The sequence below is a fragment of the Varroa destructor genome, unplaced genomic scaffold (assembly GCF_002443255.2).
Source record: "Varroa destructor unplaced genomic scaffold, Vdes_3.0 BEIS01000002.1, whole genome shotgun sequence".
NCBI lineage: Eukaryota > Metazoa > Arthropoda > Arachnida > Mesostigmata > Varroidae > Varroa > Varroa destructor.
In genome coordinates this window covers 42,291,967-42,361,919 of record NW_019211455.1, presented here as the reverse complement: position 1 = coordinate 42,361,919, position 69,953 = coordinate 42,291,967, and the positions used below count along the sequence as shown (strand labels likewise).

Genomic DNA, 69,953 nt, shown 5'->3' with positions numbered 1-69,953 from the left:
CGATGTAGTTATTGCGTTGACTATATGATTGGGTTCAGTGGTCTCTTAACGTATAATGTACTCTCAGTGTGCTAGATTTTGCTGTTTAAAAAGCCGAATACTATACCGGAACTAAATGCAGAACAATGGATAATCGAAGTCTCTGTACGTTCCTTTTTGAACATTGCACCTTTATCTACGCATCAAATAAAACATTTTATAAGCAAATTATTATTCCGTTTACAGTTTACCAACTTCTAGTTAAACATGCAACTGTCTGTAAAAATGAAAATCCATAATTTAGAAATGTTTTTTTTTCGTCTGCGTTTCTCTGTGTGTCCATATATTTTAGTCGGGCAGGCCTTTATTACGAGAACGGTAGATCTTCGTGGAAAAGATTTGACTGCTGCCTAAAATCGCCTACAATTCAGTTATTGGTAGAATACTGTATAACAATACCTAGTCTAGAAGGAAAACCTTTATTACAAGAAAATTAGTTGTTTTATAAGGTACACATCTGCAGGACTATAGCAATATTAATAAAACAGCTATTAAAAGACGATCAGTGTATGCGTTTCCAACGCTAACTTTGCAACAAAGTGGAGTATTATCCGTGCAAGTCAAAAATGGAAGGGCACTGCCAAAATTCTTTGTAAGGTATGATAGAATTGTAGTGTCAAAGAGTGAAAATTACGTAAGATATGTTTTATTTTTCATAAAGGATTAGGGTTTTTGTTACGATAAATTCGTTAGTTCATTATGTTGCCAAGACGAATCAAGATCTTTCTTTGTGCATAATCTTCATTGAGTATTCGCTGAGTGCCTTTTCTAAATCTCCTATTTTAACACTTGTTGTAGCATCGAGAAGCGGGTGTAGGCGGCTCACAGCTGGTAGGAACTAGTAGTCGTCTGTCTCTGTGACGCTCCAAGGGCAGCGTTTGAACAGTCTGAAAAATCCGGAGGAGCTTCAACATCCTCAGCCATCGGTTCGGCTCCATCATACAAGGTTCCGGTCATCATTGACACGGCTGAAATTAAACTGGTGGGACCGTCCTGTGACATACGATCGCACATGGCGTGAATGTCCCGCGAAAGGGTTCGGATCGAAACTTCGATATGCGGGAAGTGCACGAGCACCTAGATAGGATGTCGATACAGCAAATCGAATGTATTATTTTATTTAATATCAATTCGTGTCCTAAACAATTGAACACAGCATGTTTGTCTTATGCATACGGGTACCATGTGGCGAAACTAGCAAAGTTCGTCATGTTATTTAGGCCTACAGATTTTTCTGGTGGAATCTCGATATCTCTCGCCTTCCGCCCTGTCGAGCTTCGAAATTTTGTTTTGCCATCACAAACAAACACAGCCTTTCGTTCAATCAAGGTAACAAAACAGCAAAGGAGTCGCACGATAAGACGAAAAGTTTAAAGTAACTTGGCGTGTATAATTTCATTCTGTCTGCTATATTAACTATAGGTTGTAGAAATTCGAACTAGAGCCATAGTGTGTCTCTGTAACAGAAACGGTCAAAGCAATGATTAAGGACGGTCATTTAGAAAAACAAAAAGTAAGGTTTCGAATTTTTTACAGCCTGCGATTAATTAAACATCTCTTTTTCAATCAGCTAGCTCCCACCAGCACGAAGCAGGCCCTATTTCAAACCTGGACTACCGCGTATCGTCATGTTTAACAGACCACTATAGCATCACAGAAACGACTCTAAAAGTTTCTCTCCATCTTACATTCCCTGTTGGCGTGAAGCGAAGCCAGACAGCAGAGGGGAGACAATTAGGGGACATTTTTCGCTCAAAAACTCGTCGATAACGTTCCGAAAAATTTCATACCTGTCTGAAGTCGTTTACGTCCAATGTGAAACAGCTGCAATGCGTCGCAGCCCGTACTGTTGCATTGCGTTCACAACGGACGAGAAGGCTAAGCTCTCCGAAGTATTGGCCTTCGTGAAGTGAAGCCAGTACTGCGCCATCGTGGTTGAGAATTGTCACTTCGCCACTTTGAATGAAGAACATTTTTTCCCCTATATATAGGCAACAATAGAAAAAAGAAGTTATGAAACATATAAAAAGATATATATAGCTTATTATATGTGTGTGTTTCGTTTCGTGAGTCGATTTCGTAGCAGAGAATGGGAAAACTACTAGACATATGTACGTAATAAATTTCGAACTAAGAAAATCGCTTTTTTAGTACTTACCTGACTTTTTTTTAAAAGCTTTGCGATAATCGTATCAAAGCTTCTCGTACTAAGACCAATACAGCGTTATAAAGGAGGTATTATGGCTGAGAGGCTTTAATCCCTCTATTCGAAACACCTACCACATAACTGTGCATTTGTCAGACATAATAAGAAAGAAAAACAGTTTGCATATGCCATGAATTGTTTGTAAAATGCACTCCGACGATGGAATCTTTCACAACGCATTAGTAACATTAATATATCAGTTAAATATATATACTATATATAAGTTTGTGCTACAAGATCATGACATGGACATAGTAACGTTTTATAGCATTTCCATCCTTGAAAGTTCCTCGTACATCCTTAGCGCAAGACGACGCAGAAGACGTGCATACATCTACTCAGATGTGCGTCCGTTAAAAGTTATACACATTAGAATAAAATTAAAAGTTACCACAGCAAATGGTTCTAAAGTTCTTGCTGCCAATAGAACAGCTAACGGAGTTGCTTACGCTGGCCTAATGTATGATAATAGAATCGAATCTTGAACAGATTGATTCATCAAATGCGAGTCTTAGTGGTCTTCTTGCCCTGTGGTCTGGCAGAAAGTATTTTGCATTTAGGGCGGTTAATGGATACGTTAACTATCGGTTGGAATGTTACCATTAAGCCTGTCCATCGGTGTTTTCAATGAAGAATTTTTCAAGTCATTCGTTACCACAGTATTAATATGTGAACCCCCCATGTTAGCATGACAATTACGCATGTTTTAGACTATTTATTACTCGATTTTGTGGGAACAAGAAAATTGACAGATGCTGATAGATCCGAAGCGTTTACTAACCAACAGTTCCATGAGACACAATAATGTCATCTGGTTGATATAATTCAAATTTCAGATGCGTGACGAGCTCGTTGAGGAACGGTGGCTCCGCTGAACTCAGGAACGGTAAAGACGAAATCATCGTCTGACAATTGTGCCGCATTACCAACTACCAATAAAACAAATACAGCCAAATACCAATGAGAACAAATTCGTTGTTAGAAGCAGACGTTTTATTCGGTGCAAGGCAACAGCTTCAACTGGACGTGTGAATAGTGTTTCTGCATAAAGAATGTCTGGGTGAACGCGTGAAAGCGATGGGCCTGTCAATATTATACACAGCGCTCGACATACGGTATTACTATATTCCACACACCGTACGTCAACTACGTAACTATCTTCTCTGATCTTATAAAGGCGCATTTGCGCCTTAACTAAAGAGAAGAAAACCACATGCTTAGTTTTACGGGTCTAGTTTTCGAAAACGACTGCGGTGGATTTTAATAGTTTTTTATTGTCCAGAACAAAGTTTGAAACTTTCAAATCCTATCTAAGTTTACGCTTCAACAAATGGCTCTCGAGGCCTAACTGACATTCATTTATATATAGATGAATGTCAGTTCAGATGATTACTTTTTTGAAACAACTAAAAGAAACTCCTGCCCATGCAGCCAAAGCTCGGTACTGACCTCTCGAAGTGGTTCAGACATACATGCCAATATTCTTTCTTCGTCAAATACCCGACCATGGTAGCGTTGCTCAAAGTAGTCCCGGATCTTGGAACGCAGTTTCGCATCAAAGGCTTTATAGGACATGTAATCTTCAAGTTCGGCCATCTGAAAGCATAACGTGTGTGCATTAAAAGGTATGGACTATGGCTGGCACCATTGATCCGGAAAGATGAACCGCAAAGGTAATATATAGCATCATGAGTGTATAGCTCAGTTTGTGTGATTTTCACTATAAACAACCACAGAACAGACAGAAGAAACGATCTTGTTAGCCGTTTACGGTTCCGGTGACATGGTCGAAATATAGCAAGGTAAAGGTAACTAATGATGGGAGGGGGCAAGTGGACATAGTATCTTAGTAAAAAAAATTGTTTGCCTTAAACTTCATTTACAATACTGTAGTATTAAAGTTAAAGGGAACGCTCGTTTTCAGAACTTATTGAAGTATTCTAAACTTGAGAAGCCGATAATGCACTCCTTCCTACAGGATTATTGAAATTACTTTACAGCAAGTTTTTGACGTAAAGAGGCGATTCCGTTATCGAAATCGAAATATTATAATATCCTAACCTAAACAGTTGGGTTTCGAATTCTATAAAAACGCATATTTCAAGTTTAAACTGCACGAGAACCAAAGAAGCTATAACCCACTTTTTGTCGATGTAGTTTCCGGGGTGCATCCATCTGTTGCCAAACTGCAGCAATATGTGCAATGATCAAACAGAACCCAACAGACCCACTAAGCATCCCCCATAGAGTAAACCACATGTCGACCAAGGTCTCCGGAGCCATGCGGCCGTACCCTATGCACAGCGTCTGCGATAGTGAGTTAAAGAGCGACCAAGAATACTGAACCATCCACGATGAGTCCTGAGCAGAGAAACACATAGAAATAAGAACATAAAGCTCAAACGAAAAGTGGCAATCATTAGCCATATGTGCCATTTAGTTTGAGCCAATTTCTATCAAAACGGCCGTAACATGCGTGTTGTTGATCACCAGTTCCAATACTGCAGGCAATACCGAAAACAAGCGTAAGTGTATTTTTATTAATCATTGGAAGACACGTTAGAAGTTGTACGTGCCTCATACTATGGGCATTTTTCGCTGAATTATTCTGCATAAAATAGATGGTTTAGTAGAAATCTTCAATTGAAGTCACCGCGCATGTAACCGGAGAAAGGTTTAGAAGCAAACGAAAAATTACAACCCTTTGTGTGCGTTCCAGAAGAGTCATTAAGAATAGCAATCGAAAGAAGTTTTACTAAAACCGTTTATTTGGTGCTTATTACCAAAATGGTTTTGCTAACGCTCATGGAAATATGAGAACAATGTGGAATATATAACGGGCGTAAAAGCGAGCTTTTTTTCGCCTAGTTGTTTCATCATTGTTGATATCTAATCGCCTGAGGTAATTATTATAACCTGCCTTAATGCCGGTGCGGGCAATCCAACCCCGGTCGGGAAAACCGAGGCAAGAGCTGACCAAAAAATGAAGACAGCCATTCCAGTGGGCTGTCAGTACCATAAGTGAGACCATGTTTAGCGTTCGAAGAAAGACCCAGTGCGTCGAGCTGGAAAACGACCTCTGCAGTTTTGTCATGTACCGCACAAGTCGGCAGACCCGTAGCAATCGAAGAAGACCAAAAAACTTTCCCAGCATTTGCATACGGGTACTCAATTCAAAGTCCTCAAAGCCTATAGTTTGGAAACGAAAGCAATAATTAAGCGTACCTTTCCTGTTCGGGCGCAATTATCTACAGATGAGGGCATTATCATTTCGATTATACAGGTTCGTGCGTCAGTATTGTAAATGTGGTGAGAAAAAATGCATTTTTTGGAAACTGGAATACGATAAGAAAGCAAAAATCTGTACTTTTACCTATTTTCACTTCGGCTTATTTGTGTTGTCTTTCATTTTCATTGTAGATACGATATATGTTCAGATATTCAGTAAGAGTCAGTATTTCTACAAACCATATAATTTACACATAGCTATTGAGACCATAAAACTTTCACTTCTTCAAAATCACTACCCACAGAATACTTGGATGATCTTTGGCAGAGTGTAGTCAAACGGGAAGGTCGATATGAAATCCGCGGCGAACCATCCTTTTAGGTAGTGAGAGCGAATAGCTTCTGATGACAGGTTCACCTTGTAGGAGACCCCGCTTCGATCGACAAAGCCTGTAGAGATGGCAGTTGTATCGTGATATAGTATTAGACTTAGGAAAAGGGTATAATGATGTTTAGAAATGCCTTAATTTTTTAGTTCATGCTTTCGACCTTTTTTTTCAATGAAAATTTTGCGTAAACAATTTTCAAAATGACTCGTTAAACGAAAGACCTTCTGGACGGCGGATAAGGTTCTCGAAAAACATAAGCGGCCCTCTACCATTTTTCAAAGAACTCTCTAAGTGAACAACAAACACACAAGGAATAAGTAATTGCACGTAATCTTATTCATATGTATATCTACTTAAGCAATATCTGTTACCGGTGAGGTGGCTTGGACGACTATACCCCTGTCTGTGAAAACCGGCAGGGATTGCTGTTTCAAGCTCTCCTGACGACATATACTACATAACGATTGTATTTAAGTGAGAAAAACACTCCCTGAAGCTACCAGGTTTCCAAAAATATGAACAATGTCCAAATAGATCGAATTTTACGCGACAATCCTTAGATATTAATGTCTCAAATAAATCCATTCTTCTATTTCTGTTTACTTCTATCTTCTCCAATATCTATTACCAGTACGAAGATTAAAGATGATATCCGCGGCTGAGATTACATCAGAAGTCAGGTTGAATGCAAGGCACTCGTCCCACCAGTCGAAATACTCTAGGAACGCCACCATAATCGGAACTAATATCATGCTGAGGGTACAAACTAATACCATGATAAGATCCCAGCGCAGCCTGCAACAAGAAATCCAATGGTAGCTATGTGGATATGCATTTTCTTGTTGGTGTTACCAATACGTATTTAACAAATCGTTTATGACATATCTGCTATCATTATTATTATTATTAAAATCAATCAGAATTCGCATAAGTTTAAGATTGATCATAGGCTTTTTTCCAGTGAGCTCAATGCAATCTCTTGTGCAACGAATTCTGTTGGGAACCAACGTACCGGTTAACACTCCAGGGATGTGCTATCCAGGTGGTTTTCACTTGGGAATCTTCCTTAAACGTGCTGTAATTCTTTAGCGCATGCCTTCGGCTATTCGTTTCAACGAAGAACTTACGCAAGTGATTCTCAAAATTCTTTCGCTGCCGCATCGTAGCAGCGTCGACGGAGTCTTCCAGCATACGTTGCGGAGTGAACAAATGCTCCAGAGCGCTGACTGAACTCGACTTCTTCTGTGCTTCCGAGCTTCTACCTGATACGAAACAAATAAAAAAAGCCCACAAAAAAATAGAAAAAATCATGTATTTTTAAAACGGCATCCTCTACATTATCCTAGTGCCACCCGATCTAAAACGTCAATTACGAAAAAATTGGCTGCATCATCTCGACAAAAACTTCGAGTTATTGCCTTTGCCACACAGCCAACGGCGCAGGCCCGGCTATCACCAAATGCTTCCAAGCCAAATATACATCCGGGTTCGAACCTAGACCACTTCACATGTATTTAAATTTAGTAGGCAAACACGCTACGCACTCTATTATGACGGGGGTAGACTATACACTACCTAAACGAGCAAATCTGCCGCTAATGAATTTAGCAATTGGAACTCTGCACAGATTTCTTTTAGTAAACAACTTGATTTTAATTTGTTTTAGATCATTGTTTTAGGTAGAGGCTTCGACAAGAGTTGTTAGGAGTTTACGTTCGCTCGACTTAGCAAACGAGTTAAAATTAAGTATACTTTAATGCGCTGTTAGACTATCTCGTTGTTCTAATAGTTACACCGGAAAGCCGTAAGATCTAGAAGCTATCCAAAGTATTTGCTATATTTTTCTATAAGACGAACATTTATTGTCTACCTTTAGCGTGTGTCTCTTCAAGATTCCGTCGACCTTCTTTGATTGGTTTGTCAATTCCGAATTGGCAAAAGTGACTTAACGGTTCCCGACGTCTACGGAAGCCTATTTGACCGAGCCCACATCTGGGGTTAAATCTAGGGACTTCGCTATCATCCATAGAACTGAAAGTTCGATGCTTTTGGTGATACACTTCCTGAAAGGACTTAAGCCGTGCTCGGAGCTGCAAAAGGTTCTGCTCGCTAAAAAATTCAAAAACCAAAAGCATTAAAAATGCTTCATACATATATATTACATTGGCAACAAGTTGACGCGCTAGATAACTATATATGTAACGTGTAAGAACGAGTTTGACATCAATATATGGACCACATAGTAAGCGACTCAAAAATTACTGCAGAACCGGCATTATAATAACTTTCGACGTATATTGTCGCAAACGACTTGTTTAAATACAGCAGTTTGTTTCCATACTGTTATGGAAAAATTTACTTAATATAAAAACCAATGTTTTTGCAAACGCATGTTCTTTTTGCTTAGATGTCGTCCTTTGAAGCTAGCACAGCAACTTAATGTCGTTACCAATAGCAAGCACAACATTTTCTATTTGAAGCAACCTTCCCTCCCAGGGCATTTATAAGTATAATGCATGAAATTATTTCAATCAAATTCGAATACACTGTTTGTTTTTTTGATTCTGTATCGTGCATTTGCATAAGATAATTCATTAAACTGCCCTCATAATTTTGTTCTAATCGTTTTCAGGATCTACAAGGCTTTTACATTGCGCTGGAGCAATAAATTCACGAAACGGTCGGCAAATCGCACCTTGTTGCCAATGTGGTAAATGTACCATAGGCTCTATGCATAAATATTATGCTACAGGTGGTTTCACGAAGGCTACACGCGTGCGATAATCAGTGCATATATTGTATGCATTGGTTTTAATACTTCCTATATTATGTACCACAGATCCCACATTGTGTTTAGGATACCATCCAATTTAAGTTAAATTCGGATCTATTTCAATTGCATGTATCTGCTTACCCAAGCGTGTAGTAACAATGTTCATGGCTGCCCTTATGCGGGTGCGCACTTGCAGTTCTGAAATCGGCTTGCTTCATTCTTTTGACTTCACCAGGCTAAACCTCGGCAGAACAAGCAGACAGCTTCACTTCAACGATTCACTAAATTATCCAACGGTGTCTGATCCGTTCTCGCCTCACAGTTCTGATCAAGTTGACATCCGCACACTTTGCGAACTTTTTAATCCGTCCTACTTCCCCATCAAGTAGATACACATTTGTGTAAGAGGATCTTATACTGATCCCTTCATGACAAGGACTGCTCCCCCCCCCCCAACGTTTTTAAAGTTCAACCAGTGTACTCTTCAGTTCTACTTCGTATGTCTAACACCTTGAAACAACCAGTAAGACAGTTATACCACTGCGTCAAATTATATAGCGCCTGTCATCGCGTTCGAAAACTTTCTCATGGCAATACTTTGGCAGTCACACCTTTCTGAGATATTTCTATATACGAACGAAATGAAATCATGCAGTTTAAATAACAAATAGATGATCCCTTTTCGTGTATCGCATCCATGCGGGGTGGTCTGCTATTGAAGTTCGACCTTTGCGATGGGGCGGTCCCGTTTTTCTCCTCGCCATTCTCAATGTGCATATTGTCTTTTGTTCGAATTGGAAGCGGTACCTAATGGGAAGACCCTGTACGCTGATAGAAAGATTGCTTTTAAATTTGTTGTTATTCAATTTAGCTTTAATTCAGCTGTGGTGATGCCAATGGTGTGTCTATGAGAGGCTGCTTTTAGTAAAAGGAAGATCAGATTAAAGCGGAATCTACATTTAACTGAAAAAGAGTCAAGAATCGATGTTTTACTTAATATGACATATTCCTGCAAAGATGGCATGTTCTTAAAACGCAGTCTAGAGGAAATGATACTAATACTTTATATGTTGGTGGTCAGCGATGACAACATGTATGCGTCAGCGGTCGGCTAGTTGATTTGTTTTAAAGAAATCTTAGAAAATGCTTTTCCTCTATTTCAATAAGATAAGCAACTAAAGAGAGTAAGGATGAGGCGACAATGATTGATACGGGATCTGATATGGCCATATTTCATGAAGATGGCTCATCACATCGGCTTAGTCTGGCCGGTAATTGGAAGCCCTATGTACCACATACGTTTTCATAAAGACCACAATAACAATAACAGTCGTCATAGACTCGGATCAGGAAGAAGTCTTAAGCAATCGAACAAGACTTATTTTCACCTCGTAGTTCTATTCTATTTATATTCGGTTAGCTTTCGAGATCCTTTCAGTCGAACCTCGCTACGCCTGCACTTGTCTTAAAGTCAAACTTTATTTCGCTATCACATTCACCTTTGTATAAATGCCCAGCTTGGATAAACATTTTACACAGTTATTATAATTTATCTATTGCTAACGAAGAACAAATTATTCAACCGTATTGTCTTAACATTGTCGTATATTAACAGCATCTTGTGGTGTTGGGCCATCGTCCAGTAATGGCGAACTATTTTGTAGCTGTGACCATGGTCGCTCCTTGCGGAGTACCATAGTTACGATCGAGATCAATATCTCGCTGGAATTATTAATTAGCACTTCCTAGTTGCACTAACTACCATTAGTGTTGAAAGCGATTATCGTATTTTTGTTTGCTTGGAAAAATTAAATCCCTAACACTATCTACTAGGGGCTCTTGATCCATGCGTTTTCTATATTTTGAATTCTCATAGCGAATTCTTCACGCTAAATATGATTTCGCAAGAAGCCTCATTCTTAAATCGCATCATTAACGGATACGAACTAAGAATTGCGGGATGCAATAGAACCGCTTTTCCTATGATTTTTTCATTAAATTTGCTGCTTTAAAGTGTAAACGTTTGCCGTAGAGAACAACTTATCTAGCAAAACCGTATATATTTATTTTGCATAATCGTAATTCATTTATGTCGTAATATACAATTACTATTCGTTCGATTTTCACTTTTGATTGTTACTGATTAAGATGTTACATATTTCTCAAGTTGGTACCTAATATAATAAAATAAATAACAGAACTTTCAGATAAGAACATTTCGCTGTAATATTTATTGACAGTAACAGCATCGATTTATCTGATTAGGTTCTTTTGTCCTAAATGACTAGTTCAAATAACTAGAAGTTCCGGCGTCTGTGGTCCAAACGTTGACCCAGTAGACCTTCTTTGAACTTTGCGATGCACTTCAGCAACCAAAAATGGCAAGTGGCCTTTTCTCAAGCTTAACCAAAGAGACCGAGACCCATGTCTTCATCGTCATCTTCCGACTCTTCCTTCTCTTCTTTTTTGGGTTCGGGGGTCGCAACTTCATCAGCTGCGGCTTCAGGGGCTGCGACGATGAACTTCGACGGATCTTTCAGGTATTCCTTGGCCGTATTAGCCGCCTCGAACTCTATGTCGGTTGCCAAGGCGATTGCAATGAGCCTCTTGACTCCATTAATAATCGAGTGCGGTGCCGACGCCAGCGTGGGGTAGCCAATCTGGAGTGAGACAGCCGCCACGTTGCGGACTCCGTTCATAAAGCGCTCCTTCAAATCATCCGGAGTAATGTCCAGAATATGGGGAGCGAAGATGGTGCCGTTGTCGTAAACCTGAACAATACGCATAAAAAGACAGGTAAATAGCAGAACAAGACATTAATAAGCAACCTTCGTAAAGTGGTTTAACTTGCGCTTTGTAGAATACAATATCATAGTTACGATTTATGTACAACGTCAGTAGAAGTAAAATTCTCGATTTTATCAAGGCGTAACGTAATTTGCGTTTACTCGTTATTTATTTTTGATCGAATTATTGTTTATTGATGTGTTCAAACTTACTGCTTCAATAACTAGACCGTACGAAAAGGGTGAAATGTTCAACATGTTGAGAAGGGTGGCCTCAGAAGCTCCGACTTTGTCGCCGGCCTTAATCAAATGGATAGAATTTATGATTTCAATCGTCCCCTTGGATATTTTTGTGGGAATATGCAGGGCTTGGAAGAAAGAAGTTTTCTCAGGACCCAGGCCGGTATTCTGCGGAGGTACATATACATCGATAGGGGCGATTGCTCCGGCACGGGCAGGAGCTTTAACTTTGTTAGTCATTATCTTCTCACGAACATTACACAGATCGTCCTTGGTAAATACAAAGCCCACATTACCCTTGATGTTGGGCAGCAGCTTTTCAAGAGCCGGACTACTTTCAATGTGTCCCTTGATGGCCTTACGCATCATGGTGTTTTTGCCCATAAGAAGTACGGCGGTGCCCCGAAGGGAGGTTCGGATCTGCTGCATTTGCTTAGATCCTACAACAGACAGAACAACAATGCATTAAGGTGATTAGTGCCTAGGCAATCATGAAAATGATCCATCCAGTTATCACATAGATTTCAGTATTGAAGGGAGTAAACACATGGTGATTCGTAAGAGGTGCCAGAATTTTTTTATTGTGCAATCATCATTTAAAAACAAATCTATCTAGAATTAAAGTACTAATTTAAGCTACCTGGAATAAATCACAATTACTTACGCACATTGTCAACTCCAACGATAAAGCATTTAGGATATTCATCCAGAAGCTGGACGAGTTTAAGGAAATAGTTTGCCTTCCACGTCTTCCTGTCCCCCTTAACCATCTTAAGCAGCTAGGGGCTATCCGAAGAAAGATTAAGGACTGAAATCATTTGCCGAGTATTCAATTAGCGAACCCGAATCAATCTGGAAACTAGATTAAGTTAAACTGTAAAAACACGCTTTGTGGTACGGAAGACCTCAGAATGTCTGATTTACTTATTATGGAAAAAATAAGTGCATTTTCTAATTTAATAAACAATTATGTTGTTTACTTGAGTTTAAAACACAACTCACCTTCATTGATACGAAAATGTAACACCATATTTCAGGTTAGGATATCAGTAATGTCCCTTCTGTTAATGTTTTTGCCTTCTGATCTTCTTTTTGGTGTTCGTCAAAGTTATATACCATGTTGGAACACTTTCTTGTGCACTTCCCTGGCATTTTAAAAAATGTGAACTAGCCTAGATATCGAAAATGCTGTTTTTCTTACCAGTTTAACTGATTTTTAAAATCGAAGCTCAGTACTAAGTTCTGTAACTCAAATTTGATGACGACAACGAACTTTTGAATAGGAAAGTTTTCTAGCGGTGTAAAATATTTCTGATCATTAGCAAACGCCTGGAAACGATAGAAAACCGCTGTTTACCGATGCACCAGCCGCAACAGATGAACATGTCTTTAGTGTTTCCCTAGCTAGATTTTATAAAGAAAAAGTAAAAAGTTATGCGCATAAATGAAACTTAATTACGAAATGAATCATCACGAAAAAGTGCGCTCGTCACGTCCATCTAACTGCTTTACATCATTTAACACTATCCGGCCGCACTACGTACAACATAGGACTAAACAATTAAAGATCGTAAAAACTTTTTACCAACCTGTTAGGGAGATGATCGGAAAAGAGATCGAGCTCAGACTCGAGTCTCGGAAACCCCGCCTGGCGGCGCTCTTATCACTCATTGTCAAGCTGGCGCAAATTTTAAATAATAGCATAGATTTGCAAGTTAGATTAATTTACAATGGCATCTTGGCTAAGCACAGGCGGCAGTCGACGGATTCATAAATAGTAAAGTCTCTAGAATTGCTTAAATGTAGGAAAAATATAACATACCAAATACTGAAAACAGCTTAATCAGTGCCACGTGACACTGGCGCGATAGCTGGCGAAAGCAGGGCGGTCAGCGAACCCATAGAGATAATATAGAGTGGGTCATTAGGCTAAAATTCCTATCGATCAAGTAAACAAATTACTAGTCAAATATATTTGAATAAAATGTAATCAACTAATTATTTCCAAAATTCCGTAACATTTAAAGAAATTAGGTATTTTCAAAACTCCAGTTTCTTACCTATGGTTGTTTTTTTCTTTTTGTCTTCCCTCACCAAATAATGTTGCTTTAACAAGGCGAATAAAATCTAACTAGAACAAGGCCATTACTATTTGCTATGAGTTATAGTTTTAGCTTTATGATGAAAATGATCCAGAATATGTATAGCATATGATTATAGTATTACGAAGTGTTTATTGTGCTTTATTTTATGTATTGTGGTTATATTTTTGGAGTGTATTTGCTATAAAAACGTGAAAATGTAACAATATTTTAATAAAGGAAATAGAATAAATAAACCGGTAATGATTTAAGCGATTAGGAACACAGAATAACGCTACATAGTTTAGGATTATGTGACTCGTTATAAATAACTGCAAAATGTGAAAAAAAATACTGTTATTAATAAATACCTTAAATATTAATAAATAGAAAAAAATAATAAACCTACATAAACAGAACGAAATCCGGATGCATGTCTATATTACAATAAAAAAAATGACGCACTCATGTTTGAATTCCATGAACAAAAAAATTATTATTATTATTTAATATATATATTAAAGAATTAATATAGCAGCTTTTATTTAGATCTTATCCAACATTCAGTCTTGACGGCAATAACAAAAATAAATCTTCCTCAAGCAAACAGGCAACATTTTAATATATTAATAATGAAAATACTCAATAATAATTACATAAACGATTATCCGTCCAAGCAAAAGACGCTGAACATAGGTGTCAAGCGCCATCGGGCGAGTTAGACGTGGAAGAGGAAAGACTCAGTCAGGTTGTCGGCTAAATAACTCGTACTCTGAAACACTGCTTCTCAAATCTAATACCAAGATAAGCATCTTCCAACATGGAGCGGAATCCATATTATCGCGAAAGCCATAAACGTATGATAAGGATCGATCATCTATCGCATTTAGCAATTTTCATTTACGAAACGATGTTGTGTGTAATAACGACGCCTCCCCTAATATCCCCAGATCCGGCACCCTTCACCCTGATTATAGATCTTTCGTAAACACTGGTGAAAGGATTCCTGTGCGTCTTGAAGATGGAGGCGCCATACACCTGACTAGTACATATAACGAGCTCGGGCTATGGTAAAATAACGTTACATCACGCACTACGAAGCAGGCAACATCCTACCACAAAAGGGAATTCAGTGCAAAACAACCTCGGTGTAAACTGTAGTCTGAGAGAGGAGGCTGATTTTAAATCCCATGACTATGCCATGGGAACGAAGTCGTTCTTAGAGGGAAATATATAGAACGGCCATGATGCTATGAGAACAGAGTGCTTTTCTATAGACCAGTGATTGTAATATGCCTTATGCACTAGCCCCAGGCCTCACAATGATAGCGTTTGCCCGAACGCACGAGACTTACTGAGCTTCAAGCCTCCGTTTCGCGTTTTCCACTTCCACTAGAGGAACCATTTGCATATTACTTAAGTGCAATATTTTAGTGGACTTAAATACAAGAATCAACATGTCGTTATTTTGATATAGCCCATTGCAAGAGCAAAAGTAGTTTTCCTAAGGTTAAGAGCTTCGCGAATAAGGTAAGTCTACTTTATATCGCATACTGCTAAAGCAGCGATTAATAACAGCTATCAATCAGCTGCCGTCATACAGTACTGGTATAGTAGATGGTAATACAAACTTCTATTGAATGTTCACAGTGAAGTCCTGACGAACTTGAGTGCATCAAGTAATAATAAATATTTTACAATAATTTTGCTATCTTTATTCTTTTTTAGCGAGATCAAAGACTCTTTAATAACTATAGGCGAGGCGGTATTTGCTGCGAGAGCGGCTGTTGGATCATGTAATCATTGATGATGATGATATTTGCCATCTTGTGGGAAAAAAAGCCATATTTATACCACATAGAACATGATTTCAAGTGAACCTTAAGCAAAGCAAGCGGAACCCTTACTATGTTTTCATAAATATATTCAACTATTTAAACGTTAACTTCCAAAGGGCCACGCTGAATGTTGTAACAACGTTTACATCTTCCGAAGGACATTCAGCAAATCTGATGTGATAATCTTTCATGTAGATGGCACACTGCTGTCTCGATATCCACAAAAGGAAATTTGTCAGTCATAAAAGCTACAACTATAGACGGCACGGTCCGTCTAAACAGAGGAACCTAGAACAGCAGAGTTTTCAATGTTTTGCTAACTTGACCACATTCTGAATAGCGACGTGAGTAAACATATGTCTAACAGTGCTATAAAGGACTAGGAAGGATTTTCTGTCACCAAAACTCAAGCATTTTTTTCAGATTTTGAGTTGGGTATATTTGATTTTTTTTGTGTCCTTCAAAAATTAGCTAAGGAGAAAATAACCGTAGATGGAAGCAATATCTTTCGTGCAAAAAACCTTAAGCTCAGTGCGGCAGCAGACATTAAAAACATCGAAAACCTTCGATTGCAGTTCAGTTCTGGTCCACAAAAAACTATTTTTTTTTGGCCCACTCTCGAGAGTCTGGAGTGTCTCACAACTTCTGACTCTGGGGTCTGTTTGAACGTTATCCCGAAAGCCGTGAGCTGTGTGAATTCCAGTAGTTGTTTTTCCGCAAAGCGAAGTAAATGGTTTTAATACTTATTCTTCATCAAAAAAAATTCGGTTCTTTCTATATTGGCTAAGATAGATTCAAGCTTTTCTGCACGAAAACGCTTTATATGAGGTTTAGAAAACTGCCAAAGTTTGGGAGAACGATGGCGACATTGCAAAAGAACACGATGAATCAGATATTATCTGCGGCATATAGACAGTGTCATACTAGCGACACAAGCCGACTACAATAAACCGATAATCACCTATGGCCTTTAAATAATTGGGTCGTGGGAGCTTGCTCCTTTCGCCTGAAACGTACGCGTATTATATGGATTACACTTAATGAGTGATATTCGAAAGAAAAGGGTTTTTTTTTGTAAGTGCAAGTCATAAATATTAAAGTTTTCATATTTTTTAGATATTTAACTTCGAAATTATTTTGGGGATAATTAGTTTTCTCGATGCGAATACTGCGCTCGGATAGGAAATTCTACTTTAGAATTTTGTCCACAGATCTCAGTTTGTTTAGTGCTGAAATTCATTTTATGTCATGAAAATGTTTGACGACGGGTGAGTAATGTGTGCAATACAGGTCATTAGCTTTGGTTCTCACCAAAATAGTGAGAAAATAATATTCAGTGAAATCTAGATATACTTAATTTTATTTTTTTATTTTAATTAGAGTTCGTCACAAAACATGTTGCTACAAACAATAAGACCAGAAGAACATGAGACATGGTATGTCGCTGTTATATTATGGAACTGTTTAATTTGTTTTTTTTTTCTATGTTTTAATCAGATTCTGAAAGTTTTTGATTGTATTTTTAATCAAGTAGTATTTACAGGGCCCTCTTTGTAGATCGTGTCCTTCCCACATTTCTGTCCTGTGACTCTCCTGTGAAGTTATCTATTTCTCAGTTATTTTTTTTGCCTTCTTCTTCCAATTGGGCTATTTTAATCGTATTAATTTTAGTTTCGCCTCGCCTCTCGTTTACTACATAATATTAATTTGATTGGTGAACGCATTATACTTGACAATTATATTCGCTGTCTGTGAAATAAGTTAATTTTTTACATTTTAATATTCTTTATTTAGACAATCTCCGGCCCCGTACTTCTTCAGTGTAGTATTAAGGACTTGTCCCACTAGGTAAGGTGGCCGGTGTGGATATTACCGGGTTTTCTCGAACGGAATGATGATACTTATATAGTGTTATAAGTTACCTTCGAGTTATAAACCTACCCAACTAACCAAGGACTCGTCGGCATAGCACAACAATAACTGATACCTTACAGAACATTCATTACAAAGAGATTGTTGTAAGGGTTGTAAAGGAAATTATTTAATAAACCTTCATCTGAAAAAAATTGCACTTTGATTTAATATCAAGTTAATTATCGGCCTTTATGCAGAGTTGCATTCCCGCATTTTAAGTTTATGATTCCTTCGCGAGTTCAGGCATCTGCATGGAGAACACAATGTACGAAGCGACGAGACCAAGTGAGGTGATGAACGTACTCCTGTCCATTTTGTAGAAGTTGCCAGCCGTAATCGCAACGTTAGTGGCACTCATCTGGCTTTGAGTAAGTTCCAGCTGATCCTCAAAGAGTTCGTTATTGTTCCGAAGGCCGAACTATCCGACGAGCAGCATGCATGGAACACTTTAAAATTATTCTTATCGGTATGGCGGTGAACAGAGGGAACTGTTGAAAGGGACAGCGACTTAAGTCTGCTCACTCGAAAACAAACAAGTCTGATTCTAGGTAAAAGCATTATGCAGAGCAATGATAATATTGTACTGGCTAAATGGCAAGTCAAAGACACGTTCATATAGGCAAATTTCTATCGTAAAGCTCAAATCTCTCAACACCAGTACACCCGCAATGGTCAATATCGATTATAAAGTCAAAAGAAGCTATAGGGCTAATGAGTGTATAACAATCGCGGCGATCAGACGCTAAATTATATAAAAGTGTGATCAAATAAAGCAATAACTCTTTATAAAACAATATCTAAAAAATTGCAGGTAGATAATTTCAGAACGAGCCTCTTTTAAGGCATGCAAACACTGAAGAGTTTCCAACTTATTATCAAACCATCTATATTCATCCGTCGCGTTTGCGGCTATGGCCTGTTTGAAAAAAAAACAAGAGCGAAGAAAGCATTACAATTTCGGTAGAGGCTGGTGATATCCGCTGCATCGCCCAATGAAAACATCGTGGGCAAATTCTCTCACTAACATATTGGCGTAGATAGAAAAAAAATTAGTGTATAATGGCCGCACCTTTCGCACTGATTCCTATCGCTGCGGTGAGTCAGCCATATTATCGAAACACGTTTCACCCACCTGATTTGTCAGAGGTAGTGACCTCGTGGGGCTCTGGCAGAGGAAAGCCGCGCTAAATAATAGCATGAGAAACAAAGACATCGCGAAGATCATGTCAAACACCCAATTGTATAGAGCGAACGTAGTGTGGTGTCCATTTGCTGACAACTGCGATAGCTGAAGACCAAATTGAAACTTGTTCAAGCTATTCGTATAGGTTAGCGAAAAAAATTAAAATTTTCATTCTGTCATATTGGTTATAGCTTTAGTTTGTTTATGGCATGAGAAACACATGACCATCATCCAAGACATCAGGTCACCAAAATACTACTATATGCAGATAATATCGGAGAAGGACATGAACGTTTGTCAGTACGAGGCGTCGAGCATCTCACGGCTTCCGTAAGAGTAAAGTCCAAAAAACGTTAAAGCTGAAAGTCGTGAGGCACTCCATGCCTACAGTGGGCTATGAATCAAAAACCTAGTTTAATTATATTATCTTCTGCAATTAAATGCATAGCCTAGCCATTCCAAAGTACATGCTCAGTAATTAGGACAATAATACATATGTCCTATTAAATATTAGAAAACGTGCATAGAAATATGTGGGAAACAACAAGAAAAACTTGCCGCAAGTAACTTGTCGACTTCAATACACAGCTGTAGAGTAGCTAGCAGATGAAGTACGAAGACCACGGTTGAGAAAATGTCGTCGATCTTTTCAACCAGTAAACAGAGATCTAGAAAAAAAAATAAATTCCTTAATTTTCATTTGGTAGAAATTTGTATTATATTACTATTATTATTATTTGTTTAAAATCAGCCCGTAATAAAAAAATTTTCACTTATAAACAATCTAAGTCAATAAACTCTCAAGTAAATATAAATATTTTTACTGTATAATTATATAGCTATAAATAATAACATCATAGTGATAATATGACAATAAGTTGTGAACGATAGGAATAAAGGATAACGAAATGAGATTACTAAACGCCAATATTCCAAGTCAATAATAGATTATAACAGAAAGATGCTATGACTGGCACAACATTCGTGATAACTGACTGTTTTAATAGTTAAGATACTTTACTAACCGGCGTGAATCAAACGTAATTTCATCATCTCTGTGGCCTGTTTCATGCTGTCCGCTTTTAGCATTTCGTCCATAAGGAAGTCATATTGATTGAATTTGTAGATCGATAACTGTGACAGACACAAGGTAAACATTTCTCGTGTTAATTGAATGACAACAATTTAGGCCCAGGTAATCGATCTAATTAATATGTTGTTATCCATGTGCTAGATGCCCAGTTACATATCTTATTTATTATCCTAAAAAAGAAAAGCTATAAACATGGCACGTGAAAGCCTGCAGCACCACGTCCCTTTTTTATAGCTCAAGTTGGGCTTTTTACTGAACAGGTCGTAGAGTTACAAAATACGTTTTGGCTAACGTAAATAAAAGTTTGTGGGTAATAATGTCTGATGAGATCGAAACAGTACGGAAATCACTAATAACATAAAAACGCGCTACGGAGAATGCATTTTTATCCGACTAGTACCATGGCCTTGTAGCTGTAAGCAAGTAGTGATAAAAAGCGCTTTGGTGAGTCAATATGCGACCGGCTGCTTTACATTAGCCAAGACTTGAAATGATGGAATCTCCAATGAAGTAGCATCGGATGTAATCAAAAAAGAGTGAAGACTACTGAATACCTAGGGAGCATACAAAAACATGCTTTTTCAATTGATTACTGTTTTGGCGGTCTAAGTCAACATGCGATCAGTCATCTAAGCGCGTTACCCAACAATTGGTATGAATACAACAATGTTAATGAAGCTGACAAACAACACGACGCTGGACACCGTCCCTGACACCAGAACTCTCTCTATAAAGAACACGAATATGGCGATGCCATGCACGACCGGCGCTGCCGATTCGGAGAAATCCTCAGGTTTGAGAAGGAGATCCCGAGCAATAAACAGATTGTATCTGCAATGTAAGAATTAATTACTGATAAAAAGCACATTTTAGTTTTTTCTTTTTACAGAGGAATACAAAAATCGGCTTAGTATCCGCTTGTATAGTTACTTGGCCCTTTCATAGGTCTGTTGGAGAAAATCTAGATACATCCAGCGAGACCCATCATTGTTACCCATTCTGGTGGAACAGGTCCTTGAAGGAATACCGAAGAGGTACCTATTTTCAAAAAGATAACCGTCAGAGCGTGAAAAATCTGGCATTATACCAGTTAACTGTAGAGAGCTCCTAGAAGCGCTCATCATCAGATGGGGTACTTTCTAGAGAAGACCATTAATTCCACAAGTAAAACGCTTAGAAATATATATAGACTTGCACAATAGGCTCTGAATTCCCAAATTCGTTTAGCAAAAAAGGATGTAATACCTGTACCTACCGGCCACAGATCTCTATTCTAATAACGGATGATTATTACAAGGCTTACATGGTCGATAATAATATACAACACATTAAGATTATCTTACGCCCTTACCTTTTTTCAAAGATGAACGTAGCGTAATCCGAAGGTATGCGAATACTTTCAAAAACCCACATCACAAGGATCGAATACTTTGTGATCTTAGCCAGTCTGTTTCCACTCACAGCTACCAACGGGTTAGTATTTGGTAATCATTAAAGTGATATAGTATAGTATATCTATGTAGTATTTAGATAACTTATTATAGTTGTTTAGTTTCAAAAGATAGAGTGAATATAGTTCTACATAAGCAAGTTTCCTTATCAACACAGGCCGTGTTGTATGCGTCGGTGGCAGGATACATATATTTAGCTCTCAACTATACACGATTAGAGTTTAAATTCCAGAAGAAAAAAATTCATAGCATTCTGCTCTACAGACGGCTGATAACGGTGGGTTACTGATTCAAGGTCAAACGCAGCTTTTAAATCTTCCATTGTCACAGGTTTTCTAGTATAGACTTTGTCTTCGAGGCTTCCCCCAAGACAAAATACATAGGCGTCACGTCATGAGCAAACAGGGCATTCTATGGAACCTCTTTGTCCGACCCAGCTGTTTGGGAGATTTTTATTAAAGTATGGGCTTACTTTATTATGGTAGTGTGCTAGTACTTCAGTTGGAAATAAAATGTGTTATTCTGAGCAAAGTCTTCCCGAATGTGTGAAAAAACAGACTCAAAATTAACAGAAGTAAGTGTTATTGGTCAAAATGACTGTATTGCAAAAAAAAAGATCCAATTAAATTACTGTGCATAGATTTTGTAGAACATTCTGGGTACCACTTATTATAGCCGGCCCACCCTCCCCATCTCGGCGTCTACGCGGTAGCAAACGGATTGCCAAATAAAGAATGGGTATCTGTTTAATATTTGCTTTGACACGATACAATTTGTTGATCATTGAGACTGAGCACGGTCTGTAGCCATTTATAGGCTTCGTGATCGTTAGGCTCATGCTGCTTCGTTTCATTGCTGGATATAGATTAGTAAAATTTTTTTATCTTTTGATATTCTTGATTAATTCTATAGCCGAATTTCTTGGCCAGAGGTCGAAATAGTTTGCCGTTGTGTGCTTCCCATACCGACCCTTTAATGGTTCTGATATCAGCCCAAGACGAAAACTCATGACAGAAGGCAACTTGGTCGGATAAAGCTTCAACCGAGTATCTACCTACATTTAAATTTTTGGAGATTTGTGAAAAAAACACCGCTTCGTCCATCGTAGGCGCCCACGCGTTCTTGTACTAAATGCCAGCTTTTACTTTTCCTTATTGTTTGTAGTGTAAATTTAATAAAATAACATTTTCGTCACGGTTCCCTCTATAACTATTGAGAACTTTTACTGAATCGAAGCTCCGTTACCTTTCATTTTCACAGTCAAACAAAAGATTTTCCAAAAAATAAGTTGTTTTTTTATGAAGGACAATACACTTCACGGGAGCGTATATCCAAAAGGCTAATTCCTTCAGAAACATAAATTTTCCTTTTCTGATTAAGCAATTAACAAAAAAATAGTCTCAAGATGTCTTATATGCAATTTTAGCTATAAATGTGCTCCAGTAGAAACACTTTTTCAGCAGACTCAAACTTAATTTTTTTCAACAAAATGCATAGTCACTTTAACAAAAGTAAAAAATTTTCGCGAATTATTACTCGGAACAATGTTGGTAGAACTTTCGCGGGCTTTCCCAGTTATTTGTGCAACCCAATATCGTGGCATTTTTAAGGTCTAAGGGGAGTTTATATTATGCTGCCTTTGTTAACCTCTCACATTGTGCAGGTTGTTTTTTCGACAAACGCGACTCAGTCTTGTTTATAGCGGTTTCTACTTACTCAGTCTTAAACATTTATTTATCGAAGGACAGCTCTTAAGCGACGTTTGGCAGACGACAGATTATGGTTAGATAAACAGTAATAACAATAATTTGTGTATTATTCTTATTATTACTGTTTAATAATTTTTATTATTAATAAGTATGAATAATTTGTGTAGGCAATTTTATTTTCTTCTAGGTAGCCATATTCTACACTCTCGATGTCTGCTTAACGTGGACACTTTATAGCGCGTAAATACGGATTATAAGACCTAAGAGCATACTTACTATCGTGTCTCAGGCCGTCCATTGTGTCTAGAAGTTCTGAAATTGCTTCCTGATGTTGGGAGAATTTCCAGTGGAATACCAAGCAGCCAATTATGTTTATAAGGTCCATCCCTCGTTTTATTGTCTGACCTTTGCCGATGTTACACGCTAGAACAAGGCTACAGCGAGCCAGCCAAATGACAAGCATGGCCTTTACGAGGAGACAGAAGACACCTCGACCGCTCATTCCGCTAGCATAACGCACAGGGAAAAAAGTGTCAGAAAAATAGCTGAAAACCATATAAGAATGCGAATTTCCGCAGAGAGATTCGAGGATCAAATCAAATGAAGCCTTCTCAAAATCTCACGGTAATTATCAAGTCGCTTCAGGACTTAGAAGAAAAATGTAGGACGGTGATCAATTAGCGACACTTTCGCCGACTTGTAATTGCATAATGACTTCTGTGACAGCCCGCGTAGGAGTTCTAATTGTATCTGTACCCCTGATATTTCAGATCAGTCAAACGAACTCTTTCGTTATCTATCAGTTATCTATGGGCTGCACTATCCAAGACTTTGTCACAAAAACTACGGGTTTATCCTACACGGGCAAACCGATATTATAACCGGTATAGGTTTGCAGTAAGATATACAATTATATGAATGGATAAAATTAACAGGCAGATCGCAGTGGTCGGATTTCTGCAACAAGTATGTACATTTTACCGTCGAAAGAAGCAATTCCGAGGTGTTTGAGACTGGCAAGCATATTTCTGAATATCCAACGAGACCGCATTTCGCCTTTGACAAATAAAATCGTCATTGTTACAGGTATTTATATCACTGTAGCACCGATAGCTATTGTTATTGTATGGATGTATCGCTAGAACAGCTTGAAACACAGAGAAAGCAGGGAGCTTTACGCTTATAATATAGCGACGACAATATGCTGTCCACAGGCAATGAGAGTTCAAGCACACTGCATCTATCGCCAGTTGTCAAAAGGGAAAAAAGTCACACTAGGATCCTATAGCAATATTTCGTTAGCGGATAAAACGGATCGATGCCGTTCGCCGATGCGTGCAAAATTTACGAACAGACTCGATAACGACCTTGTCCCCTTCTTTGTTAGTTTATGGTCAACAAACAGGTCATATCCGGGTAGGCGCTAACCTACCGGGTCCTAATTTGACTCAAAATCCCTGGAGAATACGAAAGCACACTGTTGAGCATCGTTGACAAAAAGAACTCGATAATACCATCTCCATAGGAGTGCTCTCTAAATTGATGGTTGAATAAAAGTTCCGAATCGATTAATGCTAAGGTTTTGTTTGCCTAGTGCTCATTTTGTACAACCGTAGATTCAACTATGTTATTACATAGAATATAGATGTAGTTTTTACTAGCAGTGAATAAAACTCTACAAAATAAACCATGCTTGCTCGCATCGGGAACATTTTCTGACTGTTCGCTTGAATACCATACTTCTTCAAGCTATAAAAAAAAAAGCTAGAAATCTTTCGTATCAAATAAAAAATGTAATAATATGTATAAAATATAATAATAATAATAATAATAATAATATAAGTAAAAAAAAAATGATTCCAACGGCCGTATTCGGTGTTCGGTCCATATCGGCATAAATCTTTGCGCATGAATTTTGTCGGTATATTTAAATAGCAGAACCGAGTCAGTCTAAATAAATGTCTCAGGCTAGATATTACTCCCTCTCGCCACACAGCGCCCCCAGCACGAAACACAGCACTTTCATGCCGGGTTTTGAGCCTACGCCAGCTCTCGGTAAACAACCACGTTACCGCCATGCTAGGACGGATGGACGAACGAACTGATACCGACTTTCTAAACGTTTGATTTAAGTGGTTACATGCAGCTGACAAAGCACACATGACGTACGTCGATCTTCGCGTGCATTAGCACGTGCTTGCTCCTCACAGCAATGGAAAGTCATCGGGAAAACTTCGTACCGCTTTTGCTAATCGCTGAACCCTTGACATTTAATTGCTCGTTCGTAACCTTTAAATCCTCACCGAGTATCGCCTTTAATCTTGAAAAAACAAATACAACTTTGGATTAATCAGGCCATACTAGCAAAACTGAATACCGCCTACCCGTTTTACAAAAGTGTATGTTGGACTACTTAATGCGCTGCACAGAGTTCAATCTCACCTAATACTCAGTCATCTGTCAAAGATTGCATACCTTTCTATGGATCCTAGTGTGAATGAATTCAAGCTAAATGCCTTTCTGTAGAGGTGGTTGCGTTCCGTAAAGGTGTACTGTACTTCGTTTTACCTCACGAAGCACGTGTATATCTTCTTCAATTCTTCACAGCAACCGTGAGTACGGCTCATTTAAGCGGTCAATGTGCCGTATATAATCACCCTTCTTTGAATTTTTTTTTCGAAGAAGGCCAGCAGTCTTAAACCGGAAGAAGTTTGCTATGCTTGCAGGAAATTAACTTCAAACGTGTTGCCACGGTCAGTAGTATTGGCATTTAGTTTAGTAGTGAAATGAAAGATTCTTTTTTTTTCGTATTGGTCTACTATTTATAGCTTATATAAAGTTCTTTTTTTCATACTAACCCATTTCCGTTTTATAATAATATTGCGATCGTACGCTTGTGATTTAAAATGTTATGTAGTAAATGCAAAACGGGGTCGTCGTGAGCAGTGTGATGCAATAGTTTCTAGGAAATTTTGTTTTTATCACGCGACGTTGAACTTTTGAGGCGCATTTGTTACCTAACCTTTCGAAGCCACTAGCTTAACTTAACAATCACCGACACAAATGATGTCGATACATTTAGGGGGGACACGTGCTTCAGGGGAGGCATAGGAGGTCAGCATTAAAATAGACTTGAGAGGTGAAACTCATAAGGTTGAGAGTACTCTATATATCCTTGCTGCTCTGTCAATTAATGCCAATTACCATCATAGCGCAGCGTTGCTGGGCAATGCTAACGTTCGTGTGCTATTTCACTCTAGCAAAAAAGCAGACCGTGTACGAGGTCATGGCCGGTATAAAAAGAAAAACACAGTCGCCTCAGGCTTCAGCCGCAAAGACGCAGAAATTAGATAAGAAGAAGATTAACCCGCAGGCCGTGCCAGACAAGAAGTAAGTCGTCATATCTCAACAATTCAGATATATATATATATATATATATATATATATATAGAAGAGTATACGCCCAGTTGATGATTCAGTTTTACGGATTTAGATAGTTGTATTACAAGACATATGTTAAAGCACATATTTCGAGTTTACATTTTTCTTTCATATTCACTCTACCAAAAAAAACGAGAAGCTACAATGCCAGCGAAATTTGTTTGCTGTGTATTTTCTAGAATGGATCCTTTCATCGAAGAGTTTTGTAAAAAATTCAAACAGCCTGAAGATTCCATCAGATGGCTTTTGTCAAATACCGAAATAAGTCTCGACGAGTTCGTTAAAACCAAATGGCAAAAGGCCCCCCTAGCCATACCCACTAAAGAAAAGGATGCAGTAAAGCTAAAGGCATTGTTCGGCTACGATGTCCTAATGCAGGTAAGCAGACTACTACAGAACCCGTCAACGCTCCATATCTATGACTTTTATCCACTTGTGGCTTAAGAGCGTTGAGCTTTGGACGCGCGTAGTAGTTTCATTTCAGTGTACGGAATTGGCGCACATATCATTGATGGCATACAATATGTGCTATGCACAATTTCCGTGACCTTCTCAAGTTTATTTGGTCAACTTGCGGCTTGTTCATTTTGTGAACCCAGCCATTTAAATAGAACAGATTACTTGTTATTGAGACGTTTTCTAACGACGTGTCTCTATTCCTTTCTTTCATATGTCTGCCATCTCTAATATAGGCAATCGCAACACGGGCGAACGTAAAAGCTCGGCTGCGTAAGCTTTTCTATCAACTGGATTTCTCTATCGCAAAGACCGTCGACGACACGTTTACGGAGTTCGAAGAGAACCCTGCAGATGATCAACCAGAATACATGACTGTTGAACAATTAAAGCCACTTATGGACGAAGGCTATACGATTCAGTTGTACCAAATAGCTCGTTTTCAACCTGGATTACACGCTCTGGTCGAACCCTTAGAAACGTTCCTGGGGCGTCTCGTGAATATCAATGGCTATGTTACACCCGCTGGCTGTCAGATGCGGCCCCTCCGTTATGACAATGAGGATTATTTCGTTATTCAGACAGAGGGATCTGAGATATGGAAGTTATACAAAGCTCAAGTGGAGCTTCCTATTATGTTCTCCGTTGACCCACTGAATCGGAATGAACTGGGTGAACCGACCATGATCGTAACCCTCAAACCCGGAGACGTTCTTTACGTGCCGGGAGGAACACCTTTCGAATCGAAGGCTGGCCCAGATGCCCGAAGTTCGTACGTGATCCTGTCCTCAAACTGTGGCAACTCCGTTGGAGCGTTCGTGAAATATTCAATAGATATCTTACTTGAACGGCTGGAGGTGGAAAGCGTAGAGCTTCGTCGAGGACTACCGGTAGGTTATCACAATTTGTCAAGTGCTGCCAAAAAGGAAGCTTACGCAAATGCCCTCCTAAAAATGGGCGAAGCTATCCGAGCGAAAGAAGAACTCACCGAAGAGGAAAAACAGCCTTCATTGGACTTCATGGTTGGCCAGTTTATGGCGCAGAGATTGCCGCCATTCGGGGTGAAGCGAATCCACGGTGACGTCGAATACACGGAAAAGACCAAAGTCCAACTTCGCAATAAAAACCATTTTGCATATTACAATCGAGTGAAGCAAGACTACGCCGACGCTGACGAAGGCGACAAGGACAATGACCTACATTCAGGTGAAGACGACGGCGAGCTTGCTAATGAATCAAACGACGAGGCGAACTCACACAACGTTGATGCAAAAAACAACGGTGAACAAGCAGATAATCAGACGCTCATAGAAATGCCTGCGCACGATCGAAACGATAGTGATGAAGTCCAACAAAAGGACGAACAAAAAAACCCTTCAAAGGATCAGAAACAAAATGAGAAAATCAGCCAAGGCCCCCATTCTACGCAAATTGTAGCGAAAAACAAACTTGGTCGAGCTAACAGAAAGGCCCAAGAAGCCGATTCGAGCTCAGAACAGCTAGCTGATAAGATGAAGACAGAGAATCACCGCGTATCTGTTTTCTCCGTTGAAAGTAGAAAGTCCGAAAACTCCGAAGAGACTCGAAGTGAAGTCGTTGTCATGTCCTCAATGTATAACGACATTCACGAACGTCAGGACTCGTTTGATGGCGAGTTTGAAGATAAAATGATAACCTTGGATATCAAATATAGGCCTATACTCGATCGACTTATGGCAGCCACAGAGCCACTAACAATAGCTGAGCTCAGCAAAGGATTTGAAAGCACTGTCGATACAAGAAATCTCATAAGTGTTTTTGAGAACTTGGGCGCTATTCAGATCTTATGAACAATCTAAGCAAACAGTTTAGTCTCAAGAAAGCCTCGAACGGCTCAAAAAGGGTTCTCAAGTAATGAAATGATTATATAAATATAGTTCCTTAAGGATTCGGTTTTTATATGAGTGGTAGCAAACTCCTGTTAATCTTAGAAGGTATGATACTGCAAAATCTCAGAGAGATCAAATTGTTATTATTTAGGTAGGCATATATATATATATATATATATTCACTTTTTAATCAAACAAGGCCTCTAAACCACGGAGCCCAAGACAATGTTCAGGCACCACGAAAGTATCTTGTACATAAAGTTGATTTTATTCGGTGAGATAAATAAGGAAAAGGCATTTGTACTTAGAGTTTCAGCCCTGTGCTAAAAACGCCCTTGACTAATTCGTCTCATCCATTTTGTTACATGTGTGATAACCTGAGACATTATAACCGATATCTGAGACGAAAACTATAAAATGGTAGTAGTCGATGATACTTAAGATCAATGCCCTTGCAACAAGCGGTAATCATGCACACATCCTTCGATTTGCTGCTCGGCTAACTTCCGGCAAGAACAATTAACTTCTTGGCCTGTACGATCTAAATTCCGAAAGAAAAACTACTTTGAGGCAATGATTTAGGAATATCATCATGCAGTCCATACTGTTATTAACATTGGAAACAGTAACAAACTGTGTTTGGAATAAACTATTGCCGTAAATGTCATGAAAATGCACATTAACAGAATGATTTAAATTAGATATAATTAATCTTTGCACTTCATCAGTAGCTGTGTAATTCATTGATATTTTCCTGATAAAATAGATTAAAGTTACATGAACACTGTTACCGACCTGCGTGTTCCTGCTATGAAAGCGATGTCCGGAAACTTGCCGAAGATCTGGATAAAGCAATAGCAAAACTTTGAGCAGTTTTACTTTCTTGGTCATGTATTTTTTTGTTCATATAATTGTACAACATATAATACAAAGACAACTATAGATAGGTAAGTTTTTTAAATAAAGGTGATCATAATCTGTAAGTTCTACTGCTGTCTGTTGGGCGTAACCGGCGTGATCACGGCTATAGAAGCTCCCACACATAAAGTTCACGTTCTGGGGATATTTATATTTATTAGTTATATTTCCTATTCGTAATGATTTTAAATCTATTATATTTTCAGGCCCTGACAAATAATGTTTTTATATTGAATATAATCATGAAGTCATAAAACAAGAAAACGAACAATCTCTAACCATGGTAACTATCTTTATTTCATCACAACTCACATAAACAAATCTAAATCTATAAGTTTGTTTTTCTTATTCTGCTTATTACCATTATTTTGAACTACTTGTAAGGACATTCAAATTGACCAAGAATTGGCTGAGAACCTGATCACTAAGTTTAATATTTATAAGGATATCTTACAGTTGTCTTAAGTGGCAATTTAGGTTTTCGTGATTTGCTTTATTTTTTATCTGGATTAATTAGATAGTAAAAACAAATCATCGTCCAAACAAATGAACGCCTAAGACAGATAAGTAACTAAGCAGGTGTGCAACACGTATCCGTTGAAAAACAAGAAAAGAATGAAGTGTATATAATAATCTAACACGTCTTTAATCGTCGCATAGGTGAAAACGCATAATATTGAAAAAGGTATCTTAGCAACAGACATAACCAATGAAAAAAACTATTAAAGCCTTTTCCTGAAGTTCCTATTTGCAGGAACTATTTCTACTACTGTAACACCTTTCATGTACAAAGATCGTATTACATCATACAACAATAAGTAAGTTCGCAATTTTTTTCTATAGATATTTTATCCACTTCTTTTCCCTGTGTAGCATTCAATTATCTAAGGTGATTCCGCTTAGGAGTGTGATGTTCGATTACTTCATAAGATATGCATCTTCGATTTCGACGAGTCACTGCTCTTATTTTTTTCGTCGTTTCATGATTACATATCGAGTGCTAGGTGGATGTATCAATAGAGAACGTAGGATTTGCTTCAGGTAAATTTTCGCGGGTCTTCCCATTCCTGTTTCGTCTGCTACGCCATCTGCTCTTTTTATAAATACGCGCAGCCTGTCCGTTTTCTCGAATTGTCTATTTGCAAAGTACGACGATTTGACTGACTGGCTAAGTAAACGCGACCAGGTAGTCTTGTGTGTTAGACACCCAAAGCAGTCGTAGCATTGTATGCGTGCGTGTTTTTGTATATAATTCGTGCGTGAAGTTCAACAGGTAAGTTCATAATGTTTGCAGGAAAGTAAGAAGATTATGATTATTAAGCAGACTTTACTGGCCCGATTCAATGGTGCCTCTATGAAGTTAGGGTGCCATGTACACGTTGGAATCCCAATGCTCAAAATCTCTATTTGTAGTTGTATCTATTCTAGCCGTGTGGTACACTCTCCTGGGCTGTTGTCATGATGTGTTACGTAAATCGGTATAACATTCATTATCGACTCAGCTGAATGCTTATTTGCTGCTACTTGGTTGCGGAAAGACTTATATTTCTGATAAACAAGTTGTGTGTGTAGCAGGGCGTCAAAAACTATAGCTTTTGATTCCATGAACGCAAAATACAACATTTTCTCTGTTTATATACCAGACATACATACAAGAAGCAGTTGGGTTGGGACTACATCCGCAGTTTTCATTCTAGCGAAGCCTTCTCAGTGGAACGTTGTAACGCATATTTAGAATTATAGCACTGAAAGCTGGGTAACACACAAATTATAATATTGAATATCATAATCTTTCAAGTCGTAGGATAGGATTGGATCATGCTACATAGCTTTACTTTCGCATTTGCCGGTCAACGTGTTTTTCTCGAATCTTTTTATACAGTACTAAGTGAACTAATTCGTAGTGTATCTCTACCAGATTGATTTTAGAGGAAAAAAATTATCGTTCTGTGCTTTGTGGTAGGAGGCCTTACAGGAATTTGTAGTTTAGCACTGACGTATTGTTTTTCATGTAGTTACAGAATGGACCCGCAGGACATTATCAAGTTAGAGGCCCTTGTCGAGCTCGTGAAATCGAAGCCAGAAACACTGTATACGCCAGAGCTCGCGTTTTTTAAGGTATTGAGAAATATTTCTACGTTCGCTTTCGTTATTTCGTTTAGTAACTGTAACTTCAACTGGTACATTAATATCGTTTTGTTGTAAGTATATAACCCACCAATAACATACGTATGTATCCTGTGATTTGTGCTTAAGCTTCGGTGGATCAGTGATACATCACAATTTTAGCAATGGATGTGTAATAAAACGACAGAAGAACAATAGTGGCGTGTCAAGTTTAGATAAAATAGAAAAAACTATACGAGCATAGATAATATATTAGTAATAAAAAATAATATCCGTAAGCGGAACCTTAGACAATTAAGTGCTGCAGAGAAAGAAATAGAAAAAAATATAGAGAATTGTGGGAAACTGACTTCTTTATTTATACATTGTTGGCCTAACGTTGGGTGTTATAGAGTTACTTGGAGTCTCTGGAAGCAAAGCTGCCAGCCCGACCTAACGAAGCACAGTCGACTGCCAGTGCTCCGGAACCTGCGGCGGCGAAAACTGAAGAGTCAATGAAGGGTGAAGATGAATCAGAAGAAAGTGAAGTTGGTAAGCTCTTCGTTTTGAGAAATAAATTGCTGTTTTTCGGTATTAATAATTGCAACTAAAAGCTTGCTCTTTTTTAATAATACCTTTGATTGTAACATACAGAGCTGGATGAGTCCGGAGTTGTTCCAGAGGATGACGATCTCGAGCTCCCGATGGGAGAACCAGATGTAGACTCTTCAGAAGCAGATGAGGAAAAAATCTCTGAGGTATCTACAACAGACCTAACAAAACCTTCAAAATAAAAATATTACCGTTAGAACTACTTGGGTAATTTGAACTCCATAACATTTATGAATAAGTAACAGCTTCACTGTTTAATTGCTTGTTTTTTTAGCTCCGAGGCCAAGCGGCTGAAGCAACCGGCGAGGGCAATTTAGACGCCGCGCTGAGTTTATATACGGAGGCTATAAAACTCAGCCCGAAAAGCGCTGCGCTATTCGCAAAGCGAGCTCAGTGGGTATTCATTAAATACATGTTTTAGTGCTTACATTAATAATTTTGCTTACAAGGACTATTGGTTGCGGTTCCACTACAGCATTCGATGTTTTCAGGATTTTACTTAAAATGAAGAAGCCTAAAAACGCAATCAAAGACGCTTCCAAAGCGATTGACCTCAATCCTGATCAACCTTTGGCATACAGAATCCGAGGGCGGGCTCACGGTTTATTAGGTGAGTTAGTTTTTTTTTTTGTTCAACCGGATTCCGGATTACCTCAGATTGCCTAAGGACCTGTGGAATGTGCATCGCGTGATGTGGGTTTACAAGTCACTTAACTAAATTATCCTGTCTTAGGTCATTGGGAACAGGCTGCGAGCGACCTCAACACGTCGTTGAATATTGACTATTCTGAAGAGGCTAACGAATGGCTGAAGGAGGTGGCTGGCAACGTAAGCTTACTCAACAATCTTTTTTGATTCGATAGTTTTAGTCGAAGTCCAAATTTGGTAAAAGACAATACTTAACCAGATCTTTATCATATCAAAATGCATACATTTATTCGTGTTTTGTTTTCTTCACGCAGGTATGCTGGAAGTTTTCATTTACAAAAATATATCCAAACTGTTAAAGCTACTTAACAATTGTTGATAGGCGAAGAAGCTCCACGACCATAAGCGGAAGCTCGAGCGCAAACGTGTGGATAAGGAAGTCCGAGAACGACAAGAACGAGTTCGGCGAGCTCAGGAAGAACGCAAAAAGGCCGAAGGAACGTTCTCCGGTTCCCCTGGCGGTTTTCCAGGAATGCCTGGTGGTTTTTACGGCGATTTGCAGAAGCAACTAGCGGAGCTCTTCAAGGACCCCGAGGTTATGAAGGCATTCCAAGATCCAGAAGTAGCACAGGCCTTCCAGGATATCACGACTAACCCCGCAAACATGATGAAGTATCAGGGCAATCCGAAAGTGATGGCGCTTGTCACGAAATTGATGGGAAAGATGGGCATCGGTGGCGGAGCCGGCGCTGCCATGGGCGGTGATAACAGAGGTGGAATGGGAAATATGTTTGGTTAAATGTCATGGACATACTTTGTATTAGTGTGTCTGTCTGTGAGTGGGCAGAACAGACTGGGTATGCAACGACCCTTGTCACTGAAAGTTTCACCTATAATAAAATGGAATGCCAATTGTGTATTATCACTCACAGTATCAGAGGCGCAAACAGCAATGCGCGTATATGATAACACAGAAAGAAGACTTTGCTAGAAAAATGCTAGACGACTCTTCTCAAATGAAATAAAATATGTCAGTCTTTTTTGATTCATGAAGTCTTCTTTGGGTGTTTCTTGCTTTTACAGGCCTACGTTAAGAATTTCCCTAAACGAAAGAGTTATGTGATAGGTAAATATATATTGCTCATATACAAACATTTTATAGAACATTATAATACTGTATTTCACTTCTGAACCTACTGAGGGATACGGGAATTTTAATTTGTTACTAGTATTAGTTTTACTTTGTGATGCATGGGAAGCATAATAACTATATATCTTAAGCACATACAGCCCCAGTATGATCGGATGAATGGAGCTCGGTCTGATATATCTATATGTGGCACAAGTGTGTAAATTGGATAAGCTCTTTTTTAGGCCACCATGGCTATGAACCGATGCGCCTGCGCTGTCTTCGAAGACATTGGTGAAACTGTGGGAATGATAATGATATATAGTGCTCTTTGGCGTGTACCTATAAGCACAATGGTAGGTTAATTGAAGACACTACTACAATGAAAGGACAGTTGACATCGTTTATTGGTAAATGGTCCCTTGTCAGATTTTTATCGGTTACGTAGGGTTGAATGAACTTTGGGTTGGGACAGTAAGAAGCCCACATTGTTACAGCTTAATTGATCATGGCATAATGCTATTGGCGTTTGAAAACTAGGTGTTTAATTAGCGGCGGTGTATCTTCATTACATGCGCCTAGGCTTGGTTCACATCGAATTCGCTACAGTGAGTTATACTTATATCGTGCTTATGTAGGCCTGCGTAACCAGGACGCTTCATAGGTCTGTTCGAAAACCCCGCACTAGTCCAACGACTTCCATTCCGGCTATAATCTCTAATTAAGGGCAAGTTTATCGAAAACTTTTTATTAGAAACTTTATTAAAAAAAAAAACCGAAAATACGATTCAGAGGTATTAAAACTGATGCAACAGTATTCGGAGATGTCTAGTCTGCGTCACGTGCAAATTTGTGTGTCATGTGACTTAAATATGTTACAAATTACCTTAAATCGCCAAAGCAAATCCGTTGTTTATATGCCGATACTGTATTACTATGGGAGAAGTGCTGTGGTATTATCATTTTTTATTTTATTCCGGATTTTCTTCTCTCCAAGGATCAAAATGAATGATGATGAAATGGTCGACTATGAAGTAACTATTTGGTAATCACAAATACACGTCCTTTTTTGACTATTGAAAATATGTTTTTCAACAACTAGAAATAAGGTTTTTTTCTTTCCGAATATTTCTTTTAGACCATCTTTTTAGCCGGTAAACTTCAAGACATTTTAAAGACAAATTGACCTCTTATCTCTGGCAACACACGACCTTCATTAAATGCTAGGTTATTAATCATATAATATTTCGGTATGCGTAAATTCTTCATACGCCTTTCACGCTATCGTTTCACGATAAGTACTTGCTTTGGTTACCAAAAGTATAACAATTAGCAAAGTTTGGTAATAACGAAGTAACAGTGAAGACCGCACAGTCATATGCACCCATATGTGGCACAAAATCACCCTTGAGGACATTCACATTAGTTGAAAATTGGTCATAACAATGAAACTGGCTTTCGAATTTTGGTGAGATCTGTTTTAATCGCCACATAAGCTAAGTTATGCTATGCATGTTTACGCACCACTTAAACGTATCTTACAGCGCTCAGACTACAGAGAAGGGGTAGGTGCTTGTGCCAGAATATTCTTGAAAATATAATGGAGATCTGCTGTGTGCAAGCACAAATGTTGGCTCCTCTAGGGCTTCACTATTTCTCGTGTATTAAATTCAGGCATGGTTCAGCCGACCCTAGAAAACGACGTGTGGTACAATCTAACTGGAAATGCTCCTAACACAACCTGACGCCGGCTTATTGCTTGTAAGTTCGAAATACATAGCAACTGTATATATAACGAGGTATATATCCGTTGCTCTTGTAATTACTGTTTTACAGAGATGTAAGTGTACATGTAACAGCATTCTGTTGCGCTATATACATTAGACGTACACACCAAGTCCAGTTGAGACCTAAACAATACTATGAACTGCTTTTAAAAAAAATATAAATTAACTTTACTAGAAAGAACACAGTATGGATTGTTCAAGTTCAATAATGTGTTTAAACCAATTGAAAATCAGAAAATAGCATAGTGCTACATTGCCTTCAATATGTCAAATAAACGTGTTATATTCGTTTTTGTTTTGAACCCTATGTTTGGAAAGGTATCCCTGTTCTGCAGTGAGAGATTTAAGCTCGTTTTTGTCTACAGTAGTGGGGGTTGCCTTTTATCTATGCGTGTGAGTGACTTTTTATTTTCGATACTGTAACGAAAAACCTAATAATAATTATTATAGTAATAGTATAAAAAGTATTTCTGATTTCTAACGACGAGTAAAGCTCACAACTTTGAAGAGCAAAATCTTCCAATATCTATGTAAGATGTAGCAATTGCACACATTTAGTTCACCAGTTGCTTACAGCTTAATATTTTAACATGGTTTTTCAATATCCATCAGTCGCCATCAGTACATAATTAAAGACATCATTGAGATAAATAACAGTATAAAGCAATAGAAGTCATATATATGTATATTGCCGAAGCCTCAAGTGAACAGGATGTCGAAAAGCTGGATTGACTATTAATTCTGATTTTAAAATAGAAAAATAAGAAAGGTATGGTTCGTTTATTGAGAATTCGTCGGCTTTGCGGACCGTTGTTTGTATAGTAACCCGCGCATTTCCCAATGGACTTGTGATGCCCAGCAATGTAGGCTACAGTGAAAATCTGTGAGTCTGGACCACTCAGTTTTGTGCGTGTCTCTTGTACATCATAGCGGTTAAGATCGAAAAATTCACTGTTTAGCCTTGTAGTTGTGGTGTTTAATACTTCAAAAGATGCCAAGAGACGTAAGAGTGGTATTGAAACTCAGTACCTGCTTCTATGAAGCGTCAAAAATTGATACTTAGTACTTCAACATTAAACAGCGGTTTTACTTTGGAGTATAGTAGTCCTATTTTGAGTGGCAGTTCGACTTTGGACAGCGGTCCTGTTTCGAACAAGTTTTTTTCGACTCATAAGTGCTACCCTCTAGCTGGATAAGTACTTGGGACTCTGTAATATTGTTACCTATTATCAGCGTTTCCAGCAACTTCCAATACGAGTTGCACAATCTCACAACTTTCTCGTTAGAAAGAGAAGCAGATCCTAAATTAATTCAGTTACTATTTAACTCAACGTGCTTGATATTTGTAAGAATCACTTTACACGAATAGAAATGGTCGACAGCGTCTCTATTGCTAAACATACCAACAACAAAATTGCACCTGGCTTTCTGTGATTCAGCTGGAATCGAACAATCTTTTATATACTAACTCGGGGCCTATGTAGGTGGGGAATATACTGAAATTTAGCTAAACCATATTATTAAAACTCGCTGAGAAAAAAAATAGCCATTTAACAATTTCAGATTTCTACTAGATAATATATATAGGCCCGCCAACGTCATATATATATAAACAAAAGAGTTATATCTATACATCTTTTCACCTTGTACACACACGGTAATTAATGCTTCTCGCCTGTCTTTATCATGTATTGGTCAGATTTGATCACCACTTAATCTTTGCAGATCAGGCCGTGTTTTCTTTACATATTCCTGTTACATTATTTTGTTTCGGCTTATATGTTTACCGATGTAAAAAAAATCGACTGTCGTATAACAACACGCACGCGTTGAATCAAAACATAAAGTTATAGTTTGAAGCTAAGAGAAGTGGACTTTGTCCCTTTGCTCTCACCTCCTTCAACGCTTGTCGTCTTTTTCGTCTTATCAGTTGGTCTATTTGACCTCTTCAAATCACTTCTTCACTACCCCCTTTTTCATCACGCGTTTCGTTAACTGCCATAGAAGATCGTTCAATACACTGACAATAAACATCTTATTAGGCACTACACGTTATACGGGCTTTAGTTAGTCGGAACAGCTTGAACGTCGAGCATCCAAAGCAGATGGTCAGAGCATTAGTGGTCAATATGTAGTCTTCAGATACTCAGATAACAATGTCGACGCTCAAGTCTGATTAGATAAACAAAGCTAAACTGAAACGAGAACTGATTCCTGAAAGAATGCACTATAACGTAATCTTTGCCTCTTTGTTATAATGCAAAAAAACAATATATTTGGCGAAAAGGGGGATTAGTGAAGGAAAAGTATCGAAGTGAATCGGGTAAGTAAATTAAACATAGATAACGAAAACATTCTATTAGGTTAACATTCTCGCATGACAACAGAAGAGAACTGATAGGAAGATTTTGATGAAATATCTAAATAGCCAGCAATTTATGTGTCAATATTCCACTGCTGCACTCAGACGAAGATGAGCCTGAAATAATAAACGTGTGATACGCAAACAAGTCGCCATCTGCCATTGCCATAAGCGTTAATAACAAAGGAGATCGATGACACCTAACAGGGCTCGTCGGAAGTATTCGATATGATAAAGTTGGCAGTAGTAAGGGCGAAGGTTGTCATTTTCAGTTTCGAAATAGGGTGTTGACTTTGACTCACTTCTTGTATCTCCTTCAGGAACCAGCTAATCTTGCTTCTATTCTAGTTCAAGTTAGTGTTTAGCTTAAATAAGTGTATCAAATAGAATACAAAGAGTTAAAAAGTTCGGCTTCATGGAGCTTCTATAGCAAAACGGCTTGTCTGCAATTCTGTGAAAAACAGATTACATTCATCTAAAGCCATTATTCGAGGTGAAGTATAATAACATAAATCAACAGTGCACAGTACGGTTGATTTAATCTGTTGAAGACTCTAGAGAAACCAACCAATTGATTACACCCATATTTCGGTAAACCTACCTAGTACAGCCGTTTCCACATAATTGTCAAATTAAAACTCATAACAAATGATTGATATCGCCACATACAGTGTAAATTTCTGTTCAGCCGAATACATACATCATTTGAATACTCGCCGTATGTACTAATGTACCAGAAGGAGCCTATTATTCTCTTTTTCAAAAGATCTTGATTTGATAGTGCTTGATTCGGTCAGTCTTTGCGGAAATTACAAAATATATATATACGTGACACTTCAGTGCGTTATATCTAAAGAGGTGGTCTCTTGAAGATATTCACATAGTAGGAGAGTCTAAAAGCGTAAAAAAATAATAACCTGTGTTTGAGCACTCGACTTTTAGGGGCAACTTTTAAGAGCATGACCCGATGTATGGACTTTAAAAAAGCCGAGGCGGTCCGTAAGTGAATTGCACATTGAAAGTATCTAGTATGATAGACTTGCTACTTAACGTTAGGTGTGCGGTAAGTCGATAACGCCGAAATGAGCTGAGGAACGGTTTCGGTGGCTTCATAATTAATGGGGCAAATTTTCAACGAGGACTTGCGTTGTCCGTCTAAGAAAAATGCAAAGAAAAAACATGCGTGAGCCCTGTACATTAATTCAACTATTCGATGCTCAGTAGGACTAACGAAACAACAGCTGCCTTTCTTTTGCCCACCCAAGCAGGGCTTGGGTGTAAGGAAAAACTATGTAGTCCTTATTCACGTCTGCTGATTCGCTGGTGAAAATCATGAGTTTTGAGGAAGTTACGATTCTTCTAACTTATTTGGTGCCGTGTACTCTTATTGGCCATCCATATTTAGATTGAACTAAAACAATGTTATAATATCCATAGGGAAACAAAACCGATGCTATTATGGTCTTTTGATTTATATATATATATATACATTTTTTTTTATTTGAGTTATATCAGTCGTTTGCTTAAAATGAGATTTTGTGCGTGTGCGAGGTGTTTGAAAGGACCTCATTCGGAACCAATAGTCAAACATTATGAGGCCTTGTAGACTTATTTTGGTAGGTATAGTTTCCCCAACAGAACTTAAACCTGCAATCTTGCGATTTTAAGCCAAATGCCTTGCCAAGATAATAAGGATGCATACTTAAATTGGAGACAAAAAAAAAAGTATGTCAAAAAAAAGTGAAAAAACTTAATATTACATTGCAGCGCAGAACGACCTGGCATATATATATATATGTATGTATGTATGTATGTATGTATGTATGGTGTTATACTTGAACACGTAAGGGTGCTCCTGAAGTCTTATAGCTCTCTTTATTGGACTAATTCTTTTCTTCTTAACTTTGCATTTTTAAAGCAAGAATATTAAGTAATTGCTCGCTGGTCCTATAATAATGCGAAATTTATAAACTACTTTATGAACACGTGAAAAACAAATATCATAGCATAAGTTTGTTTACCGAATAGTTCAAACAACAACTTTGTTGGCTTCTTGGATTAAACTGATTTGAAGTGGATCACTAAATTTTTTTTTTTACTATTTTTATTATTCCGAAAACTGTAATGTTAATTTGACCAGACGTTAGTTTTTTTTCTACACTTTTTTTTTACAGGAATCTCTTATATGTATCTATGAGAAGCTTATAGAAAATGAGGTGAGCTACATTTTATTTGGATTTTTGTCACAATGTGTTTTCCACTGAAAACATGGTAACTGAACCTGAACATGGAGGTCTATGTAGGGAAAATATTCTTGATATGAATCGAAAGCTTTCGCTGAACTCAATAAAATACAATACATGCCTTTATAACGGAGTCTGTTTCAACTTTAAAGTGCCCTTCGAAGTTGTGATAACTTGATATAGTGCTCTATGTAAAAGAAATTGTTCTTGATACCAATCGAAAACTGTCGACAGGCTAACCAAAATTCTGTATACAAAGTGGATATTTTGGGGTTAAAATAATTTTAAAACATTCGTTGGGAGGTTCGTTTTGCTCACGTGACAGTGAAATGAAAAAAAACATTTCGAGCTGTTTTTAAATGCTTCTTGAATTTGAAAAGCTGGAATATTGGCAAGTTGTAGCGTCTGACACGACGAATAGTTTAGTTCAACCTTTTTTTTTCGAAAATATTCCCTTGAGCGTATTCAGAGAACTGCTAAAATGTCGAGGGCATTTTCTCCAATTATTTACATTAATCGATACATTTTGACAAGCTTGGTAACAATGCATTCTATTTTCCTCTAGCTAAAATTGATAACGACAACGTAAAAAGCGCCAAAAGCTTTTTCGCATAGGTTACAGTGGGGTAAGAATGTTTTACATGGAAGTCTGTGCAGGCATTGATGTTCGTCGATGAGCTAAATGTGAAATAAAATACACAGCAGCTTTCGTATCGAAAATAGCATTCCAAAAACAGAATCAATAGGACAATCAGAATGTATCAAATATTTGTGTCTTCAGTCAACATAATATCCGTGATTATTTATTAACAAATTAAAATGAAAAAATCCTTAAGCCTTGCTAACGTCCCAGGTACAGAATTGGCAGGTGAGACGACCCTGCAAACGGCAACCTCTATTGAAACCAGCCGAATACCAATTCGATTCATGTACGTCCCTCAGAAATTGCCAACGTCCGATCGACAGTTCCAGAGTTAACTGGACTTCCTGGCGAACATATTAGAATTGGCTCATAAAATAATTACAAAAGGGTAACGGGTTAGCTGCCGCAGGACAATTGCAATGGGATGACTATTGCCGCATATTTATTTCTGTCTATGTTAGATTGTATGCAACACTGACAAAATAGCGACAAAAGAGGCGCAGGGGAATCCCGCAAGTCCATCTAGAATATCTAAATATAATAATGAGAGACACTCTTCAACAAAACGTTAGCTCTATTTGCTCAAACTTTGCCTAGTGTATTAAAGGTGAACTTTAAGACCTCCACGTTTTATGTAGGCCATGTGTTTCAGTACGCAGAACGCCAAAAATCATATGATCAGATCGGACGTGACGCAATTAAAACACATTATCAGCCCACTATTTGGATTGTAAAGTGCCATTGATTTGTAGGTGCCTTGTATCGATGTTAAGTGATACAAGGCTACATCAGACAAACATTCATACATTAGTCACATATATCTTCCTAAATAATAATGATACATATTTATTTAATACTACGCGTTCTTGTAGAACCTGTTGTCTGTAGCTATAAAGGTCTATGTGCATTATCCATGTGTGAAACAGGTTAATTCTTCGTTTGTTGGACAATTCACGATCTGCGAGAATTCGACTTTTCAGGTCTTCCTTATTGTAGGGAAGTCACCATTATCTTGTCTTTAATGGGATCACATCGTATATTGCTTTATATTAGCCGTTCGCTGGGACGGACAGCTGAATTTTGTGTCTTGACTGTTTCGTTAGTGCTATTTCTGGCTTCATCAGTCCAGCTACTTTTGCGTCATGCTGTCGGATGCCCACAGTGATACGTCCATCTCGATGGAAGTTGATATTTTGGCCAGACTGTATGCAGTCACGATGATCATAAAGGTAAAAAAGGTATCTGGCATCCTCTCGTATGGAATTAACTTAATTGCTTGCAAATTTAGAAGGCCTGCAGTTTAATACCGAGTGGTTTAATCTGCGCGAGCATCTAGGGGACACCGGCCGGCTGCCTTCTTTCTTTCGGTCTATAGCTCCCAAAACAACGTAACCTGAGGCTGACGTAGATTACTTGCGTTAAAGAGCTGCTCGTGTGCGAAGTTGACAAAATAAAGGGGTGTATTACTGCAATATCTATATCGGGCGTATCGGGGTTTATTGTTACGTAACAATCACAGCGATAAGGTAATAACTTAAACTATGATTAATTTCCGGCGTATGAGTTACCTAATTGAATTTCATGTATGTATTTTGAATAATGCGATGTTTTCGCAAAATAATTGCTAGGTGCGGTACTACAGTTAACTGTATGAGGAAAGTTAAAGGGCTTATTATAACTAGAAAGACGCATATTTTTGTAGAAGCATTGATTTAGTGTACTCTTCTAACTGATTAGAAAACGGGCCTCTGAAAAAATATTATCTTAAGTTACAATTAACAAATAACACGAAAGCCCCATCGTGAAACACTCGTTACAGCAAAATGCACAAAATGGCGACAGTATGGGAAAAAGAGCCGCTAGAAATCTAGCTTCTCTGTTGCAATGGCCGTTGCGATTTATGATTTCTGGTCTTAAAATATAATAGATATGAGCAGAAAAATTCAACAGTGTAGTACTATGTATGAACATGTAATTCGTTGGTGATTAACCATTTTACGCGTAAATGGAATTAAGCGGAGATTCAATCCAACGCCAAAAAACAACGTTTTGGGTTCTACGTGCTGTACTGCTGTCAAAAATTTCCTTCGACTGATGAAAGCTCTATTTGATAGCCGATTAAAAGCATCTTTCTGACTATTTTAAGAAATAATCATTTACCATAATTAAATGGCTCGAATGCCGATAGCTGAACTGATATTTATTCGTTCCATTATTCAACAAAAGCGATTTCCACCCAAAATACTTGCTCCCAACAAACTGCTGTAAATCCGTATGAGGTCAATTTACAATATGGGCAAAAACGGGCTCACAGTGGGCAAACAACGGCTACAGTGGTTTAGGATTAACACATACGAGAGACCGCTATCATATCAAGATATGTATATAAATAACGCTGTAACACCGGACATGAAACTCGAAACACGTTTGTATTCGGTTGGATAACAAACGTATTCATAATTTACTAAGATTTTTTTTTAATTGAAGACCTACTTTGGCCGTGAGCTGACATTTCACTTAACTGTTCTCCCAACTTTGCCTCTCCCTCTGCCCTTTCGTATTTACGGAGTTGCCGTCAAATCTGACCATAGTAGCTCTGCGTCCACGGTAGAGACCCCATTGACTCTGTACATATCGGATGAGTATGACAATGGCGATTACACTTATTGCACAGCGGACCCCGTGATTATGCAGCGCTAACGTAACCTACAGCCACTCCATAATGATGTCGGTTGTGGTCCTAGGCAATAAACGTCAATGTTTTGTACTTTCTGCTGAGGTATAGAGTTCGATATCTGCTCAGTGCTTGTTCATTGCCGACGATTGCAGACGATTTGGCTGACTTGGAAGCGGCGGAAGGGATGCTAGTCCGTCAACCCCCTTGTATAGCCCTTTTAGTCTCGCATACACTAGTCCAGGCGCTCACCTGAAAATTATCTGTTACTGTCTTAAGTAGTACATATATTTGCGCCTTTTTGTATTTTATATAATATGCTTTTCAGAATCGTCCCATTCTGTACTCCGCCTAATCTTGTTTGTTTTTCTGTTGCTAATATCCTAGCATTACCTAAAGATATTCTAGTTTCGGTCCAAGCTTTTCCATCGAAATGAACTCAATTGAACCTTCGTTCTAGGCCAGAATCGTCAAATATCGCTATAAGACATTATTATCATAGTCATACCAGACACAGAACGCACTTTTGGATTAAATCAACTTCGCACAGCTCTTTAAACATTATGAGCAGCTGTTAACGTTTATCACTACAGGTTTTCTTTTGTTATTCATAAAAAAAAAGAAACTTCAGACACTAGTTCATATTTTAAATTGCCTTTTATTAAATGTCAACTATCCTTGATAAGCTATTTAAAATCGGCATTTAATTGGTAGAGTTACTTGTAGACTACAATGCATAGATTCTTCAGACAGCGTTATTTGGATCAGGAGATCAAACATGGGCTTCACAGCGGACAACTCCATAACCTAACCCTCACTCGAAACCTGACATCGGACGATTGTTGTTCACGTACTCGGTTTCTGTCGGAGCTCATAAAAATGAAGACCACGCTATTTAACACGTGTGAGGTCGCTGCTGAAGCCATGTTTTCTTTATAAAAGTCTCGCATCCCGTTTCCGTTCTCGCTCTCACAATGATACAGGCAAAAGCTGGACTCGCTGTGCTTGGACGGGACGTTCATCTGAATCATATCACATGTCGACCTTGTGTGCAATAGAAAAAAGTATCAATTAATTTTACTATTTAGCAAGTTTGGGATGCATAAACTACTCAAACTTTAGTCGATATTATGTAACGCAGAGACTTTAATCGGTTGTTAGAGAAATTGTTCAAATATAGAATCAGCTCGTGGTCCCAGTTAAAAAAGACTCAGTTCTGAAGTTGATACTTTAACCTAACTGAAAAACACGGTGGCTTTGAGCAAATTATACCAAGAATTAGTCAACGTTGACTAAATGTTTTCTTTTTTAAGATTTACTCCGCATTAGATTTACACTTAACAGCACTACGAACTGATAGGAGAAAGAGGCCGGAGCCATCGTTTCATCAGGCGGACGTCACACTGATCAGGCTTTATATCTCCTTAGACGACCTATCTCTTTGCACGAAAGTGGGGCCCCTTCTGCATTCCCTGCACGTGACTGCAAAGCATCCTCTGCCATGTTGCTCAACGTCTCGTGCATGGGGCTAGCCGCTCTTGTTTTTTTACGATTTTCTTTGCAAAAGTGCCACTTGCTCCTCAGCTCTTTCGGGGTGTAAACTTCCTTACGCCACTTCCTTGGAACGAATCTGATTTCTCCTATCATGGATCCTTTCTTTTAGTGTGGCTAGGTTCTTTACAGGTCGTCAGCGTCAGGTGTGTTGTATGTCTCGAACCCGCAGTGCAGAAGGAACGGATGTTTGATGGGGGTTTGGTGGAGATAGCTTTAAAAATTCTGTGACTCGTGAGGATTTTACGTAAGTGAACTCTTTAATGAGGTGTATAGTTCAGGTTCTTATACTACGGGTGGTGTCCCTGGTCGTTGCTCCTGGAACAAAATTAGATGTTGACTTCCATTTTTCTTACCGCATTCTCAAAGCTTTGCCTTTAGCATCACGTCGGGTCGTGTCGAAGCATGTGTTTTTCTTTAACTCTCAATTCTCAGCCAATAATGTCTGCCGATACCAAAGCTGCGTTTGCGCTGACAGGCAAGTCGGCTTGGCTATGCAACAAATGCAAGCATTTATCGGGCGCTTGAGGTCGCCTCTTGGCTGCGACTCCTATATGTTCGGATGTTGTACAGTATGCTGTTTTGTAGAATGAAAGTCGACTCTACTATTGTTGTGAGGAACTTCCCAAAAGCGATGGATGTTTCGCAGTGTTCTGGTAATTTTCAAAAAAGCTCTAGTCGTCTTTATGACTGCTTGCCTGATGTAGTGCATGCCTCGCACTGCGTGATCAACATGTGTTTTTCCATGCGCATCTAGATCTTTCTTAGGATTTGGTTTGCTCTTCTTTGGAGTCCTTCTGCACTTTGGGCCTGAATTGGCACAGCAAGGTTATCTACATAAGCAATGATTTTCACTACCAAAAGAAGATTGCTTAGCATTAGCACTCAATCATATGCCAGAACCTACAATAGAAAGCCTAGCATATACCCTTGTAGAATTCCTGCTGTCATAGGAAGGATAGTTTCTCTGTTGGCTAGCGATCTGTCCCGCAGGTAGTCTGAAAACAGAGAGATAAATAGCGGACTTTTTCTAAACGTGTGATCATTGTCCGCCATAGCAGGTTCTCAAGAGCAGTGTTACATTTAGGACGATCGTAAGAAAAAGGCTTCTTGCTTCAATCAGGCTTTCCTCCCTTTTCCTAGTCTTTCTGAAAATTCTATTGAGTGCTGTCAGCATTCGTCTATATCTCTCGAAGTTATGCTGACCCTCAGACAGAAAATTCCCTGTTCTTAACAAAGTTTATGAGCCTCCACTTCGTTATGGCAGCGCCCCTAGCAGGCATATGGGTCTGACAAGCACAATTTTAGCCTTTCTTACTCTGGTGGGAAACGGTTTGAGCTGAGAATATGCGTGATAACTACAGCAACTATGTCCAAGAAATCCCTAAATGTAGTGCCCGTGACTGTATCTGAAATTCTGTCCGACTTTGGCACTTCACCCGTTTTTATTCGTTCTCCTATCTTTAGTAGCTTTTCCTCAAAACGCTTCTAGAGCATCTCAGTTTTGATGAACTGCTTATCTATCTGCGATGCAACGGTCAAGTCCTAGATTGTTTGTGGAGATGTGCCAAAAGGGCCGTTTCAAAAATGCGCGCTATGCCGTCGAAAATTGCCTCTCCACAAACTGTCACTTGTAAACATTGCTATTAAACCATGTGACAGCCTTTATGCTTGCTCTAGGCAGTGCTCTGGGGAGATAAACTCAAGCAGCTACGCTTAGTTACCTACAAACTGGCTGTGTGCCTGTATCTCCAATCGTCGTTCGGACAAACACTTCGCGTGGGATGGAAATTGATTTTTCCATTTTGATTTCTTTGCTTTAGTGACTGGTGAGCATGTCAGTGTGTTTATAAAGTTCAACTTTCAACGAACTCGGATATATTAGTTGAGAGTGATTACCCTGAGACTAACTAGCAAATCCTCGTAATCTCTTTCCAACTTAGGTGGCGATCGTATGCTTCTTAAGAGATATTTTTCGACATTCAAGCCTTAGGCAGTCATGAAAAATTAGCTAACATAAAAGTGTTTATAATGGATTTTCCAAGATCAGAAAATATTTCATAGTATCGAAAGGAAATTATACGTTCTTTTGATTCTCGTAATTTCCTTGGAAATAGTCGCTTTGTGATTACCAACAAAACCCAACATCATCGATTGGTCTTCTTGCCTGACCTGTAGAGCTGTCATACGAAAACTCAGGTTAGCCAGGTTGAAGCATTACCCTTTGTTCCTGAGGTCTACGAACGTTGCAAAAAATTGATTTGTTGTATCGACAGCGGTGATTTTAACACACAATCAAGTGAGATTACAAACTGACTGGAAAAATACCTTTTTGTTTTAACGCTGTTGTATAATCTTGAACTGGACAAATTTATGAAACTGTTAATAATGAAGCTATCACGGCGGGGCGCCTGTTTGTGTTTATTACAGGAGCGATTAACAAAATCACTTTTCCTTCTAGCAGTCAGATATTCAGCCTTACTAGAGCTGATCCGTGAAGAGGTCGTGAAGCGAGAGTGCCATCAAATGAAAACCAGCTTTTCGTCATGCGTAAAACAAACCTGTTCTTGTTCGAGCGCTTTTCGTTTTCACGACCTCATTATTCGTACGTTCGGTAGTTCTTCACTTCACAAAAAATACGATCGGCTTACGTTCTATTTAACGCGAACGCTTGGTGGACGTGGGTGGCTTTCGAGGGCTACCACACCTGAATGAGCAAAGCTGAAAGTGGTGTCTGCCTGCACTGCAGCTCAGACAATGTAGACGACGTGCATCACACATTCGGGGAGTGTGAAAGCTCACATAAGAAGGCTCAACGTGTAATTGGATTGTCTACAAAACCTAGAATAATGGGTTCAGTACTACTTGGCTGGAAGGTAAAAGGGGTCCATAAAGTATTTTTGCCACTAGCGATTTGAAGGGGCGAAAAAAGGCTCTGGCTCGCAATCGGCAAGACACAAAGGCAGCACTCTGGCTCACTCATCTTTAAACAGTACTTAGAACTGTCCTTCCCTCTTTATGCTCCATAGTTGTGTACAAAAAGGTAGCACGCAGCCTATAACTTCACCATGAATAATCTTAGTAAGCAGAAGTGAAAAAGGAAAGTTTCATAAAGAATCTTCCATTACGGACTATAGAAGGGCGCTAAGACGTCAGTGAGGGTATGTTAAGGTACATCAAGATTCGCCATTCGCTAATATAAGCGATTTGAAGAAACCTGCTTAGTTTTGGATACGCTCAAGTTTCTGGATGTTCGTACAGTTACAACAGAGCAAAGCATAAATTCTATCTGATGTCGTGTCTGTAAAACCCGGGGCTATCTGTAAAACATCCGTGCTTAGTGCTTAGGTCTCTCGAGGACTATTTCACAAATACCCCTGAAACAAGATTAGCACCCAGGTGATACAAATGCTTAAGGGAATACTACAACAAAACTGTGGTCAGCGATGGAGCGCAGTTTTCCATGAGAATGTGCGAACAAGCAAAGTTTCTACCTGTAGAGAACCGAGAACCTCCAAGTTGTCTACGAAAGGGGTTTATGTTCAAAAAGTTAGTACTACTTGTCATGGCATGTGAGCCGGAGGCATCATTGATTTTTTAAGCTGAAATTCCAAATTGAATTCACTACCAGAACATGATCTCACGATTTTCTGTCGCTGAACAAAGCTGTGTGTGGCTTACGTAACTACTGACGAAATCACGTTTCATTGTACAGTTGATCTCCAGGTGGACTGACGTCAACTAACCTTTAAAACCGTGCGACTTGAACTCGCTTGTCTTTTTTTTATAGGGACACCTCAAGCACAAAGTGTACTATTGTTGAACCGAACATTACCGGCGATACGCACCTAACAAGTGAGATCGTGATCCTTAGTCGATAATATATAATGTACAGATAGAAACGGCTCTGCCGTGTTCGACCCGAACGCGCTCATGATATAGACATCATACAACGACCATTTGCCCATGTGAGTGAATGGGTTTTAAATCAGTAATAATTTTTTCGCGGGTTCACCTACGGAAAACTTGTTACGATTTTTACTTCCTCTAAATGATCAAGTTTGATCTTCATCGCAACACACGCACGTGCAAAATACATAGACATCTACTCAGATGATCTCATTAAACCATTCAAACGGTAGAAGCGATGAACGGTGTGTATAAAGGGCAGAAACGTAATCAGTACTAGCTAATGACTAGCACTTACTGGAGAATGAAGGAGCCCAATTGCAATCTCCTATCCCCATTAAGAAAAACATTCAAAGATTACCAGCCTCGCTAAAGACTGGGAAGCTCATTTTGTCTCCTCATGTAGCGTGCGTGCAGCCCAGAACGTTTGAGGGTATCACAGTCCTGTTATTGCTCTGTTTCAAAGTGTTAAATACACTTGATCCCATTAAGGAACCTCACGGAAAACAGGATTCCGTGTGTTATTTAATAGGCTAGAGTCTCGTTCGTTATCTGAACTAGCCAGATAAATCACTCCACCAACAGAGAGCAACCATGCACCACCACCCAGCGGATGGCGGTGAAAACCTGAGAAAGATGTTTGTGCCACCATCTTAGAAAAGGAACCAAATGCAGCCAAATGTCCATGCCGCTTCCGTGAGGTAGCGGCAGCCTCTCATTGCACGCTACTGGGTCAATTACATATTTCGAATTTCCCGCGCTTGACCTATGGGCATGTTCATAGTGCACGTGAAAGACAGACGCAGTAATCAAATTTTCAATTAATGGTTTAAGTAGATATAATGTAGTTACAAAGCTGGTCTGGCTCACACGTAAAGGACGGTTTTGCTCTAAACGGGTAACACGTGTAGAGCTGGTTTTCTTTTTTCAATTACCGTGAAGGAAGCCCAGTGTCTAGTGATAAAAAAGTAGTAGCGAGTAGCTTTCTACTATATGCAACATAAGCAATTATAGGGCATTGTACGACCACTTGGCGACCCGCAAAGTAGAAGATACAACAAAGTGTGGCACGAGAGCCCGAAATGGCCTTTTGGCTTTGAAGCGGTTATGGGTAAAAATAACAAGCGGCAGTGTAGTTACCTTTCTAATTGTGTTACTTCAGGTACAAGGTGTCGCACTAAAAGGCCTTGAAGGGCTAGGACTTTTACATAATTCCGGCAGATAAATGTAATATTAGCAATAGAAAGAAATCTATTGAATGTTACCAAACTTACCTCACTTGTATTATGATTAGTAAATTGTGTCAGTTGTGCATATTTCAAAAAGTATGGTATTGAACCATATGTCTCTAGGATATTAAATGTGTGTGTGAATTCGTGTGTTTAAACATGCAAGAAAATTATTGGTATGAAGTGCTACAGTCAAAAAGGAATTAACTAATATGGGCCGTACTATGCGAGTCTCGCAAATCAGACCAAGTCCCTAAATTCGGATGAGAATTTGGAAGAATACATAATGTTCCTGACCATTTAGGGCCAAAGCAATTGGAAGGTCTCTTATCTCCCCCTGCAATCGATCCCGCCCAAGGCCAATGTATAAGTCTCTGTAACCCGTATAGTAATTATGCAGGTGATATAGCGTGAATATGAATTTACCGTGAAGACGTCAGTCCTACAACTGCATTCATTGAAAAATGAGGGCGTTGTCTTTAACCTCATGAGAGATGGGTGCTGGTTTGTACACTGTACCCGGCCTGATCGGTACCCAAGCCTGATTTCATATTCGTTGGGCGAAATCCCTCCGCTCGCCTGTTGAAGGGTCCACTTTCATTAATGAAATTTCAAAGTAAAGCGACTACGACCAATCTCTCGACAACTATTATCGCATTAGCTTTAACGTGGTCATTGAGGACTTTTTCGGCTTAACTACAGCCAGAGTGGCAATGATGAGAAAACTGAGAAGAGCAACTGCCATGATGGCCAACAAATGAAAATATAATTCAAAGGGTGTCTCCAGACAAGGAGGCAGCAACCTTTAACGTTGGCTACAGTAGGCTCTTACCATTTTGCTAAGTACTTTTGGGCAAGCTTGCATGGTACGCTGCTGTGCATAATAGAATTCAGTATCGATCCACAAGCAAAATATTCTCAGTGTTGTTGGCCTCCGCCACCAGACAGAATGGACATGTTCTAAAAAGGCTTGACAAGTTCTTCAATGTTATACAAGAACTATTCAAGCGTCGCAAAAAGAGTTCGCGTTTTCTGAGGTCAATCGCAAGCAAATGGGAGGCGTTCTGGGTCAAGTCTACAACTACTGTAAATTTTCTCAACTAGAGCACTGCTCTCTTGGATAGGCAAATAGAAATTTAGAGACAAACCCTCGCATTCCTAAAAATGCGTCCCGCTATGTCCCGATTTGCTAACGACGTGTTCAAAGTTGTTACACCGCGGGTGACTCCGAGGTGTCCTCTTTGTTGACGAGTGCGTCTTCCTGCACTTGAAGGCGGCTGAATCATGAAAGGACACGAAAAAACTTTCCAGGACGCTCTTATGCCGCTCGTGAAGTCCGTGTCGACTGACAAGCTTCAGCTATTTATAGGTCGTATCGTACCGGGTTGAACTCTTCAAGTCCAGTCCGGAGACTGATCTGAGTGCAGCCATAAACGGCATACACCAGAGCGGAATGAAGTGCGAAGTCATATCTCACGTCAAAGTAGTGACTTTTCAATTCCGTCAACCAGCTACCAGAACAACGCCGGCCTTACTATTTAGCCTTTTACAAAGGCTAAATAGTAAGGCCGATTTTCAAACGAGCACTCCCGCAGGCATATTTTTCTAGAGTATAAGAAAGGATACGCAACAGGGTTGTATGAAAATTGACCATTATCGTTTATACGACCGACAAGGATTTAAGGTCTTGTTCACTCTCGAATTTACAGCGTGTTAAATACAATTGTTCTTTTTTCATCAAAATTCAGTTGAAGAATCGTATCAGCCTATACAGCATACATATTTCATTTTCTTACATATTACTTAATCTATTCTTTATTCAGTTTTATTACTACGCTATAATAAGCCTTTACAAATAACGCCGTTGATTTCTTCGCTTGTCTTCAGCTTGCTCCGTGAAACTAATTATAAGTTAAAAAATTAGAAAATTTCAAATGCGCTACTGGATCGGTACAAGGAGAGAAACAGCCCGAATTCTGCGATAGCCTAGGCCTGGTAAAACATATGCGAAAAGGTGGTCAAAAATTGGCCGAAGCGAGTAAGTGTCGTAAAGAAAGCCAAGCGTATTCATCTTATTGATGCTGCGGTTAAGTAAGATGCTAAACGTTTAAAGGTTGTCATAGCACATTCAGTTGTTGTTCTGAGCGTCATTTCGAATTACCCTCGACCACATCGTCGTAGTTGTATCAATGATCGAACTGATCACTAAGAATAAGGTTAAGGATACGCGATGGTCTGAACGTCATATCGAGCCCAGACGAAAATAAGAGTATAAGCGGACATAGTAAAAATTATGTCAAACGTCTGTGGCCTTAAGGAAGAAAAGAGAGGGCTGTTCATGATGGTGGCAATATTAATCGTTTGTCGAAGAGTTTAAACAAAGCCGAACCCAACTCAAAACCTCAATAACAAGCCATATTGAGGCGCCCAACATGTTCTAGCTTTAACGATGTCTTAAACTAACCACAAAATCAGATGCAGCTATTAGCAGGAAGTATCCCGTGGATGATAAGGAACGACAGATAGTTTGGATGAACCCGACAGCAAACTCAAAGGAAGGTACTATGATCGAGTGGCAAAACGATAGACTACGACGCTTCTTCTCGCCTGTAGATAACCAGCGATATTACTTGCATAGGGTAGATTAGGCTATTTTGCGCATGTGCCCAGGTAGGCACGGATGAAGCAGAAAACGACGCAATCCACTTTTGGTACACTTCAACTACTGGAACACACTTGGACAATCTTCAACTCAGAAGCACGAAAAGAGCCTTGACAAGAAGAGTTAGGTATTTTGTGCGCTACATATGCATATCTGAAGAGTGTTGGTACAGTCAAAACAACCTGGCCAGAAAGACCCTTACTCAAGAGGACAGGACTCCTGAAGGTTAGACTAAATAGACTCCTGGAAATGCAAGACGATATTAGCATATCGGATTCGAACAGCGCGCAGGGCACTAACACTTCCCATCAAGGGCCTAACTCGCCTGAGAAAGTAAAGAATTCGACGGAGACGAGCTCTGCCCTTTCATCCGATTGTACACACTACTGCCTCTTGCCAATCTATAGAATGAAGTATATGGGAAGAATTGAGAATTAGTGGATAGTGATCTTTTCAAAACCCAAGTCAAATTGTCAGCCCTGACAGCTGAGCCCCACACTTGGTTTACGCGAATAAGGCCTTGCCCGACTCGCTATCTGATAGTACGTACAAAAAAACCAAAGAATATTCGTATTCCTCGCGTTAATTGTTCTCTGTTCATATGATACTAATCTATTCGAAGAAGAAACAGAACTAAAATGAAAGTAAAGGGAAGTTTTCCTAAGGAGCATTCAACTGTCGTTAGAATCGGTGTAAACATTTTTCCGAAGCTTTTGTTTTTTCACCAGTCGGAGTAACTGAGAACATGGCGAATTTGCAAAATAGATGCTACGCGTACAAATAATGAAATCTGACTATTAAAGCGCCCACGAAACATTAACATATATAAACAAGTGTTGGCTAATTAGAAGGAAGAGAGGCAGAAATCTCTTGACATTCTGAAAAAAGGCACTTAATTGGAGATTGCAAGTCTTAAATTTTCTTTTATTTTTTACTCTCGTCTTCATTATGTCACTTTTTTTTTTTTGTTTTTAATATATAAATAAACATAAAATAAATACTCTCGAGGTGTTAGGTGACCTTTGCGAACCATTAAATCGCTTTCGATCTATCCTGTATATGAATGTAGTAAATTTACTTGTGGATTTTTGTGAAATTTTGCTTTTCGATAACACTCTTCTTAAAGTGTTATTACTTCGTTGGATTAAAACGCCTTCGACCAGAGTATTCTCAAAATACGTTGGCAGCACTTCGGCAAGTTTCTAGTTCTGTTTGAAGAGCAGGCCATATGATTAACAAACACTATTGAAAATCGAATACTATACATAATATTTAATAAAAACACAGTATGCTTATTGTCCTATCTAGAGAAAACATTGTGTAACCGGAAGACCGTAGTTAGATGTCTTGTCGGAGGCCTTGAAAAACCTCATTAGGCAAGGCGAGAATTGTTAAGTCCTTACCAGTCACGCTGGAATTTCATGAATTAATTTTTTTAGTAGACCATTCTTTTCATTTCCGCTTTTTCTTTGAATAGGAATTCATGATGAGAACTGTCTTCGAAACTTCCTTTAGTGGAGGTGCTTTTTATTGGAAACTCTTGCGATTGCTATAACCGACTGCCAGCTTTCAAGCCTTGTAAGGCTAAGTGGAAGGTTCTGGCCTGGACAGTTGCCTGCTATTTAATTGATATACATATATCAGGAAGTCAAAATAATGTCGCTTGTCGTACTAGTCCGTGTAGGCTACAGTTTCAACGAGTCCTTGGATTAACCATTTGTAGCAATCGACCCGTGCATTAAACAAGCGCGTAGTTTTGCCTACGACCCTTACGGACCGTAACTGGATGCAACGCTGATAATCACGCAGAAATTGAGGTAGAGGAAGTTCGTAAACAGAAATCATTCTGGCGCGCAATCGTTGGTAAAATTATCGAACCGCTATCATCGACACTGTTAACGTGGCAATCGAGGACAAGCCCGTGAAAAATAGCGCTATATTTACCGTAATAAGCACCGCATTTAATTCAGATCTTCTTATTACTAATAAACATCTTAAAATTGGTCTAGCTAAAGATTCGTAGAGTCCTTTACTCAAGATGCAGCTCCATGAGAACTCGGGCTACATGCCATCATCATTCGGATTGTTTTGATATGCCTGAGTCTACGAAAATCGCGCTTCTTATCTTCGCATTAAGCAGAACAAACCGGAACATTGAAGGTTTTCATGATAATGAAGTACGTAGCTTTACTAGTTTGCAAAATGCGAATTTTCGCATTTTCACTTGAACCAAGTTACTCTCGCACAATCAGTATCTTCAAAAATCCTATAACGCATGAAGTTGGCACCGGCAGCAAAGGCTTTTCAAAAAATATTAGACAATACAGTCATATATTATAGATGATTTCGTTCGGCGTCACAGGGGGGTGGCGTTACTCTGACGGAATCTATGACGGTCCATTCATCTAACAAAGTGCAGTTTATCATAAAGTTGGATCACTAATGCCACGAACCGATAAATAATCTAAATTCGTTCAAATTTTTTTATGGATAGAGAAAAACAGCTGAATTGCCGCTTAGAAATTTTGGAATCACGCTATCGTTTAAAATCTAGGGAACGTACTTCAAAGGAGTAACCCTCACATTTAATACCTTATAACAGCTAAAGAATATATTAAGGATTTACAATTAACACGTCCTTCAGTTGTTCTAAAGAACTGCCACCATATAGGTACGAAAAAATGTACAATGCTCAAAAAGCGGACGAGATGGGAATAATTATTTGAAATGCGATCGGATCAGGTATAAGGGGGCGACACATGGTTTCACGATATCGGGATAGTTCCCCTAAAAGAGACAATTTTTTGCATTTCTTAAGTTACATTGATCCTGCACTGCCTACAATACATATCACTGTCCGTTAGGTGATGAAGATTGGTGGAACATGCGGAATAAAAAATAATCACGTATATCAAATCATAAGTTGTGGAAAACCATTTGATTGTATACAACGGATAAACTGTCACTTTCGATAATATTTGCTCGTTGCCGCAAAGACTGAATCTGGAAACGGGTACCCCCCGAAAAATTAAAAATTACTTATTTTTAAAGATTTCACTCTAATATTGTTAATTTATGTTATGATACTTCACTACAACTTTTCTACTAGATTCATATTTCTTATTCTTCAAATAAACAATATAAATTTTCTAATTTCTTGTAATTGATGCTACATTGACGAGATAAGTAACTTCTTTATCTTTATGAATCACCCTCTTTATTATATAATCAAGAAAGTATAGCAAAATCCTCCACTCCCTTTTGAGATTTTCCACCTCCAATATAATCTTATTCCATATATTTTTTGAAAATATACTTATTTCTATAACACTCACTATTTTTTTCTGAGGCTACTGAAACAGAACGTCTTAACACAGGTTTATACATATTTATATATATACTACCTTTGGAAGTATTTTCTTATTTAAATTACGTGTTATAATTAATAATCCTTGTAGTTTATCAATAGTATTTACTTTTTTTTTTTAGCTTAATTGTCCTAATTTTGACATAATTCTACTCCTATCCCATATTCTCATAAAGATCCACTACATCTAGGGGTCTCAGTGACACCACAAACCACGAGGGTAAACTCAGACGTTGGCCTTTTATCGCTATCGAAACATCGATATGAGGCTATTTGCACGCATGTAATTGCCTCTGATGATCAAAAGTTGCAGGTCACGATCAACAGCTGAAATATTGACCAAACTTCATTGAAAGAGCATGTGAGGTTCTATGGAACAGTTCCTCAGCAAGAGAACATCACATGAAGAGATTCGGCAATATTATTAATTATTTACAACTAAGTAGTATAAACAAAGAGAGGACTGTTACGTTGTAACATCCTGCTGTGTCTCGACGAGGACGTCTCAACCCTGAACCACAAAATTATATTGTTTAAGTAAGTTTAAATCGAACGATACCGTGACAATCGATACATATGACTGTTTCAAAAGGTTGCGTAAATGCTATCCCATGTTAATACGCCGATCCGTATGCGATACCTACCTTTCAAACAATTTTATTTAAACCTACCACAGGAACAATAAGTATTTTGGCAAAAAGCTACCTCTGCACGACCGGCTAGAAACAATGAAAAGACAACGATGTTAGGGGCATTCATGGCTTTTTCCAACGACGAATGCAGAAAAACATTACTCAATGTTGATATGTCATAGTTCATATTTAAAGTAATAACAAATGAAAATGAAATTAACGGAAAGAGGGCCGCAAACAGACATTGGAATAGAAATCTGTTAAGCGAAATTATTACCGTTCGACTCACTGAGAACAGAACGAACAGTATGAACGCGTCCTCTTTACTACATTCCAAGAATTACCTACCAACGGACACCTTTTAGACGATGATTTTCTGCAAGACCTGTCTAAAGGATACCGAACAAACCCAAGTTTCTCACGAGATTGCCGGCATCTTTATCGTTATATTAATGATAAAGAAGATCCCCAGTCCTATAGAACCTTTTCAAGAATTTAATTGTTCAACAAAATCTGTTCTCGATTGGCTATCGAAGAACGGCATGACCATCCCAATCGCTGACGGCCATCATGAAAAGCTTCGAAATTTTCGGGTCAAACTAAAGACTTAATATACAAAGTTTAATTTTTCGATGTAGACACCAGGAAACCCAGAAGAGATTAACATTTAATAGGTTATCACAAGGCTCTAGGAGAGCAGTCAAAACTTTTGCGACCAATTTAATCTTAGTTAAAGAAAGGCAAGATGGAAAAGAAGCTGTTGCAATAGCACCACTAGAACTGGTGCATTCCTAATTTCAGACTCTTAACCACCTTCAGAAGAACACAGTATTCAACATATAGAAGAACTGAAAAATAGCAGGTTTATTTCGTACGACGATTCTGAGTAATTACAAAGGAGGTCCTTGAGACCAAAGGCTTAGCGATGTATGATGCAGCAGGGTCAACAAAATGCCAGAACGGGATAACTATGCTAATACTAAAAACTCATATGTAAAAAAGTCATATCTCTGGCGACATTTCAAAATGTACAACAAAAAGCATGTAAATGAGGCTGAAACCGCAGCCTTTACTAGACATGAATGAAAATACATTTTTATAAATGTAAAAAGAATGCTAGCAATGATATAATCGTTAAAAGAGGACTGAAACATTTCCTCTAAATTATTTCGTTTCCATTTATTATTTATAATATTGTACTACTATATGCGTTCGAGTGGAACACCTATGGAGCGACCTTTGGCGGCGTACGTGACATTGTTTGTTGCCAACCGTCAATCGATCAGCCCGTCACGACCCTTGCGCTGTAAATGTCTAGTATATTAAAAAGGTACAGTCAAGCAAAATTGAACTAAAGACATAGCATAGAGAAAATAATTATGACAGTATTATACCCCGATCAATATGCCATAGAGAAAATCCCAACGAAAATTAGCTTATTTTTTGGATGTTTCAATAGGCTATACTCTAATCAGTGACGTGTTCAAGTAGCGAGACAACGAGCATTCTTCAAATCAGTCTTCGGCGAAGTCTATCACATGCTCTTCACCAGCCTCGGAGTCGACATAGTTCCTGATGAGTGGATCTAGAAGGCAAAGAATCCTGCGCCTCGTCGAAAGCACTAATAAAGGCACTCCTTAGACTTAGATGATAAAGATGGCACTTGATTATAATTTTGTAAATATCTATTATAGAAAAGAGGCCACGGAAATGCCGGAACGGTAAAAGAGTTCCGAGAATGTATGTGTTAGCCAGCAAATAGGTACGGATATAAGGACTGCAAAAAAGTGATGCTCAAGGTCAGACACATTTAGCAATAGCTGGGGGTACTCTTTCGGGAAGAGGACCACAAGATGTTAATAATAGATTAAGTGATACGTAGATTAGAAATATATGAACTTAACAAGCACGCACTACCGGTAATTGAACGTGGCCAACAAGGAACGAAGTGCGCCCAAAAGCAAGCGAATGCTAACGCCGTAGAATGCAAGCGCGGAAAACAACTACACAAAAGCCAAGATGATGTCAAAAGAAAAAAAGTGGTGAAATTGTAGGCGTTCACAGACCTCACAAAGATGCTCAGCCATGGGTCAAGTGTGCACTAAGCATAAGAACTAGAACAATTACGCACGTATGCCGAAGCAGGGGCACAACGTGTAATTAGTACCAAGCAAAGACCCAGATTGTGATAGACTCAAGTCAGACGATTGCTCACAGGCTGAAACGATATATAGAACAGCGAAGCGAAAGTACGCTATCGGAAACAGACAAGAGACAGAAATTTCGTCATTTCTGCCGCATGCAACATCGTTAGCCGATGAACCTTCTAAAGCCCCCACAGTTCCAACAAAATACTTCAACTAAACTGAAAGGATCGACCAATGCTGAATATTGTACGACCTCTCACACAAGTAATCGCGGTGCCAAAACAAACAAAATTAAGAAAGCGATTAAATTTCAAGTTTTTTTTATAAGGAAATAGAAAGGCTACTATAGGCACATACGTGCCTTGAATTGAAATTCGCGTGTGGAGCGTCATAAGAGGTTGAAAGTGGGAACATGATAATTCGGCAGGGCAAGAACCGCCTGGAGACTCCTATCGAGAAATACGAAGGTGTCTTGTCCAGCCTAAGCCAAGGATCACAGCCGGTCAAAATGCACGTTAATACGAAGACCGGACCGGTCCGGTCCAGAAGCCACCACCGATCTAACTCGTTGTTTTTGCAAAGAGGATTGCCCATCGCTCCAGCCAGAATCAAAACCATTTACGTCAATTGCACGAACTATTAGTAGAGGACTGACACGCCTTGAGCGTTAGTTTTCCATCCTCTCAAAATCGGTAGCAAAATATCGCTTTTAAAGCGTGTTAAACTGAGCCCGCTTTTGGATTGTTCAATAAAAATTATTTTTTTTTTTCTGGAGAACTCCACTAGATGATAAGTTTGGCAACTTCTAAATTTAACCTCTGTTTAGCAAGGAATTAACTTTAAATTTTTGAAAAAGTTTGCGCAAATCGTTACGATAAGGTGGGTCACATCCCGGATCCGTAAAAGCGTGGTGATTCTACTTCCTGGGTAATGATTGGTTGTTAGTTTTGCAAGTTGACTGAGAAATAACGGTGCTCGTTGGAACGATTCATTCAATAGTCGCTCTGTTCGATTATCAATGCAGGCCCCCTTTGAACTCACGCACCATCTTTTAAGACCCCTTTCACGGTAACGATCAAACCAGCATTGATTTTATATCGACTTTTCGTACCGATAACGATTATTTTAGATTTTATGTTAGAAATCGTACGCCGAAAATTGAATTATGTTTAAAAGCAATCAATCGCGTTAAGACTGGGATTTTAGTTTTTGGAAAGTGCTCGATATACTGTGGCTCAGTAGAATAACCGCCATTCGTGCAATCTAGACAAACTGTAAACACATCGAAGAACGTTTTAAAGAGGACCTACACTGATTGGCAAGTTTATTATCGACGGTTACATTATAAAGGCCTCCTTGGATGGAAAATGTCTCTAATAAATAAAAAATAAATGTAAATATAGTAAGGTTTATCAGACTATACTGAACAAAAGTAAACACATTCCACCCGATCTACGCAGGCTGTGAAAGCAAAGGCCCGTATCAGCCTTGCTTAGTGGCAGTCCGTCTTCATGTGATACCTTAAACAATAAAACGTATTTGTCCATGTGTGACAGCTCAGAAATAGTAGTGAAAAGCAACGATTCAACGACCCGTAAAAAGGTCAAGCTACCGCATGCTTACCTAGGATACCTAACGTGCCGGGGTTCATGATAACGGGCGATTGCTTGTGGCCTAATTCTTTAATATCCACCTATAGCTAGGCGGATATGTGACATAGAAGATATAGACCAACACGATCAATCGATTCCACAAGAAGTCCTAATATATTTAATGTTTTTTCATTGGTACGTTTAATTAAAATATCGTAAAATATCATTAAAATACGTATTCCAGTGTGCTAGATTTACTGGAAGCTGTACCTTTCAGACGGCGCGTCCCGGTCGACAAAAGGACATTTCTGTATAATACTGCGGTAGGTAATGAGCTAATACTTATCGTCCGTTTTAAAGAATGGATCATTGTCACGAACACTTACCTTATCATAATTATATTTGTGTATATGTATGTACACCCATATCGTCACATGGTTCTAATTCTGATTTCTCGTTATAAACATCGATGGTTACGGGATCAACTCTTATGGGTGGTACGACATTAAACTTCGACACGGACTTCAATCTCTTACGGTGGGCATGCGTCGGCGATGCACTTCGCGGGCAATTTTAATCGAATATGTCATCTTTTTTTTTTTCGTGGTGCTCATAGAATATATGCACACATTAAGATAAACATTCTGTCTTCTGTGTGTTAAATTGCTCTTTTAAAAATGCGGATATGATATTTTAAATTTGAAAGAAACCAAAGGAGTTCGTCAAAGGTCGTAGCAATAAAATGTCTACTATGGAAGTTAAACTATTCAAGTTATAAATGAGTTACTTTTCGAAGCCTAAGCTTGAGGGGTGTCGGTAAAAGCCAGCCTTAATTCTTCTATATTGTTGGCAGTTGTAAATATATGATATTGCACGTTCTATTGTTTTTTTTTTTACAAGTAAATTCTACGAACGAAAAGTAATAAATAATGTTTATAGTACAGGTGGTTTAATTTGCCGAGCCGTTCAATACTGATCCATTGTTCTCTAGGAAGAACGGTCTACGCTCACATATGAGTGGCGTCAAGCGCAGACATGCTTGAAATTGGGAAGGCTTTAACGAAGATTTCGTATTGATAAACGATTTAGAGGTGTGATCGTGGCTCGACAATTAGACAAAGCTATAAAAAATTAGATAGACTTTTTGTTTTGGAGAAAAACGAGATCTGCGCTATTTGCGCTGATTAAATGCGCTTATTTGGGTATAGTTTAAATACACTAAACAAAAACAATCGAACTACAAGTTGGGCAACTCCTCCCCTTTCCATTAGTACTTCCACGGTGTATATAATGGCTAATAAGTTTGCTTTTAACCAACCAATCTCGACATTTGAACGACGTTTCAAGCGATAGTTTGAAACTGTATGTTCATATAATGATGGAATGACGGAACAAAGCAGAATGATGAAAAATAGCACGTTATTCTAGTAGACTAGGCTTGAGCAAAAATAAGAATTAGCTGAGGACAATCTACTGCTCATCCCCAAATAATTAGCTTTCTTGATTGGACCAGCCTTGAAAAATGCTAAGGTATACTACCATTGAGTAGCCTAAATAGAATATTTTATAGAACAAAGCAAAAGCATTCAATGTTCGATGTTTTTGTCTCCTTACTGAACTATTGTTAAATAAGTAGTATCGGACTAGTTAGCGTTGTTGTCGTAGTGTTAAAAGAGGAAGCCAAAATAGATGATTTACCTCGGTCACGCTCTTCGGTCAGAACTCCTCTTTTGTCGCGCTTTGTAGATCCCCAAGCGTCTTGAGCGGTTTTTGCTTTTGTTTGCAGTTTGCGGAGCTCCGTTGCCCTCTCTAGTACTCTTGCTCCTCCCTTCATCACCAGGCAGCTGCGGATAAAATCGGAAGTGGAGCTGGTACCAGTTTAGGCTAGCTGAAACACGAACATTATGTCCTACTCGGGCCGCTTGGTCCGCTCGATGTTCTTAGCCAGAGCCTCTTTCATCAATATCTTTCTAATCCACTATTCTAGGTTCTCAGATAAATCTACGGCACCGTGACAGCCGTAATTTGCCCTTCCATCTTCTATTATTTGCTAGAATCACTGGTACGATCTCCGCAATTTTACTCGATGCCACTGAAATACTAACAATAGCCTGACATGCTATATTTCCGTATAGTTTTGTGGCTTGCTTTGTGAAAACTCCCGCTAGAGGGAGACAATTCGGGTCTGAACGACATGTACACTAGATATCGTTTAATCACCAGATAACTGCACAGTTTGTCCCTAAGAAGGCTAAGTCGAACGAAAATGCTAGACTCTCGGATTCATCTGACCTTGTTTCCGGTATACTTTACTTAGGTAGACGCGCCGAGTTTTCCGTTCGCGGTACTACTCTTAAAGAACGCACCCTTTAACTAAGACACGCTATAACTCGAAGGGCCGTACCGGTTTAGCTAACTTTCCTGTAATCTGTTCCACATAAACTTCCACTGGAAGATTATGTGGAACAGATTGAGATACCAGTAGGACATAAGCTGCTGACAGACTGCGTAGTGGCCTATAGATCATATTATATCGTAATACAAACTGGGGAACGAATAATGTCCCATTAATGAAGCGAAACTCAGCAGAGGTCCCTTAAGGAACGTAGGTACGTTTTTCGTGTACTTCAGTCGCGCCTTTATGGGCCTGTCTATCGCCTTTCGAGCACGACGAACTTTTTGCCTGACACAATTATGACTGCTGAATTTCTAATTGTCGACTTAATGTCCAATAATTTCGAAATATCCATAAGCACTTCTAATTGCTTAACATGATCGGTGCTGATGGAACGACCTCCGGTCTATAGCTTGGGTCATGTCCAAGGCATGATACAGAGCTTAAAAGTAAAAATAATCCGATAAATAAATTTAGCCTCTACGATAGCTGCGGCGATATCGAAGTTGGTATCATAAGCCAATTCGGGATTAGTCACGCGTCGAGGTCTGAGCATTCAAAAAATGAACAGTTTTCTTCTGCAAAGAAAATATCTTCGCAGTCATAATGTACATCTGATGATAACGTAGTTGCGAAGTCAAGTGTGGCCATCTATTGATTTTCGTAATAGTGCCTTCCAAAAAGGACTTCCGGGCAAGTAGTTGTGAGGCGCTTCGAACAGTTGAGGGTTGGCTCAGAAGAATGTTTCGGAAAGCAAATAGAAAGACCTACGATTGAAATTTAGAAAGAGCTGTTGTAAATGAATAGTTCAAGTAAATTACATTGATAGCTCCTATACGAAGTCAACACGACCATCCTGAGCAAGTGATTCTTTGATCATTCAGTTGATTTAGTTTGGCCGACAACATAGAGACAGCACTTTAAATCTTTTTTCCTAACTTATACCAGGTCAAATTGAGAATTTTCTAGCTCTTAGAACGCTGACAGCCGACTGGCCAGTAAGCATTTACGATTGGCGTCAAAACTGCCGCAGTCGAGTGATATAAATAAGAGGATTGCTAGGATACTTTAGTATAATAATAATCATAGTAACAATAATACATAACTGACAAACATAACAAAGCGCCACACATTTTTACATCAACATTTGCCTTCAGTTTAATACAGATGTGATCCTAATAATATACATATTATATCAAATGGGTTCTCGGTTAACTGAGCTACGAATGCCCATTTCAGATCAAGGTTGACGCTTGAGCGTCATCCGGGTCGCTTATGCACGGTCCGGCAGCGCTTGTCTTATCGAAAGCAATTATAAAATTTCTTATAAGAAAGTGTTTCTCGTGCATTCTAGATTGGTTTTTGTCACTATCTTTAGTTTACCATCCTCTATGAAAAGTATTGCTTCCACGTTACCCAGTACGGACGACGGGTATCATATAGTCGCCAGTAGTGTATATATCTCTACCCGTGTTATTGAAAATTAAACAGCGGCGATCACCCTCAGTTCTGGTGGTTTCACCTACAGCCTTTTCATACCTACAACACGTTTTACTCAGAACTTTTCTTATTTTTCAGAGTGTTGCATCTATGTAACTGCGCATTACCAATCGTCTCCAATGGAAAACACCTGCTAACTCTTCTTTTAATGGCTTGGAAATGTGGACTGCTATGGCACCTATGCGAGGCCACCATCGATAATGATGATGCTGATCTTTGGTGTATGCGGCACTTGCCACTAGTGCGCGCTTGTTTCGATTGCCGGACATGGCACGTCCTTGCCGATTCCATGCATTTGTTTCATGTATTGAACAAAATTAAGTTCGTTTAATATAGTTCCTATACTAGTGTAAACTGTATACGTATCACAAGCAATTCAACGAGGATTAATCAACTAGAGACAGCTAAAGTTTTCGTATAAAACCACCAGTGTAACGCTTCCGTTCATCGCACGCCTGCATTTATTTAATGGGAGTAATGGACAAGCAACACCTCTATGTTGTGACTACGCTCTTAAGAAGAGCGTAAAGAACATCTATCGAACATTTTACAAACTTGCCAGCGTGCTGATCGTTGTCATCTTAACGAAAAATTACGTAAAGGTAGCAGGAGTATTCGTCCGCTTGTATTTCGAGAATTGTGCCACATCGAGAGTACGCCTGAGTTCTTGGGGGTAAAGCGTTTTTTCCATTATCGATTCGTCGATTTTGTCCCTGGCCACGTAATCAATCAAAAGTACGGAAAACTTTTTCCATAGTTTTTGTATAGTTTCTCTTTTATGTCTGGACTTCTTCCGTCTGGATAACGAAACAGTCGTCACTGATGTAACGCCCTAAACGCATCTACCATTCAGCTGGTCTAACACAACAATCAATAACTACTGTGTTCTTTAGGTGCGCGTGTCTGCATGTATGATACCTATTATGGGAATCCCAAAAACAAATTCTAACAACATAGGAAGGGTAAATAGGACCAGATAAAAAATGAAATGTCTAGCCAAATCGTCTATATGTGCACTTCGTTGCTTAGTAGTAGTTATGTAGTTAGATCCTGACTTGGTAAATTTTAAGTCAATGTTGCAATAAAGAAGCCCAGTTTATGTTAGTCGGCTTCTTTCGTGAAGACTTCGAATTTGCTTGCCTATTGATTGATTGCTTTTAATTAAGCCGATGGAAGCATAAATCAGATGTGTGAATCAGATCGTCTTTAAACATTTCAGCAGTGAACCAGACACTGTGCAAACGGCTAAACAAAATACGATAGGTCAGATATGAGTTGAACAATATCAGAAGCTGAACTAAGATATTTGTATAGACTATGGTTCAGATCCAGAAAAGCTCGACTGTATTAGGTTATAAATGAATGCTTGTCAGATCTATACTCTTCACATATTTAATCATTTTTACGAATGAAACTTACTTACCTAAGCAAATCTTTGGGACTTTTAAATTTAAGCTTCTAAAACAACTTTTTAATAGCTGACCCTCAATTGTCCCGTATACGATAAACCCCGTTGCTGCTATTGATCGTTGTTTCAACGATCTATTAAAGTAACAAAAAGTTTTAATACGACTAGTTCGGAGGGATTGTGTAAAAGAAACGACAAACGGTACGATTAGTTGTATACTATCATTGAATATTACTTCTGAAGGTTTTTTGGTTCTCCGTTCGGCCTGGAGTACCTGTTAGCTTCTGACCCTAGAGTATTTTGGAATTGACTACTATTAACGTTGCGTAATGCGCAAATTTGGCTCTGGAACCGCGCGACGTCCATCTATCCCTCTGGCATGGCTCGAACTGTTAGGCGTTACTTCTTTTTTCTTTTCATGCTACAATACCGTTGCATACAATACCATGCTAGCAACACGTCATCCCCAATCATTGCTCAAGCATTTCTTTTAAAGCAAATCTGTTTACTATCGAATAGCTTCTCACAGCAAATCATAGTGTTAAGAAGTGGGCCACGTGATTCTATAGCAGACGATTAGCAGACGACAACAACAGGAGTAGGACCTTTTTCTAGGAAGGCATTTCAACAAAAGCAGACGACAGAGACAGCCACTAGGGGCTTGTAACATCGCAATATTCAAGGGCATCGGTGCTGCTGCTGCTGCTGCTGAACTGTGCGAAGTATATATGGGTGACTGGAACCCGGGGGTCTCTTTTGCACTATACCAGGCAGTATAGGGGGCTTAGACGAATAAAAACGGTCGTAGAATACAACACAGTTGAGGGGGTGGAGCGGATATCAGACTGTCTCTGCAAGGATCAGAGTGGAGAGCATCCAGAAAAAAGAAAATATGGCCTGGCAAATGTTCTCTCTTTCCCTCTTCGAAAACCAAAGCTTTCGGCATCGGGTTCTCGAGGCCTATTGCTGGAGATATCATCAGTGGATTGAATTTTGCGAGTTCGCATTGCCGTATTTTTGACACGGTGCATATAAACATAGTCGATTTGTGAAAAAGACGAAATGTATCTTTCTACTTACTACTAGCCAAAAATACAAAATATATATATATATATATCTAATGAATAGAATTGAAATACTGTAGTGATAGGTGGTATAATTTAATGTCAAACTTTGCTGTAGAAGAAGAAAGACTGAAATGTTTGTATGTCTAAAGCTGAAGACAACAGTGTTTGACTTTATTTTGCTTTAAATCTCATCTGACCCATAGCTAGTGGTATTTGCGACTTGAAACTTGTTATTATTGAACAGCTAAACTCTAACAAATACGACCAGTCTATACCAGATGTCCTTCGAAGCATTTAGATAAGTAGTTATTTTATTACAGACGGCACAATTTGCCATTGTCGTAAAGCTTTTTTCTCAGACATTGCTTGTTAGATCTCAGGTATTTATAAAGCGAATCAAACACCGTTCCGTTTTGTCACCTGACGTAGTTCTGATAAATGTGACTTTTGTCAGCGCTTTGATCTGACTGACATTGTGTCAGTGACAAGACTTCAGCTGCGACTAGTCGCGAAGCGCATACTCAGATGCGTGTGAACCGCATGATTAGCGGGCAGCCCGTTTCAGCTATTTGCGTACATTAATGTCGCAGTGATGGCGAGGATAGAACAAGGACTTTCTTTTGGGTCGACTGCTATTTATGTCGTACTGGGTAGCTAACTCGCTATGCTACATTCTAGTCTACCAACGGTTTCACTGTCAAATCGGTGTTACAAACCGGACAGCGAATTATTATTATTAGACAAGAAAATCACATTTGGTTCGTTCCTGAAAATGCCTAAAGGCTGGCTGTACTATTATTATACAGTGCTAGGCAAAAAAGGTCATAGGTCCAAGATGCCTTTCCATGGATGAGGGCTGTGCGCCATCAACTTAAGGGCTGTTGGCGGTGGACACCGCATTCCTAGCGACAATACGAATAGCGTTTGTTAACATGAAGATTAGCGCAATCTATAATAATATTAATAGTGTCTTTTAATTAATAGGTGGTCTAGCGCTTATTAAACTTAGTGACAGATAGTGACAAGGTGAAATCTAGTTCGAAACCGGGCCCCGTAGCCCGACACAGGATTAATTTCGCTCTGGCAAAAGGGAACCAATCGACCGCCCTTGAAACATGAACGCTTACCATGGACACCGCCGGGCGTAAAATTTAAAGCATTTGTTTATTTAGTGGTATAAACATGGCGTACAGGTAACGTGTTTGTATCTACTGGGCCGGGGAAACACCTATAGGGGCAGACTAAATTCTAAATCGAGCATAGACACGAAATTGATTTTGTGCTACTGGAAGGTGACCGCCGCCGGCCGCACGTAGCAGCAACGCTTAATTAAGGCGCTGGTAGAATCTGATATGTACTGTAAAGTGTTTTCAGTCGCCTGTCTAGCGAACCCTTATAGTGGTGCGTCGATGACGTGTCTGCTTATGAAGAGGTGAAAATTCAAGACCGCCAGTAGAAACTGTGTGCTCCGCCTTTGGCGTTATAGAAAGAGCCGCCCTCTAATAAAATACTTAACAAAGTTGTTTTTGAAGTAACAATCGAGGCATTTGTTAGTGGTCTAGGCTCAAAATTATTAAATATGTCTGACTAAAATGGAAAATTCTCTTTGCCTTGTGCATGTTTGTGTGTACTGCGCTTCGAAAGTAAACAGAAAGGCGTGCTTACTTATAGATTCGATTTAATTAGCAATAAATAATAGAACCAAGAAGAAACACTAACGTCAACGGAAATACCCCATTTTGATGTACGTACACTGGCATTAGGTACGAAAAATTATGTCTAGGTTTTTTCGCATTAGGTCGACTATAGAAACAAAGGCCGTCAAAACAATAGCGGCCACATGTTACTATGATCCAAACAATTCAATGAACACCCGCAATGTTTGCCAATACAAACATTGCGGTTGTTTCATGCATAGTGCATGTGTAGAAGTGAATTTCCTTGATAGCTAATTCGTTTATGATGGCACTCGAACCAACTTTCCTGTTGAAAACCCAGTTTATCTACGCAGCCCAAAGGAGTGGCTGGATCTGTTGACCGTAAAATGCTTTTTGCCATCTTAGGATGCGTCAAGTGACAGCAGGCCTATAATGTTTCGTAGGTACGTTAACTCTGTGTGCATCAAACGCGAGCCCCGAAATCAAATAAACGATACGGGTCGTCGCGCCAGGCCTTTTTCTTTCGCCCGACCTACGGTACTTGATGTATATGTTTGACCTACGAACTTTTACATGTTCGCAGACTTAACGTATGGGCAGAACAATTGCATGTTCTGTGATGTACAAACAAATAGTAGAAGCGCTGATATGACGAGCTCCTAATTTGGCTACTCGTCAAACTTAAGATGCTCTTGAGTTTGCTGCAAACGCAAAAACAAATACAACCTGCCGAGTACAAATTAATAATTCGGTAAAGAGTATCCCCAATTTATACGTGGGCAACAGCTAATGTACAATGGCAATTGTCGGGATAAAAACCCATCGGTCGCCAGGCCTAGCAATAGTATCCTCTAAGCAGGGCTGTTGGTACTTTAGATCAACGTTGATTTTCATGGTAAACGCATTAATGTAACAGAAGCCCGAAAAGGCCGAACATTGGTACACCTAGCTCCTATTGAGACGCCGCTCAAAGCGTCTATTTATACGACAGCATCCTTACAAATGTTGCTTTTTTGAAT

At 39.0% G+C, this 69,953-nt stretch overlaps 6 protein-coding genes and 2 long non-coding RNA genes across 24 annotated transcripts in view; 4 read left to right on the top strand and 4 right to left on the bottom strand.

Moving 5' to 3' along the window:
• Positions 1–2,192, top strand: part of LOC111245701 (D-ribitol-5-phosphate cytidylyltransferase-like) — a 12,913-nt gene extending 10,721 nt beyond the window's left edge. For both annotated transcript variants that reach the window (XM_022794368.2, XM_022794367.2), the window contains exon 7: positions 838–2,192. The gene's annotated coding sequence lies outside the window, so the exon portion shown is untranslated. The remainder of the gene's footprint in view (positions 1–837) is intronic.
• LOC111244193 (potassium/sodium hyperpolarization-activated cyclic nucleotide-gated channel 2-like) overlaps positions 1–9,456 on the bottom strand; it is a 9,576-nt gene extending 120 nt beyond the window's left edge. Inside the window, exons 1-11 of one of the 5 annotated variants that reach the window (XM_022790993.2) lie at positions 8,777–9,456; positions 7,733–7,971; positions 6,875–7,124; positions 6,491–6,657; positions 5,777–5,923; positions 5,166–5,434; positions 4,388–4,606; positions 3,695–3,841; positions 3,027–3,174; positions 1,830–2,020; positions 1–1,116 (exon numbers count right to left, since the gene is read on the bottom strand). The exon at positions 1–1,116 is cut by the window's left edge and continues 120 nt beyond it. In XM_022790993.2, the coding sequence (XP_022646728.1) occupies positions 862–1,116; positions 1,830–2,020; positions 3,027–3,174; positions 3,695–3,841; positions 4,388–4,606; positions 5,166–5,434; positions 5,777–5,923; positions 6,491–6,657; positions 6,875–7,124; positions 7,733–7,971; positions 8,777–8,853 (2,109 nt within the window). In that variant the 5' untranslated portion in view covers positions 8,854–9,456 and the 3' untranslated portion in view covers positions 1–861. Of the gene's footprint in view, positions 1,117–1,829; positions 2,021–3,026; positions 3,175–3,694; positions 3,842–4,387; positions 4,607–5,165; positions 5,435–5,776; positions 5,924–6,490; positions 6,658–6,874; positions 7,125–7,732; positions 8,224–8,776 lie in introns of those variants that run through there. The other 4 variants (XM_086980786.1, XM_022790995.2, XM_022790994.2 and 1 more) reach the window with 4 other exon arrangements.
• A 1,380-nt stretch (positions 9,457–10,836) lies between these two features.
• Positions 10,837–13,351, bottom strand: LOC111244194 (large ribosomal subunit protein uL10-like). Of its 3 annotated transcripts, XM_086980793.1 has the most exons (5): positions 13,251–13,267; positions 12,664–12,806; positions 12,326–12,469; positions 11,635–12,101; positions 10,837–11,406 (listed from the first exon to the last, which is right to left on the bottom strand). In XM_086980793.1, the coding sequence occupies exons 3-5, from the start codon at positions 12,429–12,431 to the stop codon at positions 11,038–11,040; spliced, it is 942 nt and encodes a 313-aa protein (XP_086836919.1). In that variant the 5' UTR covers positions 12,432–12,469; positions 12,664–12,806; positions 13,251–13,267; the 3' UTR covers positions 10,837–11,037. The 3 variants fall into 3 exon arrangements, with proteins under 3 accessions (XP_086836919.1, XP_086836920.1, XP_086836921.1); XM_086980794.1 differs by lacking the exon at positions 12,664–12,806 and having other exon boundaries at positions 13,251–13,351; XM_086980795.1 differs by lacking the exons at positions 12,664–12,806; positions 13,251–13,267 and adding an exon at positions 12,863–13,241.
• A 3,571-nt stretch (positions 13,352–16,922) lies between these two features.
• Positions 16,923–24,464, bottom strand: LOC147757837 (uncharacterized). 3 transcript variants are annotated; one of them, XM_086980274.1, is made up of 8 exons: positions 23,905–24,462; positions 23,207–23,436; positions 21,122–21,233; positions 20,454–20,601; positions 19,703–19,811; positions 19,236–19,345; positions 18,627–18,782; positions 16,923–17,912 (listed from the first exon to the last, which is right to left on the bottom strand). In XM_086980274.1, exons 1-8 carry the CDS (start codon positions 24,006–24,008, stop codon positions 17,715–17,717), a joined length of 1,167 nt encoding a protein of 388 aa, XP_086836400.1. In that variant the 5' UTR covers positions 24,009–24,462; the 3' UTR covers positions 16,923–17,714. The 3 variants fall into 3 exon arrangements, with proteins under 3 accessions (XP_086836400.1, XP_086836399.1, XP_086836401.1); XM_086980273.1 differs by having other exon boundaries at positions 20,436–20,601; positions 23,905–24,461; XM_086980275.1 differs by having other exon boundaries at positions 17,770–18,410; positions 20,436–20,601; positions 23,905–24,464.
• A 623-nt stretch (positions 24,465–25,087) lies between these two features.
• Positions 25,088–29,372, top strand: LOC111245149 (uncharacterized). 4 transcript variants are annotated; one of them, XM_086980272.1, is made up of 4 exons: positions 25,088–25,542; positions 26,202–26,320; positions 26,551–26,749; positions 27,064–29,372. In XM_086980272.1, exons 2-4 carry the CDS (start codon positions 26,217–26,219, stop codon positions 28,654–28,656), a joined length of 1,896 nt encoding a protein of 631 aa, XP_086836398.1. In that variant the 5' UTR covers positions 25,088–25,542; positions 26,202–26,216; the 3' UTR covers positions 28,657–29,372. The 4 variants fall into 4 exon arrangements, with proteins under 4 accessions (XP_086836398.1, XP_086836397.1, XP_086836396.1 ...); XM_086980271.1 differs by having other exon boundaries at positions 25,088–25,683; XM_086980270.1 differs by having other exon boundaries at positions 25,088–25,683; positions 26,191–26,320.
• A 1,354-nt stretch (positions 29,373–30,726) lies between these two features.
• Positions 30,727–34,024, top strand: LOC111245150 (putative protein FAM10A4). 2 transcript variants are annotated; one of them, XM_022793109.2, is made up of 8 exons: positions 30,727–30,886; positions 31,629–31,731; positions 32,133–32,271; positions 32,374–32,477; positions 32,606–32,724; positions 32,823–32,941; positions 33,065–33,159; positions 33,362–34,024. In XM_022793109.2, the coding sequence occupies exons 2-8, from the start codon at positions 31,636–31,638 to the stop codon at positions 33,776–33,778; spliced, it is 1,089 nt and encodes a 362-aa protein (XP_022648844.1). In that variant the 5' UTR covers positions 30,727–30,886; positions 31,629–31,635; the 3' UTR covers positions 33,779–34,024. The 2 variants fall into 2 exon arrangements, with proteins under 2 accessions (XP_022648844.1, XP_086836539.1); XM_086980413.1 differs by lacking the exon at positions 30,727–30,886 and adding an exon at positions 31,060–31,091.
• A 10,425-nt stretch (positions 34,025–44,449) lies between these two features.
• On the bottom strand, positions 44,450–48,065 carry LOC147757836 (uncharacterized). Of its 2 annotated transcripts, XR_015321712.1 has the most exons (3): positions 47,930–48,065; positions 46,297–46,366; positions 44,450–44,861 (listed from the first exon to the last, which is right to left on the bottom strand). It is a non-coding gene; the product is annotated as an uncharacterized LOC147757836 (long non-coding RNA). The 2 variants fall into 2 exon arrangements; XR_015321713.1 differs by lacking the exon at positions 46,297–46,366.
• LOC147757835 (uncharacterized) lies at positions 47,021–60,880 on the top strand. Of its 3 annotated transcripts, none has more exons than XR_015321710.1 (2): positions 47,021–47,197; positions 58,627–60,880. It is a non-coding gene; the product is annotated as an uncharacterized LOC147757835 (long non-coding RNA). The 3 variants fall into 3 exon arrangements; XR_015321711.1 differs by having other exon boundaries at positions 56,849–60,880; XR_015321709.1 differs by having other exon boundaries at positions 56,843–60,880.
• Positions 60,881–69,953: the final 9,073 nt, after the last annotated feature.

Coding starts and splice junctions, on each gene's coding strand:
- LOC111244194 (XM_086980794.1), bottom strand. CDS start 12,431: ATGGTTAAGGGGGACAGGAAGACGTGGAAGGCAAACTATTTCCTTAAA. Junction 12,102..12,325: donor CGTTGGAGTTGACAATGTGC/GTAAGTAATTGT, acceptor TGTCTGTTGTAG/GATCTAAGCAAATGCAGCAG. Junction 11,407..11,634: donor ACGGTCTAGTTATTGAAGCA/GTAAGTTTGAAC, acceptor CGTATTGTTCAG/GTTTACGACAACGGCACCAT.
- LOC147757837 (XM_086980273.1), bottom strand. CDS start 24,008: ATGACGATTTTATTTGTCAAAGGCGAAATGCGGTCTCGTTGGATATTC. Junction 21,234..23,206: donor GGACGGCCTGAGACACGATA/GTAAGTATGCTC, acceptor ACCCGTTGGTAG/CTGTGAGTGGAAACAGACTG. Junction 19,812..20,435: donor TTGTCAGCTTCATTAACATT/GTTGTATTCATA, acceptor TGTCTGTCACAG/TTATCGATCTACAAATTCAA.
- LOC111245149 (XM_086980272.1), top strand. CDS start 26,217: ATGGCCGGTATAAAAAGAAAAACACAGTCGCCTCAGGCTTCAGCCGCA. Junction 26,321..26,550: donor CAGGCCGTGCCAGACAAGAA/GTAAGTCGTCAT, acceptor TGTATTTTCTAG/AATGGATCCTTTCATCGAAG. Junction 26,750..27,063: donor GCTACGATGTCCTAATGCAG/GTAAGCAGACTA, acceptor TCTCTAATATAG/GCAATCGCAACACGGGCGAA.
- LOC111245150 (XM_086980413.1), top strand. CDS start 31,072: ATGATGTGTTACGTAAATCG. Junction 32,272..32,373: donor ATCAGAAGAAAGTGAAGTTG/GTAAGCTCTTCG, acceptor TGTAACATACAG/AGCTGGATGAGTCCGGAGTT. Junction 32,478..32,605: donor ATGAGGAAAAAATCTCTGAG/GTATCTACAACA, acceptor TTGTTTTTTTAG/CTCCGAGGCCAAGCGGCTGA.